At 56.8% G+C, this 65,667-nt stretch overlaps 2 protein-coding genes across 3 annotated transcripts; both read right to left on the bottom strand.

Annotated features, from left to right (window-relative positions):
- Positions 1–9,053: 9,053 nt before the first annotated feature.
- DUSP8 (dual specificity phosphatase 8) lies at positions 9,054–25,074 on the bottom strand. Of its 2 annotated transcripts, none has more exons than XM_036315838.1 (7): positions 24,321–25,074; positions 19,228–19,565; positions 17,473–17,611; positions 13,736–13,902; positions 13,091–13,250; positions 12,778–12,901; positions 9,054–12,532 (listed from the first exon to the last, which is right to left on the bottom strand). In XM_036315838.1, the coding sequence occupies exons 2-7, from the start codon at positions 19,456–19,458 to the stop codon at positions 11,488–11,490; spliced, it is 1,866 nt and encodes a 621-aa protein (XP_036171731.1). In that variant the 5' UTR covers positions 19,459–19,565; positions 24,321–25,074; the 3' UTR covers positions 9,054–11,487. The 2 variants fall into 2 exon arrangements, with proteins under 2 accessions (XP_036171731.1, XP_036171732.1); XM_036315839.1 differs by lacking the exon at positions 24,321–25,074 and adding an exon at positions 24,178–24,296.
- A 7,639-nt stretch (positions 25,075–32,713) lies between these two features.
- LOC118659601 (keratin-associated protein 5-5-like) lies at positions 32,714–64,292 on the bottom strand (the record flags this gene model as incomplete). Its single annotated transcript, XM_036315817.1, has 6 exons — positions 32,714–32,803; positions 33,792–33,890; positions 41,037–41,174; positions 44,221–44,343; positions 57,294–57,457; positions 64,118–64,292. Coding segments are annotated over 6 exons (789 nt in total), but the record flags the coding sequence as incomplete, so codon positions are not given.
- Between the last annotated feature and the right edge of the window lie 1,375 nt (positions 64,293–65,667).

Below are 65,667 nucleotides of genomic sequence, written 5' to 3'. Positions count from 1 at the left end.
CCCAGCTATCAGTTTGGGACTTACTAGTATGTATGTGGAGATTTAACCTTTAGAAAAACTGAATCGAGGTGCTGGTGGGAGATGGTCTCCATCTCCTAGGGGTGCTGTAGAAACTGGCCACAAATGGGGTGGCCTACCTCAACTGGAACGTCTTCTCCCGCAGCTCTGGGGGCCGGATATCAGGGTCAGGGTGTCAGTGGGTCCTGGGGGAAGACCCTGCCATGTCTTCCCAGCTTCTGCAGGCCGGCCTGGGCATGGAGCAGCATCACTCCAATCTCTGCCTCCTTCCCATGATAGCCCCTGTGGGAATTCAGTCTCTGTATTCAAACTTCCCGCTTTTTCTAGCGATGCCAGTCAGTGGGTCCAGGCTCACGCCACGCCCGCATCCTGATGACACCTGCAGAGACCCATTTCCAGACACGTTCACAATCACAGGTGCTGGGGTGAGGACTTCCATAGATTTGGGGGGCCACACAATTCAACCCATCACAGCGGTGGTGCTTCAGTCACGTGACCCCAAGCACACCGGCAGTGTTCCACCTGAGGCTTGGATGGGACTCTGTAAGTCCCCAAGGACTCGCAGTTACAGATTTGCTGTGTCATGACCTAAGTGTGACTCATTCCTGAGGTGACAGTCCAAGCTTCCTTTTTAGGAATTAATCCTAAGGTCTAACTTGGTCCTTTCCCCACCAGTTCCCAAATTTCGGTCTTCCACTCGCTGGAACCTCATGGGGGACTTTCAAGAGCATCACTCACCTGGGTCCTCTCTAGCATTGACTGTGGGAGCCAAACTCCCTCTTCCTGGACCCTCCTGCCTCTGAGGAAGAGAAGGAACCATCTCCCCTTTTATGAGCCCATGTGTGCAGGTAGGGTTCTCCCCCAGGAGGTCGTTTCCATTTTGTGGCTGGTTCTGCCCTCCAGCCCAGAACAGCAGGAAACGACTTGGGGACGGTTTCTCCTGGCCCACTGGCCCCGCAGCACAGGGCAGCCAAGGAAAGGATGACCTCCCGAGGCCTGAGACCACAGGCCCAACCTTGCCAGGCCTTCCATTTTCAAAAGGAGACATGCAGGTGTTTAGGTAACATTCCCAAGGACACCCCTGGGCCCAGCTCAGGGCTGAATGAGTGGAGCTGAAGGTGAGTCTCAGGCAGGGCAGAGAGTGCTAGGAGGCGCGGAGCGCTCGCTCTCAGGGTGGTGGAGGTGGCCTAGGCGCCTCTCTTGCCTCATCTTCATCCGCCTTGTCCCCCACCCTCGCCCCCGCTCCAGAAAGGGAAAGCCCTGGAGGGCGGTAGGCACCAGCCTGCAGAAGGTGCTGGAGTGCAGCCTGCACATGCCTCTGAGCACTATGAGCTTACCCCCGGCCCTGCCTTCTGAGGGTCCCGTGCCCCTCCCCCTCCTGTTGTTTTAAGTGTAGAGAACTCCTGCTCATCCCTCAGAGGCCTCTCTCAAATGTCCCTCCCAAGGGGCAGTCTTCCTGCTGCCCCCTTCCTCTGATGTCACTGTGGTGGTGTGCCGCATGCCCCCTGCCACTCATCTCCACACACTGGTGCCCCAGGGTGTAAGGGGATGAGGAGTCTGTCTTATGCAGATCCCCAGCACCAAGGGCTTTCAATACATGGCAAGTGAGATAGTTCACAATGGAGGGAGCTGGAAGGTCAGTCAGTGATATTGTCTCCTGGTTCCCCATTCCCATTTTACAGGTGAGAAACAGGCCCTGGGAGGGTGGCACTTGCCCAAGGTGCAGTGAGGAGTTGGTGGAGCCGGGCTGGACTCCTGGTCAGGAGGAGGCCACTGGGTCTGCTCCCTGGAGGCCTGGGGGTGGGAGGACTGAAGCAGACCCCCCCCCCCCAGGAGCCAGCAGGAGCCGGATCAGAGTGGGGGGTAGAGAGGAGGCTATCCTGGTGGGAGTCTTGTGCCCTGGGAGGGGCACAGGGTGGTCTGGGGGTATTGGTGGTTTGGGAGGTTAGAGCAGCAGGGCCCAGGGTTTGCACCCCCAGTTTGGGCTGCAGCCTGGCGGTTGCTGGGATGGCTGGGCCTTTTGCTCAGAGACCTCAGAGACCTCAGCAGGGTGTTATAGGGCCACCATCAGCCCTTCTTCAGTTGGGTGGGGTGGGTGACCAGAAACATCTGCGGGGGAGGGAAAGGGTGAGTAAGGCAAGAGGGACTGCATAGGCCTCACTCCCTTTCACCCACCCCTTCCAGGGCTTTCACAGGGCCTCCCAGCTCTCCTGTACTGGGTCGCCTGCCAGTGGAATGTCATGACTGAACTTCAACAGAGAGTGGAGGTGCCTCAGGTCAGAGGTCAGGGGCCACTGCATTTCCAGGGCTCCTCTCCCTGACCCTGTTCCATGAAGGCTGGCTGGGGCCAGGCAGTCTGAGGGTCCCTAGGCCATGGCCCCTGGCAGGTGGCAATGGACAAGTGGGCCTGGGAGGAGCCAAGAGATTCAGCTCTCCTTCTGGCCCCCAAGGCCAGTTCAGGCTCCCTCTCATCCCCTCTGTCCAGTGGGCAGGATCACTAGAGCTCCCTACCCATAGGTGCAGCCAACTCCAACTCCCTAGAACTTTGGAAATACAGATTCCTGGGCTCTGTTCCTCCTTAGTGTCTGACTCTAGGTCTGCTCTCGGGGGATCCTGACAGGCAGCCAGGTGAGAGCCCTGGACGAGATGAGGCCTATTGGCATTTCCTAATCAACCTGATGCAGAGACCCAGACCATGGACGGTGGTGAGGCTGGCTCTGCAGACCTGTGCCGGAAGCCTGTTCCCGAGGCCGGCTGCTGAGCACGTCCGAGGGGCTTCCCATTATCCTGGGGAGAGTGTGTGCCTCCCTCCCTCCCTCCACTAATAGCCGGATGGGCAGGGAAGAGTTGGAGGAGTTGAGATGAGATGCCAGCCAGACTGTAGGCAGCACCCAGCTGCTTGGCAGTTCCGGGTCCAAAGGTCAAGGATGAAATCTGGCTGGAGAGCAGCTGGGGCCGCTGACTGCATTTGAGGGTCCCAGAAGCCATGGGTGTGGCGGCTCAGAGCAGCTGGAGGTTGTGGGCAGTAGAGGCTGCAGACAGGCCAAGTGGGGGGCCTCGGGCTGGAGAGGGCAGAGGACCTGAAGCTCGGAAGGCCGCTTCCTCCTAGCCTGCAGAGCCCTTGAACGATGGGACATGCAGAGCCTGGGAGGGGGTGATCCTTGGCCCGCGACGGTCTGCCTTCCCGGGCAGGGGCAGCAGATGGCGCTGAGGGGTTGCTCTCGGCCCTTGGGGCTCCGGGAGCGCGCGGCGGGGTGGCCCGCGAGCCGAGGTCAGAACCCGAGCCCCAAGCGGAGCGCAAACTACGGCCCAGGCCCGCACCGGGCAGGTGTTTGCCCACGAGGGGCCACGGCCAGGGTTGGTGGGGCGGGGCCCGGGTGCGCTCGCGCTCTGGCGCCGGGCAGGTGCGCACCGCTCCCGCACTCCGCTCCCGGCCGGGCCTGCGAGGGCGCGCGCAGGGGCGGGAGCCTGCGGGCAGCCGCCGGCGCTTCGAGGAAGAAGGGGGCCGCGCTCGGCCTGCGGCGGCGGAGGGGGCGCGGCCTTCCTGGCGCGAACTCACCCCGAGCCGCGCGGCGCACCCACCGCGCCCGGCCTCCGGGCTCGAGAAGCCGGCGGCTGGGCGGGGGCGGCCTCCCGGGAGCCGGCTCTGCGGGACCGGAGCTCTTCCCGGAGGACCCGCTACAGGTGCGGCGCTGTGGGCGCTCGACACCTGGACGACCTCACCGCCCACCCGGGACACCCACCCACCCAACCTGACCGCGCCCACTCCCCCAGCCAGAGGAGCAGCCAGCAGCCGCCAGTGGGTCCTGGCCTCGGGAAGGGGCTGGGCAGGCAGCCACCTGAGGGGAGAGATCACGCCCGAGCGCCCCTCCTCCACCCGCCCTACTGCCCCAAATCCTGCCCCTCCCGCAGTTTCCCGTTGGGGTGACTCGGGGGGGAAGGGCCTGATCAGCGGCGCCGCGCCATCCCCTGGTTCTTTATCTTCCCCGAGGACTGCCGGCCCCCTCCCGGGCTGCCACCGGCGGAAATGGGGAGCAGAGAGGGGCGGCGCCTGGGGGGGGGGGGGGATCTCCGAGAGGGTGAGGGGTGGGACCCAGGGCTGAAGTCACTGGGCAGGGAAGGGACTCAGGAAGGAGGCCCTGGGTTCTCTCCCTGACCTGCGTGTGGGCAGCTGTGGGCATCCCTGCCCCGTTGTGGGTTCAGGCCTGCAGTTGTCCAGTCTTGGCCTGGGGCCCAGACCCCCCAGGTCAGTGGGCAGGAGGAGAAAAAGGAGCTGAGCAGAAAGACCACCGGCGCCAGAAGCCAGGCTCCCGTCCCCAGAGCCTCCCCCTCAGCGCAGCATGCGTCCTTGGACAGGTCGGCCGCGCCTCTGAGCCTCCTCCCAGTCGGGGAGGTTCCTACAGGATGGTGCAGGTCAAGGTGCAGAGGAGTCTCCTTCCTCCAGGCCGGGGCAGGCAGTGCCCAGTGATCCCCGTCCCCGTGGGTCTCCAGCACCAGGGGCTTGACCGGGTCTGGCGAGGAAGGGGCAGCCGGAATCTCCATCGGGCTCCTCCTGGAGGCAGAGGAGCAGGGGCCACCTGGGACGGGAGGGGGAGCTGTGTGGGCACAGGTAACCCTGCCCCTCACACCCCTCCACTCCACTGGGCTGGCAGAGTTCTCGGCTTCATCCCGCTTCCCGGAATGTTCTGCGGACACTTCACGGGCCAGGGGCGGGGTGATCAGCAGGGCTTTGTCTCCTCCCAGGTGACAGGCGCTCCTCCACACTGAGCTCCAGGCGAGCCCCCCTCCCTTCCCCCACTTCTATTTCAAGTTCTTGGCTATTTATAGCTACATCGGCCAATGGCATCAGGCCCAGTCTGGCTTCTGCTGGCTCCCACACCAATGGTGCCACCTCCCCTTGGTCCCTGCATCACCTGCCCTGTCGAGTCCTTGGCACCGTGTGTGTGTGTGTGTGTGTGTGTGTGTGCAGCCCCGAAGCCCCAAAGCTGGGGCTGGGGTATCAGGGAGGAGACAAGGAACACAGGTGCTGGGGTGGCATGGGAGACCCAGCGCCCTGCCTAATTCATGGCCAGGAAGAGTAATGGCAACTTTTTCTTCTGTTCCCTGAAACCCCTGCTGGGCCACCCTGAGGAAAGGCCTCCCTGCTTTAGTCTCCAGTTTGGATCTGAGTTCCCCAGGAGAAGACCTTTGAAGCGAGCTCACCGGGCACCTGCCTGGTGTTGGCCAGGCCTGCGGGGTAGCAGCCGGGAGCACCCTGTTCTTCCCCCAGCCCCACCAGGACTCACTCAGGGCTCTGGGAACTGGCCCCATCTCTCAGCCTCATTTTCTCCTGCCTGCCCAGCCTAGCGATGGCCCCCTTCTCCCCGACCCGTTCTCCCTGCATAAAGCCACCACCATGTCCTCATGGCCATGCCTTCCTAAAGGACCCTTTGTCTGGGAGCAGGCCCAGGGACTGCCTACCAATCTAGACCTCCACCCCACCCCCTGCCAAAATGGGTGAGATTCTTCTGGGGGTGGACGCCGGAGCCTGGTCAGCTGGGAGGGAGACCTGCACTTCCCAGGTGCTCTGCCAGCTGCAGGAGGCCCCTGGAGTAGCCCTGCCAAGAATCAGCCCACTCATACGCCTGTCTGTCCAGCACCTGGCCCTCTGCGCCCCTTTTTGGGAGAAGGGGACACCAGCTGCCGGGTTCCGGCTCTGTTCTCCAACTCCTCAGAGGCCCCTGGCTCCTCCTGGATGGAGAGGCCTTGCCCTGCTCAGGACAGACCACATTTCTGCCCAACACATGCAACTCCCTACCCCCCTGCTGCTAAGAACCATGCAGAGCTGCCCCCATTTCCCATCTAACCTCACCTTGCGGTCCGCAGTGCCCCAGTCTCTCCAAACACAGCCTGGCCTTCCAGGCCTGGCCCCGCCTTTCTGCGGCCTGGCCCTCTTCTCTCTCCCCCACAGAGTCCCTCAGGCCAGAGCCTCAGAACCTTGACAAACCCATCCACAGGAGCACAGTCTGAGTGGGGAGGAGGCCGAGTGGCCGCTGAGGCTGGCGCCTTCCCGGGACTGTGCAGCCAGGCAGAGCAGAGCCTACGGACCAGGGAGTGGAGCGCCCCCGCCCCCCAGCCCAACTCTGAGAGATGTTGAAGTCAGGTCCCCTCCTTTGGGCCTCAGAAAGGGTTGACCTGGGTTTCTGGGGTGGTGTCCAACCCTGAGACCCATGGTTTTCAGTTTATTCATTAAGTGTTCACTGGGCGCCTCCGTCGGCAAGGACCAGTAGCTTTCTCTGGTCCATTGGGAGCGTGCAGGTCCGCACACAGCTTTGATATAAGGGGACTAGCAGAGTAATAAATGTTACTACTCATCCACCTTCTCTCCCTCCCTTCCCTCCTCCCGTTCACCCCCCATCATTTCCTACCCACCTTGCTCCCCACCCATCCACCCAGCAACCTACCTACCCTGCCACCCACCCACCCACCTACCCACCCAACTACCCACCCTATCACCCACCCACCCTACTAATCCACCCTACCACTCATCCATCCACCTACTCACCTTACCTCCTACCCATCAATCCACCTCCTATCCATGAACTCACCCATTTCCTATCTGCCCATCCACCTACTCACCCATCATCCATCCATCCATCCATCCATCCATCATCTATCCACCTAACCACCCATCTATACATTCAACTACCTACCCACCCCATCCATTCATCTGCTCACCCACTCATTTATATGCCCCCATTCACCCATCCACTCCTTAATCAGCCATCTACCCAACCACTTACTCACCCGCCCACCCATCCACCCACTCTCCTTCACATCCACTCACTCACCCACCCACCCTTACACCCACCCATTTACCCATCCGTTAGTTGTAAGTGTCTGACACTGGCTTTGTTGATTGTAAGGTAAACACCTGAGCTGCAGCTTTTGGTGGCTGAGGCATCTTTCTCAAAGGCATGGATCACCCATAAACACATTGTCCGCTGCATCAGCCACCCCATCCATGAACTTCCACAAAACCCTAGGCCAGTGATGGCGAACCTTTGGAGCTCGGCGTGTCAGCATTTTGAAAAACCCCAACTTAACTCTGGTGCCGTCTGAGACCCACAGGGGCCTGAATATCACATATAGAAATTTTTTGATATTTGCAACCATAGTAAAACAAAGATTTATATTTTTGATATTTATTTTATATATTTAAATGCCATTTAACAAAGAAAAATCAACCAAAAAAATGAGTTTGCGTGTCACCTCTGACACACGTGTCATAGGTTCGCCATCACTGCCCTAGGCACCCACCCCGGCCCCAACAAAGGCAGAGCCCCATCCATACTGCCCCCTACACCTCGCCGTGTGGCCTTGGGCAGGAGGTGGACCCTCTGGGACCTGACTAATATACCCTGTGTTTGCAAACCTCCCTGATGGTTGGTGCTGAGATGCGTCTTGCGATCAAAGTAAGAACCACAGAGCTGGGCCAAACACAGCCCTGGCTCTGGTCTGGGAAACATCTATGAGGGGAGCTCAAGAGAGTGACCCAGGCATCCTAACCAATAGAATAGCATCACCAGGGACAGGTCAAGACCCACACAACACCACCCCATACCCACCCTCTACCCACCACCCAGAACCCTCCAGTGCCTACAGTTCTTAGCCCAGAGCTGGGTAGACACAGAGACAGATACAGGGGTGTCCAGCATTTAGAAGACCTGCTGTCCCACTAGGACAGTGTGCGGGCTGGAGCGGGTGCAGGCCAGACCACAGGGTTCAAGTCTTGCCTCACTACCTGCTTGGTTCAGGCCTGGTCCACTTGCTCAGTGATTCTCATCCCCATTCAGTCTTTCACTACCTCAGGATTTGAGGCCTTCTGCACCCCAGGGGTCAATCCCCTCCCCCCGCCCCCCGTAGCTGCAGGGGCTCAGGAGCATGAGAGGTGGGGGAGCACCTCCACGCTGCTTGAAGCAACACCCGCTTTTTCCAGTCCTCCTTTTATTGACTCCAAGGGGCTGCCAGAGTTATAAATAGATGTTCTTTAGCTAAAAATAGCCTTGCTGGAGCGCCAGCGGTGATTCTAGCTTTCGGCCTCTTTCAGAACTCTCAAGAGTGCAGGATTCAAGGACCCCAGCTCCTCCCACAGCCCCCACCCATGTATGCGGACAGGCCCACCTGTGCGCACACATGCGCACACTGCCACCCAGGTCTGGCCGGGGTCACTGCTGTGGCTACCTCCCGGCTTGCCCAGCAGGAAGGGCATAGCAGAAGAGAAGCAGGCCGAACCTCCAAGGTCAGGCCCCTGTGGGTCTCAGACGGTATTTGCACAGGACTGAGGGGTCGAGGGCACAGGCCTGTTTGGAGCTGCCTAGGACATACCCAGTGAGGTGCCTGGCACACAGTGGGTGTCCAGTAGCAGGGCCGAGCTATACAACCGCCAAGCAAACTTGGGAGGGACCCAGGGCAGCCTGTCTAAAGCCTACTCTGTGAGTCCCATAGGATTGCACACACCATGCAGCCTGCAGCCTCTGCTTCCTGGCGACTGCGACGGGGGAGGGAGGTCCGAGGGAGGGCAGGGTGGCCTCCAGGGAATGGAATCTAGGGAGGCCCAAGGGTGGGAGTGACACCAGAGGCCCTTGCACCACGTGAACCTATGACTTCAACAAATCATTTACATGATATTTAAAAAGCAAAGATGGCTGCAGACACTCTACACAGCTGGACCCCATTTCTGATGAGCAGGAAGAGCCATCGTAGGTATGTGCACCCCTGGGCCCACACGGGACCCATGGAGGTCTGCAGCCAATCATTTCCAGGATTACTCCTGGGGAGAGGGAGAGGGGCAGTCGAAGGGCAGAGATGAGTTTTTATTTCACTTGGTTTTAAGTCCCCAAGTCCTCCCCCCAACCCCCACCTGCCCTGCCCTCTGCCCTCTGGGTTTGGGGCAGTCCAGCTTTCCAGGCCCAACACCCTGACCTCCTGGCCTCAGAGGGGCCTCCAGGACCCCTCCCCACCCTCCCACCCTGAAGAAAGAGGCACTAGACGTGTGGAGAAAACATCCATCTCAGGATTTATTACAACACAATTTTCCCAAATACAAAAGAAAGGGACAGGATGGGAGCAGAAAGTGTGGCCGCGCTGGGGGAGGGTTCCGGGCAGCCAGTCCAGAGAGACTGGAGCCGTGTAGTGGGGGAACCTGCCTCCTCTCCTCCGCTGGACTTTCCAGCAAATAATAGGAGGGGGCCGATCCATTCTGGGGCCACCCCAAGGCCAGGGCACGGGGGTGGGGGGCAGGCAGGGGAGTAGAGAGCTGAAGAGGACTTGGAGAGGACTGAGGCCCAGCCCTCCCTGCCTGGGACAGGGGGTGGAAATGACCAGGGAGGGGCCCCCAGCACACAAAGGGAACCTTCTCGTTGCAGCTGCTCCTTTTGGGGTGACCAGTGCCTCAAGAGCAAGAGCACCTCTGCCCACCCCCCGTGGGACCTGCATCCAGAGTGCTGGGCCACTAGTGGCCCGGACCACTGTCTCCGGGACAGCACTCCACCTAGTGTCACCTCAGAAACCCAACACAATAGACAAACAGGAGGCAATTTACATAATCAATAATAATAATAATAATTAACCAATATTAATAAATACTTAAACCTCTAATCCATAGATTGCAAATACAACAATGATAGCTTATTTCTTAGGGAACAGGGTGGGGACAGAGATCAGGAACAGGACTTCCGCTTAAAGGAGGCATGACAGGGACATGGGGCTGTGGGTCCAAAGAACAAATAGAAACAGCCAGAGGGGCAGCTGGGGGTGGGACTCAGTCCTGCCGGGGCCACCCCTCCTGCCAGCTTCCCTAGGGGCCAGCTCCACATCCTAGACCAGCCATGGGCAAACTACGGCCCGCGGGCCGGCCCCGGCCCGTTTGAAATGAATAAAACTAAAAAAAAAAAAAAGACCGTACCCTTTTATGTAATGATGTTTACTTTGAATTTATATTAGTTCACACAAACACTCCATCCATGCTTTTGTTCTGGCCCTCCGGTCCAGTTTAAGAACCCATTGTGGCCCTCGAGTCAAAAAGTTTGCCCACCCCTGTCCTAGACCCTAGGACTTCTGAGGTTGGGGACATCTATTCCAAAAACCTTGGGTCCCAAGAACCCCAGTGGGTGTGGGCCAGGGTGGCTGGGCCTTTTCTCCTGCCCTCACTCCCAGGCCGGCCCACCTGGGCCCAAAGCCACCTGGGGTGGGGACTGGCATACCACTTGAAGATACTGGGAGACTTCGGAGGGGAGAGCTCTCCGGGAAAGGGGTGTGCAGGGGGTTTCTCTCCTCTGAGGCCCCAGTGAGGGCAGGGTAGACCTGGGGGACACGTCCTGCATCACCTAAGGCCCCCCCACCTGTCCAAGCATGGGGTTGGACAGGTGCTCACGGCCACTCCTCGCAGCCCCTCACCTGCAGTGCACCTGACTTCCAAGTCTGGCCTGGTGAGGGCTGGTAGAGGGAGAGCTCAGAATAAGACCCTAAACTCATCTGCCCTCTGACCAGTGCAGCCAGCATGGCAGGCAGGCGAGCTCAGCTCCTCCTGCCAGACACCCCAGAGGGCGTTCGGGGACACTCTCAGAGCAGAGGGGAGGGAGGCAGCCTCTGAATAGCCTTGCTGAGCCCCTGAAAGTGGGCCTGGCTCAGGCGGGAGTGGGGGGCACTCCACCTCTATTCCTGCTCCGAGACCCCCTGCCTCTGACACTCAAGAGCCCCCTTCACCAATCCTCCCTGTTCTATACCCCAGCCCCTGGCACACCTGGCCTTGGCAGGCCCAGTGCTGGTCAGCACCTGCCAGGCACAGGCTGGGGAAACAGGTGGTGGAGGTGCCCTCCTTGGCACCAACACGCGGTGCCTGGAGCTGGCAGGGGTGGCAGGGACTCCTGGACCACAGCTCCTATGGCTTTGGTGCACAGCCCGAGAAAGGGGGGGAGGGGGCGGGTGCGGAGAGGAGTGGGCGGAAGGGCAGGCGGGAGTTTCTGCGGCTCAGTTTGTGGCAAGGTTTTTTTTTTTTTTTTCCCTTTCCCCCCCCTTTTTTCTTAAGTAAAAAGTGCACGAAAGCTCGGCAGCCTCTTTGCAATGATCAGCAGTGTTTCCTTAGAGTGGGGCTGGCGGGGAGGGGACCCCGGGCCTGGCAACCCAGCTTGAGACTGAAGGGTGGCCTCATATTGCTTAGAAACGTGTCTCAGTTTAAATACCAGACTAAAAATAGAGCTTGGAGGACCACCCTCACTGTTGCCAAGTCATTGCCAGAACGAACAGCTTCAATAAATAAAAAAATCGAAATATTTACTTCTCGATAAAAATCGCAGTAAAACCATTTACCTTTCTTTGAATTATATATAATATATATTTATAGTGGGCCCGGCTGCTGGCGGCCCAGCCGAGGGCAGCGCAGGGCTCAGGGGCACCGGGTCCCCATGGAGGGGCCGACGCTGGCCACCGTCAGGACACCTCGATGACCTCCACGCTGCCCGAGAAGCTGGCCTGCTTGCCCAGGGCGGCCAGCTCCTCGCTGCGGGCGCGCCCCTCCACCATGCCCTCCTCGAACTCCATCTGGCAGCTTCGACGCTTAAATTGCATCTCTGGGGCTGGCTCCTCCGGCCAGCTGGTCCGCGCGTCCTGGGACTGGGCCCTTGCCGCCTCCCGCCGGCGCAAATCACCACCGCCTGTGCCCTGGGGGCCAGCCAGGCTGAGGGGTGAAAGCTGCACCCCCTGTGCACCCTCAGGGCTGAAGCACCAGAGCCCGTCTGGCGATGGTGTGCCTGGCGAGTCCAGGGGCGGTGCCCAGCCCCCAGGGCTGGCCGGCTGGCCTGGGCCAGGCAGCCCGGGCACCGACAGGGCTGAGAGGCCATGCCGTGGAGTCTGCCGGGCAGTGTCCCCAAAATTCAGGCCGAGGCCATGTGCGGGAGAGCGTGCTGGGGAGCCCGCTGGAGGTCGGAGCCGCCGGCGGGGTCGTGGGCGAAACTCGGTTGCTGCATCTGGGCTGTCGGGGCTGGGCGAGGGCAGGCCTAGTACCCCGGATGGGCTGTCCAGCTTGCAGAGCTTGGAGGCCTCGCCAGGGTCAGGGGCCCCGGGGCCATCCGGTTGCTGGCTGGGGATGTAGGCCGACTTGATGTCTAGCGAGAAGGAGCGCTTGAGGCGGTTGGTGTCCTGGAGACGGTCGGAGGAGAGGTGCAGGCCGTGCAGGCCCTGTTGCAGCACGCTGGTAGCAGGGGCTGCAGCAGGCGAGGGGGGCTCCCTGCCTGTGCCCCGCTTGCCCTCCCTGGCTGAGCTGGCTGCTGCACTCCCCGTGGCAGCACTCTCTGAGGTAGGTGGTGGCAGTGGCGGCAGGGGGGCTGCAGGGCCTGGGGAGTGCTCGGGCATCCCCGGGAGGGGTGCCCCGTCGCCCTGCAGGGCGGCCAGCAGCTTCAGGCTCCGCTCGTACTCCAGCAGCTGGCCCAGGAAGTTGAAGTTGGGTGAAATGGATGGGCGCCGGTCCTTCACAAACCTGGGGCAAGAGGCAGCCAGATGGCCACGGGAAGGCTGGGCATCCACCTCTCCCCGGCCCCAGCAGCCCATTGCTGGGCCCACAGCCGCTGTCAGACCCACACATGCTGGGCTGATTCAGGCCTCCCTCCCCCCTTTCCCTCCCCAGCCAGCCGGCCCTGAGCCCTGGGCCCCTCTGATGCTAGTGGGTGGAGGGAGGAGAGGAGGGGCAGGCAGTTCCCAGTCACAGAAGGGAAGCCTGGCTACCTGTAGGCGTCGTCTGAGGACATGCCCATGGTCTTCATGATGTAAGCGATGGCGATGGTGGCAGAGCGGGAGATGCCAGCGAGACAGTGGACGATGACTTGGCAGCTGGACAGCTTGGCTTTATCTGGGGGGGCGGGGGGCGGGGGGGGAGACCAGATGAGTCCAGGAGTGGCCAGTCCTTCCCTCCCCCAGGTAAGGAAACTCACCCTCCCTGCCACTAATAACAGCAGCTACCTCTCAGGGAGCGGCACCTCCTCCCTCCCCCCTCCTCCTGCCCACCAGCCCCAGGAGTGGGCGCAGGCGCCTCCCTGACCGATGAACTCGATGGACTTGTCCAGCCAGGGCAGCAGCTTTTCACAGTAGTTGTCGTTGATGGGGATGCGCATGAAGCGGCTCTCGCAGATGAAGTCCGGCTTGGGGCAGGAGTTGCTGGCATTGAGGACATAGCTTATTCCGTTTTGGGTCATTAGATCCTGGAGGGATAGGGGGAAGGGGGGGCAGGTTGGAAGGGGGCGCAGCCGGCAGGACCTTGGACGCCCAGATCCCAGAGCCTCAGAAGTCGCCGGGGGGCTGGGCCCCGCAGCCCCGCCCACTTTCACCCGGGAGCCTGCAGGCCTCTGCCAGCCCCGCCCACAGCCTGCCTGGCTCCCAGGAACTTTAGGGCAGCCTGGGCGGTGGCTTTACCCTCTTCCCTCGTCACCATTTTAAAAACACGGGATTCTTTCAGCGCTGGCCAGGGGCCCAGTGACATCAGCGGTTCGGCATGTGGGCTCTGCCGCTGAGGGGGCAGGGCACTACTTCCTGGCCCGGCCCTGCAGGGCCCTTCCCCCAGCCTGGCTCTAGTCTTGCGGTTACCCCTTGGGTCCTCCAGTAACCCCAACCCGTGCTCATACATCCTCCCATCGGCCTTCAGCTCCCTCCTCCCCCTGCCGCCTTCCCCCTTGGCCCGTACACACACCTTGTTCAGGACGTCCTTCTGAGAGCCCAGGTAGAGGTGAGGCAGGATGCGGGTCAGGCCCACACTGGGCACGGGCAGGCAGGGCTGGGAGAGGCTCACAGGCAGCAGGGCAGCAGGCTTGCCCTCACAGAGGCCGGGGAAGCAGGAGGAGAAGGTGGCAAAGCCCCCTGCAGTAGGAGGAGCAAGGAGACGGTCAGGCAGGCTGCTGGCTGGGGCAGGAGAGAGCCCAGGGCACTGATGCCACAGTGTCCCGGCCACACCCAACCTGGCCCCACGGCCGACCCTCTGGCTTGAGCCCTGGTCTCAGCGCTGGGTGCTGGAGGCCATCTCCCCCCACGCTGCAGCTCGAGCTGGTGCCGTGCACCTACAGCCCCTGACTAGCAAGTCCACATTCCTCCAAGCACTAGTCAGGGGCTGGCCCCCCTGGAGACGCCACTGTGATGCTCGTAAAAGTGGGGTCGAGGTGGCGGTCAGCACAGCACGCTAGGGCCCAGGCAGGAGCAGGCTCCCAGGCCGTGGGTGTGGACCACACAGCTCCTCCATACCTGTGGCTGGGCCAGGCTGGGCCTCCACCTCTCCCCATGGGCTGATGCAATACCTCCCTGCCTCCATCTGGCTGGGAGCCCCAGGCCAGGCTTGGGTGCCAGGACCAGGAGGCAAGAGCTTCTGAGGGGCCTCCCCTCCTCCTGGGCATGACATCACCCACTGGAATGGGCACAGCCCGCAGGGGCATCTGCGCTCCAGTGGTGGCTTCATTCCACCAGCAAAGACCAAGGAGCTGGACACCCTGGGGACTGGGAGCACGCAGGGTAGGCAGCAGGCACACAGACTACATGTGGCTGGCACGTGCACTGCCACCGTCCTGCACAGCACATCTGAGCCCGGGGCCATCTGAGCCCACCCCTCACTGGCCGGAATGACCTGGTGGGGTTCTTCCCTGGGGTACCCCTGACCCAGTGTGCGATCTCGGCAGAGCTGTTCCTCATCCTACGCGCCACACAGCCAGGCAGGGAGGCTCACAGAGAATGACGGTGATGACACACTGAGAGTGGACGCGCTTGCACCAGCCTGGCTGGGTGCGCAGTGGCCACCAGCTCTTGGTAGAATGAGGAAGGCCTGCAGGTGGCACCCTGGGGCAGACTGCACTTCTGCGGACACAAGCCCCAGGGCACCTTCCCTGCTCCCAGCCCAGCAGGCTGTTTCTGGCCTCAGTGGACCAGTCCATCCAATGAGACAATGGGGCTGAGGCCTACCCTCTCCTGCTGGAGGAGGCAGCAGAGTGAGGTGTGGTCTCCTGCCCTGGTCTGCAGAAGATCTGGCTGATTCCCAAGGACAGACACCTGGGGGCCTCAGCCTTCACCCCGGCCCAGCTGCACAGAGTCCAGTCTGTGCAATCCCCAACCAGAGTGCCCCCGTGCCCCCCATGAAGGGGCATGACTTTGGGGGGCATGGGGATGGGGGCCTCCAGGCTAGGAAGTGGGAAGTGCTAGCCTTGGAGGTCCCTCCAGGAGAGGAGGCCAAGCTGGATCCTGGGGGTTGGCTCCTGCTCACCACCCAGAGCCAGGGACCCCTGGTCCAAGTGGGGGACACCAGGAGCATCATCCCCCAAGGAAAGTCTGCACGGCTCACAGCCTGCCAGTCTTTGCTGCAATTCCTCAGGTAAGGTCCCCACGACCCACCTGGCTAGAGCCAACTGGCTTAGGGAGTCCCCTCTGAACCCCCTAGATGCCAGGTCAGAGCCTTCCAGGCTCTGGGGAGGGAAGCAGTGGCAGCTGACTCAGATCTTCCGCAGGTCCCCGCACTCCCAGACTTGGGCAGGCGCCCCTACCTACCCCCTGGGCATCCCGAAGGGGCCTGAGGGGCTGCGGCTGGTCTGCCCTCACAATGCAATCCTGGACTCGCACAAACGCGCGCCTAGACGCCGCCCCACCCGCCGCCTCTGCCGCCCGCGCGCGCGCTCCAGCCCCAGGCCGCCCCCCCACTGCCCTGGGGGGGGGGAGGGAGGGGAGGGGGGCCACCCACCCTTCGCACCCGGGCTGCTCCACCTGGGTCTCCAGCCAGGGTCTGAGGGTGCCACGTGTGCGGCAGGGCGCGGGGGCGCACCCCTCGGGTGGTGGCATCCCCGCCCGCAGCGAAGCGCACGAGTGGCCACTGGTGCTGGGCCAGGGCCGCTGCCGCTTAAAGGGCCAGGCTCTGCCCTCCCTCCACCTCCCCGCTTATGTCACAGCCCAGCGGGGTGGGGGACGGGGAACTGGTGTCCCAGCAGCCGATTCTCGCACCCTAGTGCACCTCACCCCGCGACCCTCTCCGCTAACCTCCCTTTGGCGGTGGAGGTGGGGGCGGGGGGCAGGGGAGGAATGGGGGACGGAGGCTCCCTCCAGCAGTGCTGTCCTCCTGTCCCGGCGCTCCTCAGCGCCCTTCATCCTTGGCCCAGGGGTCAGTCTGCCAGTTCCAGCCTCTGCCAACCTACCCTGTGCTGGGTTCCCCTCTTCCCCCCTCAGCCTGTCCTTCCTATTCTCACTGCTCAAGGGACTGCTCGCTTCCGGGTGGGAGCTGTGGGCAAGGCCAGGAGGCTGTCCCCATGTCTGGGTCCTGATTTGGGGTCCCGATGAGCCTTCCTTCTACCACGAGGGTCATGATTTCTTGACCCTCAGAGAAATCATGGCTTGGCTCTCAGAGAAATGGGGCAAATACTCTAACCTTGCAGGGTGGGGCAGCGAGAGCAGGAGAGAGGGCCAGGGGGCACAGCCAGGTCCGGTGAGCCCTCCTGGTGCATTCTCGCTCAGGCCTGCCCTGCCAAGTGCGGGTGAGGGGCCCGGCCCCCTGGTGGGAGACAAACCACTAGAGCCCTGGCCACCTCCCCACGTCCCCAAAGCTGCTCTGGGACCCTCTTCCCACTCATGCTAGGGCGCGTGTGCACACACTGCCAGCTCCTGGCTGGGCCCTCGGAGAATTCCTGGCTGCCCAGGACACCTAAGCTCAGACATCTGACCTCTCCACACCTCCCATCCCACCTGCCTGCCAGAGCCCCTGGCACACACAGGGCAGGGGCAGGAGCACCTTCCTGGGACAGGACAGCCCCACCCGTCCAGGGTCCTGGGAGTGGATTCTACAGAGGTGCCTCCGGAGGAAGGAGCCAGCGGAACCCCTGTGGTGTGTGTGTGTGTGTGTGTGTGTGTGTGTAGGGGCTGCCCAGCCTCCAAACTGGCCTGGCTACTTTGGGAAACAGGAAACCATGGGGACCTCTGAGGACCACCAGGCAGAGGCCATGCTCCAGGGGCTGTTGCCAGGCATCCTGCTGGGCTGGAGCCTCAGGGGCCCTCTCGATGGGGGACCAGTTCTGCGCAGACGGGTTTCTAGAGGCTGAAGCCTGTGACCCCTCCTTGGGGCAGTTGCTGGGGAGCTGCCAGCCGAGCCACCCACATCTTTGCCTAGATTTCTCCCCACTCCCACCACAAAAGGTATTTGCAGGTTTCCTTCTGTTCACCTCTTCACCTGCTAGTGGAGGGGGGCCCAAAGTGTGGGGGCCCAGGCGAGGGGACGGTGGGGCCCCAGGAACTACAGAACCACTGCCCCAGCTGACGCTGATCTCTGGGCTTAGAGAGAAGAATAGGGGTGGATCCATCTGGAACCCTGACTCCTGGATGCCCCTGCCCCCCTCCCACCCCTCAGCCAAGCGGACAAGGGAGAGAGGCCGAGGGAGGGTGTCCTGCATCCCACCAGCCCTGGGCGCTCACCTGTGAGGATGGCAACGCTGTCGAAGCAGCCATCCAGCTTGCTGAGCAGGATGGAGAGGAAGCTGTCTGCAGCCAGCACGCTGGCATCCAGGGTGCTCTGGTCATAGACAACCACGTCCTGCGGCTCCTCAGCCTCTGCCTGGGGGCCATGAGCAGAGGGCAGAGGTCAAGGCACCAACAGGAAGGGGCTCAGGTGATAGGAGGGAGGGTCTGCTGCCACCTTGCTGCCTGAGGGGAGGGCAGGCACCCAACCACCCACCTTCTACCTGAACAGGTGTAAACACCCGTGGCTACACAGGTAGGCCCTCAGAGCAGGCAGAGAGGGACACCGATCCCCAGGCCACCACGTCCAAGAGTGAAGGGAACAAACACTATGGGTGTCCGCTGTGGGCCAGACCACGTGGAAGAGACAACGGGTGGCTGTGACAGGTCCCCAGCAGGCACACACATGCAGGGCTCACAGTTGCAGGATGGCACAGCCAGGGCCTGGGCTGGCTCTCGCATTGGCCAACATGAGGGAAACCATCCTCAGAGTCCCCGGGAGGCACCTTTTGGGGATCTGAAGGCAGGGCACCTTTGTGTCTGGCTCTCCTCTCCCTGCGCCCCCAGCCAGCTAAGGGGAGACAGGGCTGCAGCAAAAGCCCCCCAATTCCGGAGGCAGCAGCTGGAGGCTGGGCTCCACCTGCCCTTCTCCCCCTCCCAGTGCCCAGCCTGGGGGCCAGATGTTCAGCAGCTTTTGCTTAGAGCGAGGCTGATACCCCCACCAGCCAGCGCTCAGCCCTTAGGCCAGCAGAGCTGCCAGCCCAGCCCAATGATGTCACCGGCAGCCAACGGGATTGCACTCTGGCAGGGAGTCCTCGCTGGGGTGATTAATGGCCGGGTTCCCCTCAATGAGGCTGCAGGAGCCTGTCTGGGTCAGCCTGTGGGGTGGGGGCTCTTACTTGGGTCCTCTCACAACAGGCTCTGCAAGGGGCAGGGCCTGTGACCGAGAGCTCCCCACAGCTTCCAAGACCGCTGGGCATGTCACCCCCACCCCCATGATAAGTGCCACTGCTTTCCCAGGCCACTGGCCCAAGTTGTCTGTCCCTCCCCAGCTGGACGTGATGCTACTGGGAGCAGAGACAGGACTGTCCATTGCAGGTGACCCAACATTTTTGGGAGCCACAGAGAGAATTCTGGATCACTCAGGACTCGAGAGGGGAAAGAACGGGGGTGGGGGTGGGGAGGGCTGGAGACAAAGAATGCTCATTATAAGCCCCTTGGCCGTGCCCCATCCTCCTCTGAGTCCTCGAAGCCACCCGAGTATGGACCTGACCCAGCTGTCATCCTGGTCCACTGCCCCCTTCCGCCTGGGCCCCAGTGCACCCAGTGCCCGGTCACATCTCGCTCATCCACTCAGCACCCCTCTCTGGGCCCATGCTGGGCCCCTAGGACATGGCCTTGTCTGGTGTGTGTGAAAAGCTCCATGTGAGGCTCAGTGAGGATCCAGACAGGGGCAGGGGCGATGGGGTCAGTGAGAGCCGCCCTGGGGATGGAAGCTGCAGGAGGAGGGGAGCTGTCCACAACAGCCCGGGAGAGGGTGGCTCTGAGCATTTTGACCTTGAGGAGTCCGGTTTGTGTTCAAGGGCAGGGTGAGAGCGGCTGCCCCAGACATGGCCCTGCACACCTGGCTGAGGAGCCCAGCCTTGCACCCGGGTGTGACGGGAGCCGGGGGGGGGGGGGGGAGGCAGGTAGCGGGACTGGACGCGCTGGTACCTGGCTGCGCACGGCCGGCTGGATGAGCTCCGCGATGGTCACCTTGCCCTGCTGCAGCCGCCGCTTCACCAGCTTGGAGCAGCAGATGTTGACGGAGCTGAGCACGTGCCAGCGGTTGTACTCCACGAAGGAGCGGCTGTCGATGACCAGTGGCCCTCCAGGCCCGCCCCGCAGCAGGCTGGCCAGCTTCCTAGCATCCATCACCTTCCTGGGGAGCCGGTCCCCGGCCATGGTGGGCAGTGGGCAGTGGGGAGGGGGTGCCCCCTGAAGTGAGCAGGGGCTGCTCTGATGGCCCAGGTGTGGCCTAGGGTTCAGAGTGACTGGGCATGGTACCAGACCTGCAGGGAGAGGTGGCCAGTCAGCAGCAGCCTCGGAGGGGCCAGTGTGCGACCCCAGCACCCAGGACGCCGGAGCCTGCCATGCACCCACAGCCTTCCTCTGGGGAGGGGGGGAAGGGATTGGCATCCCTCTGCTAGCTCTGACAGTGCGTTGGACCCTGCCACACGGCTGGCACACCTCTGGGGTTTCTGTTACCTCCCCTCCCCTCTCTGGTCCCCACATCTTCCCAATCCCCAGGGCCCCTCTCTGCCAAGTCCCCTCCCCCCAGGCAGCACACCCTTCCTCTCTGATCTGAATGACCCAATCGCTCCATAAGCTGATAATCTAGACAGGGGATGGGGGATGGCGGATGGCGTCAGAGCTGCCTCTGCAGGCTGCTGGGCTCCTGGGGGCTCCTTTGCTGCCACAACCATCCCAGGTCTGCAGCCCAGGCCTAGAGCTCGCCACCCAGCGTCTGCAGCCAGTATCTTTCTCCGCAGGGTGTGTCTCACGCTCACAAAAAGGAGGTGGTGACAGCGGGTGCTCCAGCACAGTGGGGGCCTAGGGTCTGGGAGCACCTTCTAAGGGCTGGCAGATCCCAGGATGGGGTGGGGTGGGGGTAACCCAAGGATCAAGGTCAACATGGGTGATCCATATCTGGGACCCTCAGCGTGTCTCAAAGGCCCTTGGGCTGAACAGAGGGAGGAGGAGGCTAAGGAGACGGCAGAACCCTGCGTGGAAGCCCCCTCCTGGGGACTCAGTGCCAAGCCTCTGCCACCCCACCCCACCTGCCAGGCCCTGCCTTTACTTTAAGATGGGAAACTGAGGCTCAGGAAAGGGGTGAGACCAGCCCACGGTCACACCAAGGAGACTGGACAGAACCCCAGGCCTTATTCCATCAGTTCTTCCCTCCACCACATCCCCGCCCAGCTTGTGTGTGTGTGTATGGGGCGGGGGAGGGGGGGTTTGGCTATTTGATTCCTTCACGAGCAGTTTGGAAAGCTTCTGAGTTCTAATCTGCACCTCTTCACGGCTGAGATGGCCACAGCCACCAGGCCTCCCACACCCTCTCCTGCAGGCCCAGCAGAGCCTCCTGCCCTGGGACGTGGAACCAAGAGCCCAGCCAGAGGCCCAGGACCCTGAGAGGGACACAGTTGGGGGGGGGGGCACTGTGGGCCAGGGGGTCCTGCACCTGGCACTTGCCTCGATGTCCTCATCAGGTGCATGGGGCAGTCACCTCCCACCGAAAACTACAAGAGCCAAATTGAACTCCAGCACAGGGAGGAGGGAGGGGCTGGGAGAGTGGACAGCACTATACTGCCCTCTGGTCTTTAACTGCCTCTCAAACCAGCAGGGTGTAAATCCAGGCTGGAGGAAGACAGGGAGGGGGTGAGGCAGAGACCAGAGAGGGGAGGGGTGATGCCAGCCGGGGCTGCAGGGGGGTGGGCAGCCCGGCCCCAGGCCCTACCTGGTCCCCTCCTGCCTCCCAAGGATCTGCCAGCGAGGCCCTATTAACCACTACAGTATTGTTATTTGCAGCCAAGAGGGACTCATTAGTCAGTTAGCACCTCCGTTGTCACCATGGCAACAGCAGAGGTGCCAGGCAACCGCTCCTCCTGCCTCAGCAGCCACTGAGCAAGCTGGCTCTGTAGAGCGGCAGGTCCCCCTCCTCACTTGCTCCCCCTCCCCAGCCTTGCAGGTGCCCAAGACCTGGGGCCCGGGACCACCACCAGCCAGGGCCCATGAGGCCCCACCCCTCTCCACCCTGCACAGGCTCCGAATGGCCAAGGTCTGGCCAGAGCCCCTCCTGCAGGAGACCCCTTGCCCGGGGCTGGCCTCCCGGGAGCGCATCCTCACCCACAGGCCTCCGTGGACCTACAGCTTCCCTCTCCCTCTTGGGATGTGTGGATGGGGCTGAGCACTGGGCACAGAGTGGGGATCGGGTGGGAAGGCTCAGGACAGCCTTGAGCAGTCCCGTGGGGCTAGAGCAGGCCAGGTGGGCACAGAGGAAACAGCTATTGTAGGGTCTTGGACCTCCTTGCTTTCAAGGACCCACCCCAGCCTCAGCCCAGACTCCATTCCTGGGAAGTGAAGGGAGAGCCGACCACCTCCTATTCGGAGCCTGGGTGTGGGAGGGAGAGAGGCACAGCCCACACCCCACACCAAAGGCTGCTCCCAGTCCAGAGGCAGGAGACCCTTCCCTGTCCTGGCTGGTGCAGCCTGGCTCGTGTGCCAAGTGCACACCGCTATGCCTGCTGGGACATGCCCCTTTACACACTGACCACACACAGAGCCATGCTCACCCCTTTCCCACAATGCACCTCACCCCACCCTGCCATGTATAGTTACTCACACGCAAATGTGTGTGCACACACATGTGGTCACTGGACACAGGTGTCCTCACCCTCTGCATGTCACACCCAATCCCTCCAGGTCCCAGGACACCCAAACCCCAGTGCCAGCCTCATGACTTTACACCATTGCTCCCAGGGCCTCCGTGCAGCACACGCATGTCCCTGAGTGCATGCATGACCAGGAAACCCAGCTGACAGAACCCTCGCCACTGTGCCTTCTGCTCGGCATCTAGTGACAGGAGCTCACTACCTGCAAAGGTGGCTAGGCATCAAGACTGTGAGGGTGGGACTGTGGCTCTTCCTCAGAGGAGTGGTGCCTGGCACAAGTAGGCAGACGCTCAGGGAAGCCAGTGTGGAAGGACCTGAGATGTCCAGCTCACTATGACCCAGGGGTGGAGAGGCCACACCGAGAGCCCCCCAGAGGCAGGACTCCCGCGCTCCCAGCAGGTTAGCCCACATCACCCCACCGATGCTCACCAGGGACTCCAAATGCTCACACCCCTGCTCCCCTCTTGGCACCCAGGGATGGCTAGGACAGGACCCAAGCTGGCTTCACTCCCCTGCCCAGCCCAGGGAGGCTATGGACTCAGGAGATAGTGGAGTGGGGGCTCTGCCCCCTTGGTGCCCAGGGGCCTGGGGTGAGCCTGGGGTGGGAGGGCTTGGCATGTGGGGCCTCAGAAAGGCAGGTGGGGGACGACCCTGCAATATCTGGGCTTCCTCTGCTCCTGCCTGGCTTTTTCTAGCCTCGCTGATCTGCAGGGCTTGTCCCCAGGTTGCACACCAGGCCTGCCCAGGCTGCTGCTGGTCACCACCCTCCAGGTTTCCCACCTGGACCAGCCCAGAGCATCTCCCCGTTCCTGCCCAGGCAGAGCTGTCCTAGAGAAGTGCCTCAGCTCCTGCACCCCCGGCAGTCTGACCACGGCTCTTTGCTGTGGGTTCGGCCCCCTCCTCCCCTTTCCCTCTGAGCGTCACATCTTGGAAACATAACCAGGATTCCCTCTCTCCTCCCCTGGCCACAGCCATGGCCCTTGGAGCCCTCTGTCCAGGAGCAACTTCTGTACCCAAAGTCAGCCTCAGCCTGAGCGGAGACGTGGTGCTGGGAAGGGCCCTGGAGCACAGGAGGGCTCGGAGCATCTTCCTGCATCTCCATCTGTGGGACTCACTGCTCCTGGAGGCAGCTGCTGGGGCCAGGAGCCTTCCCCCCGGCTGAGGGCAGCAGGGGTGAGAACCTGCCCAGCAACTCTCCCAGCCCTGCTGATGGCCAGATCCAGGATACAGCCCATCCTTGGCCAGCACTCATTAGCCATCGGAGAGGGCAGGGGACATCTGTCCTCTGAGCAGGGAGGGGCGCTGATGCTGCTCACAGCCCAGGGCTGCCCTGGGGGCAAGGTCTGGGGCCCAGAGCAGAGAGAGCACTGCTCTCCTGGCCCGCAGCACACCCACGGCACCCCACGCTGCACAACAGGAGCACTGCAGATGCCACACCAGACCCTGCCACTGCTCCTCCAGCCCCCTTCCCACTCTCCCTCCACTGCTGCAGCCAGAGGCACATTCTCCCAGGATGTGATAACCTGCTATGGCTGGGCCCAGTGATGCCCCCTCCCCTCCAGGCCAGACTGCTGTGTACCACCCCAGGTGGGCAGACAGGCAGAGGGAGGCCGGCTACACTCAGCCTGGCAGTGCCAGCCCCTCCCCCAGCACCCGGGCTGCCTCCGCAGCAGCCTGGCGACTGTCTTTATTCCGCAGTGGCCAGCTGAGCACCCGGAGGTGGGGGTGCCAGCGGCGGCCTGGGTACACAGGAGAGGTGGATCTGCAGCCCCCCCCCCCCCCATGACCCCATGAGTCCTTTCCTGAGCCTTCCACAGGCCAAAGGCCCTCAGCTCCCGTAGCGACAGCCTCTGCACCCGCACAAGCCCGCATTAGGGACGACCTTCTCCAATTCTGCGCCCCAAGGGGGGGGGGGGGGCTGAGTGTGTGTGTGTGTGTGTGTGTGTGTGTGTGTGCGGGGGGGCGGCGGCGGCGTCGCAGGCTAGCGCAGTGGCCCCGACAGATACCCTCTGGATCTCAAATGGTCCCTCTGGGTCCTTAATCCATACCCCTCCCCCCACCAAGATAAGCAGCAATCACAAGGAGAAAGGCGGGGAAGCGGTGGCAGGGCGTGGGCCAGGCCCCAGGCCGCTGGGCGCTGCAAGAGGCGGGGGAAGGGCTTCCCTGTCCGGTCGTGGCATCCCTTCGAGCTGGGTTTAGGGCCCGCAACCCGTGCGCCGGGGCCGCTCACCTTCGGGCCGCCTCCTCCTCCCGGGAGCCCTCCAGACGCAGCCCCCGAGCGCTCCCGAGGTGACGCACCCCCGGGCCGGACGCACGGGCTCCGTGCGGTTACCCTCCTCCCCACTGGCGTCCCCCGCCCGGCGACCCGCTCACCTCGTTCACGCTCGCCTCCGGGGCGCACCGGGGACCCGCGTCGCGCTCAGCGCGCAGGGTCAGATGCGCCGCCCATGGGCCCGGCTGGGGCGCACGCAGCCGGGGCAGGGGACCGGGGAGCGTTCGGGCCGCGTCGCCGTCGCCGCCGTCGCCGCCACGGCCGCCGCGGGGAGCGCTGGCTCGGGCCGGGACGCGCGCACTGCGGGCGGGCACGCGCACTCACGGCGCGCATCCCACCCGCGGCTCGGCGGGCGCGGCCGGTGCTGCTGAGGCTCGGGCTCGGCTCGGGCTCGGGCTCTGGCGTCCGGATGGGGGGCGCGGAGCCGGCTCGGCCACGGCTCGCCCGCAAGTGACAGGCCCGGGGCGGAGGGCGGGGCCGCCGGCGGGGATGAGGTCATGCCGAGCGAAAAAAGCCCCTGACGTCACCTGCAGCCAATCAGCGTGCGGGGCTCGGGGGCAGGTGACCTCAGCCGGAGCCCAGCTTTGGGTGCAGATGAGAGGCGGAGGGCGGGGGGCCGGGCTCGCCGCTACTGCCCTCCGCCCTCTGCCCTCACCCCGCACCCGGGCACTGGCTCTTAAAGGGGCCGCGAGAGGTCCCTGTGCGCGCCTGGGACCCCATCTTTCCCAGCTCCATCTCTCTGCCTCTCGCGGGGACCCCCCGCCTCACCGCACACAGACCCGCGGTGGGTCCGGCTGACCGGGTTCCCCGCGAGTCTTCTCCCCGCCGGTCGGGCCTGAGCTGGCGCCGGCCCCCCGCCCCCCGCCCCCCGCAGCCTTTGTTCGCGTGGGGCCTGCCGCCGGGAGAGCCTTCGCCAGCGGGCCGGCCCGTGAGGACGCCCTGCGCGCGCTCTCCCTGCGGCATCTGCGCTCACCCGTCTCCGCGACTCCCGGAGGTGGGAGCGCGCGTCCCCACTTAGCTGGGGAGGAGCCTGGGAGCTCGGAGGCGGGATGGGTCGCCTCGGTCACACATCTCATGGACTGTGGTGTGTGGGGGGGGTGTACAGTGCCGCGCCGTCCCCCCTCCCCCGCCCCACCGAAAACCTCTAGCCCTTGACGTTTCCAGTGAAAAGCACCCCTAAACAGGCTCACCGGGCCCACCCCGACAGTGTGCCTCCCCCCAATAAAGACTATGGGGGTCCGCCCCCAGCCAGTCCCTGTGGGAACACACCAGCCGGCCGCTGGGACGCCGGAGTCCAGAGCGGGAACAAACACAGGTAATTACACCTCGGGCAAGTGTGGCCGGAAGCAAACAGGGTCAGGTACATGGAGCAGGTGGGCGTCCCCAGAGGCCACCCCAGGAGGTGACCTCGCAAAAGAGGACCTTGTCTCTCCCCCAGAAGGAGGCCGGGGCGCCGAAGGGGCAGAGGACAGGCAGCCACGCACCTATTGATCGTCAAATATTTACTGAGCGCCTTCTCAGGGCCAGGCCCCGTGCCAGAGCTGGGACTTATTTCAGAGAAAGGGCACAAACGGCTCTGCTCCGGGAGCTGACCAGCCCTAGGAGCCTGGAAGGTAATTATTTGGGGGAGGTATAGCTAGACAGCCCAGACATTTAAATATATATATATATATATATATATATATATATATATATATATATATATATATATAATTGATTTCAGAGAGGAAAGGAGATGGAGAGAAAGAAACATCAATGATGAGAGAATCATTGATCATCTGCCCCCTGCACGCCTCCTCCTGGGGATCGAGCCTGCAACCCGGGCAAGTGCCCTTGACCGGAATTGAACCTGGGACCCTACAGTCCGCAGGCTGATGCTCTACTCAATAAGCCAAACCAGCGAAGGCCCAGACATTTCTGAACCCCTCCTTCCCTGGGGTACCCAATGGAGAGTGAAGGTGGTTCCTCCTCTAGCCTGAGCCCTAGCCAGTGCAGGTCTCTAGGGCCACGAACTCTGAGAGGGGCTCAGTCCCCAGGAAGCACAGCCCCTCCTCATGGAGGAAGGAGTGATGGCCGTCAGCCATCGCTGGTTGAAAGAAGGGTCAGGAAGACGAAGTAGGCAGGACTGGCCTGTTTCCTCAGGGCCAGGTGGGCGATCAGGACCCCAGAGCTCTGAGCAGGAACAGGGTCAGGAGGTGTGTGCTGGCCAGGGTTCAGGAGCGGCCCTCCCCCGTCCCATACCCAACTCCCCCACCAGACTGCTGCTCAGAGCTTAGCACATAGTAGGAGTTTAGTAAGTGCTTGGGGCCTCCTCCCTTGTTGGCCTGAAGAGCAGCAGGTGTGTGTGTGTGTGTGTGTGTGTGTGTGTGTGTGTGTGTGTGTAGTGCCTGGCTCAGAGCCAGCACTCAGGAGAGACAAACAACCTGGGGGCAGGAGGATGAAGCACAGGGAACCAGGGGCTATTTAGGGCTGGAGCTGGGCTCAGGGCCTTCCTCCTTCCCTGAGCCAGGCTGGGCCCCAAAGAAGGAGAGCCCTGCTCAGAAGAGAGGTCCTGGCCAGCGGGGGACTGTGAGCTCAACAGGGGAGATACCGAGCAAGGATGCATGGCCAGGTCAGCTACTGGGGGTGTGGTGGGCCTGGCTGCACTGGGCTCACTCCATGTCTGAAAAGTGGGGAGGCTGGGCCTTGGGAGGGCCAGGAGAGGACCATGGAAGCCCCGACAGACCCGCAAGGGCCTGGACCCACAGGAGTTGTCCATGTTTTTCTAGAACTGTGTGTGTGTGTGTGGGGGGAGGGTTGAGAGAGGGCGATGCCTAAACCAGCTTTCTCCCCCTGCCAGGCCCAGGGTGGGCCCAGTGGGTGGGAGGAAGGTAGAGGTAGGGGGCTAGGGGTGGGTAGGGGTGTCCAAGGGGGTGGGGGGTGGGAGAGCTCCTTTTCTGCCAAGCCCAGATGTGGTCTGGGGGTACCCTTGGTCCCTAAGAACTCTGGCTGTGTTCTGAGCCGATGACAGTAACTGAGGGGCTGTCCTCGGGGTCCCCTTCTGGAAGTAGCCAGTGTGTGGGTGACAGGTTCCCAGGCTGTGCCTGACCAGGGGAATATACTTAGGCCACGAGTATTTTATAACCTACGGTTATTTCTCCCCCAAATGAGCCATTAAAACCTGGCGTTCTGCAACAGGGGCAGCGGGGTAGGGAGGTGTCCACTCTGGAGAGGGCGGTGACTTTCCAAGCCACCAGCTCTGGCCCTGGGTTCTTTCCAGCCCCGGAGCTAGAGTCTACCCCTCCCCAGCTTTTGGCTGCGCCCTCCCATCAGAGCGTTGGCACCTGATGGCATGGGCTCTGAGCCTCAGGCCCCCAGCCAGGATCAGCTCCGCAGGGCAGCCAGCACCTCCTCTGGGCGCAGGTGTGGAGGGGCAGGGAGGCCCGGGGAGCGCGCTGCGGAGGGTCTGAGGTGGGCCACCTGCGAAAGCGAACACCTGTCGGGTTTACAGCTCCGCAGCGGGGCCTGGCCTCCCGCAGTGGCCGCCGAGCCAGTCGGGGCAAAGTCCAAGCCCAAACGTCCGCTGGGCCCTGGCTCCCCGGCTCCCCACAGACGATCGCACGCTGGCCTGGGTGGGCGTGCAGGGCCCCGCGCAGAGCCCGGGAGGTGGCTAGGCGGCGTCCGGTGTCTGGTCCGGTCCAGCCTGATCTTTTGTCTCGGGCTCCTGGCTCGCGGGTTGGACAGCCTCAGGTGGGACCCGCGCTCCCTGTCGGGCAGGTCGGAGCGCCGCGGTCCCGGCGCTCCCGGCGGTCCGTGCGCGCCCTCTGCCGCCCGCCTGCACCCCTGGCGCAGCCGGGAGGACGCCCTAGGCAGGCGTTTCTCAAAGCATCCTTCCTTCTGGTGCAACGGGAAAGCGGGTTCGCTTTTTTCTTGCTAATTTGCAACTCAGCACACGCTTGGTAGCCGTTTATTCAGGGTTTCCATTTCCCACGACCTGACTTTTTAAAAGGCCAAGGCCCAGTTAGTAAAATGCACGTCTCAGATGAACAGTAGAACATGGTTTTGACAACCATATGCGCCCGGTTGGTTACCAGGCATTTCCGTCCTCAGAGAGCTCCCTGCCCCTTCACAGACAGTGGTCCACTCACCTTCGGACCTATCACGGCGGGGGCATGCTGCCTGTTCTTGAACTTCACGGACATGGCACGCTTTTGTGTTCACTCAAGGAAATGCTTTTGAGATTCCCACCACCCAGTGATCAATCTCGGTGGTGTTTGTATTTTATGGACGGGCGGTGATATTCAACCAGCTCTCTATGTTGTCAGCTCATTCCCCCATTCCAGCTACTAAGAACAATGCAGTGGGCAGCGTCTTTCTATGTGCCCTTAGTAACACATTACAGGTGATTTTATTTCTTGTGTTTTTTATTATGATATTTAAAAACTTACAAATAAGCACAGTGAGAACACTATAACAAACACCTATGCCCTAGACCAGTGGTGGGCAAACTGTGGCTCGTGAGCCACACGCGGCTCTTTGGCCCCTTGAGTGTGGCCACGAAGTTTCAATCGCACTGTACGTGCACAGCCACACATGGTATTTTGTGGAAGAGCCACACTCAAGGGGCCGCAGTTTGCCGACCACTGCTCTAGGCCTCACCATGTCGGCATTTTTCTTTTTTTAACATGTAATTTAATTCAATTTATTTATTTATTTTAAAATCTTTATTGTTGAGACTATCACAGCTGCCCCCCCTTTTCCCTTCGTTGCCCCTTTCCACGCAGGTCCATCCCACCCCAGGCCTTCACCACTCTGTTGTCTGTGTCCGTAGGTGATGCCCATGTGCACATAAGTTCTTTGGTTAATCTCTTCTGCCACCCCCCACCCCTTCCCTCTGAGGTTCGTCAGTCTGTTCCATGTTTCCATGCCTCTGGTTCTATTGTATTCACCAGTTTATTTTGTTCATTAAATTTCTTGCTCATTTATTTTTATTTTTACATTCAATTGTTCATCGTTATGTATTTATTTCCCCTTCTTCTTCTTTTTTTTCAAAAACGCCCTTCAACATTACATGTAACACTGGTTTGGTGGTGATGAACTCCTTTAGCTTATTCTTGTCTGTGAAGCTCTTTATCTGACCCTCAATTCTAAATGATAGCTTTGCTGGGTAGAGTAATCTTGGTTGTAGGTTCTTGCTATTCATCACTTTGAATATTTCTTGCCACTTCCTTATGGCCTGCAAGGTTTCTGTGAGAAATCAGCTGACAGTCGTATGGCTACTCCCTTGTAGGCAACTGACTGTTTTTCTCTTGCTGCTTTTAAGATTCTCTCTTTGTCTTTTGCTCTTGGCATTTTAATTATGATGTGTCTTGGCTTGGGCCTCTTTGGATTACTCTTGTTTGGGACTCTCTGAGCTTCCTGGATCTGTAAGTCTATTTCTTTCACCAGGTAGGGGAAGTTTTCCATCATTATTTCTTCAACTAGGTTTTCAGTATCTTGCTCTCTCTCTTCTTCTGGCACCCCTATAATTCTGATGTTGGTACGCTTGAAGCTGTCCCAGAGGCTCCTTACACTATCTTCATATTTTTGGATTACTTTTTCTTTTTGCTCTTCTGATTGGGTGTTTTTTGCTTACTCATATTCCAAATCCCTGATTTGAGTCTGGGCATCCTCTACTGTTGATTATCTGTAGATTATTCTTAATTTCAGTTAGTGTATCTTCATTTATTTTTTTTTAAATATACTTTTATTGATTTCAGAGAGGAAGGGAAAGGAAGAGAGAGATAGAAACATCAATGATGACAGGGAGTCATGACTGGCTGCCTCCTGCACGCCCCACACTGGGGTTCGAGCCTGCAACCTGGGCGTGTGCCCTGACCAGGAATTAGTTTTCTGTTCAGGCAGCTTCAAAATTCAGAAAATGTCTTAAGGGGAAGATCTGCCTGTGTCTGTGGCAGAGACTGTTATCTGGGAGGACATTGTGGGCTCAGCACCACAAGGTGACTAGAGTCCAGTGGCTGTGGTAGCCTCAGGTCAGCCACGTGGCCTCGCTCAGGCTCCAGAGATCACAGTGTCCCTGTCCCCTATGCCAGCACTGGCGAGTGCCAGCATAGGTTTCTCTCTCTCCGGGGAGAGCCCCTCTTTCTGGGTGAAGCCTGCGGGTCAGCCCACACCCAGATGTGACTAATTCCCCAAAGGACGAGAGCGCAGAAACGATGCTCAGGGCATCTCAGAATGGCATTGCTCTCCAGACTTTTCTGTGGTCTCCATGGCCTCCCCAGATCTCTACCGTCATATAGGATTATTCTTACACTTTGAAACACCACCTACAATTTGCTGATGCCTTTTAACCTGTGGGTTTTGTCACTGAGTGGCCTTTGCTAACTGCTGCAGTGGATGGCTGCCCTCCCAGAAGCATCGTGTCCCTCAGAAGCAGGAACTCGCTCTCCTGGTTTCCATCAGGAGAGATCACCAGGCCTCTCAGAGGTCAGGACTGTGGGCGCAGAACAGGCTGCGTAGCTCCTGTCCTGGCTCCAGAGCTGTCCACGGTGAGGCTGTAGATGAGGGTCCCTGCTCTGTGGTTGTCCCAGGGCGGGACCAGCCTGCTGCCCCACATGGTTGAGATATCACGGCTGAGGATACCACATGGTATCCGGGAGGGCAGGACAAGGTGCACTAGTCACACGGGGAGGCCCTGAGGGGGCAGGCAGGCACAGTGGCCTGAGTGAAGAGAGGGACCATGCTTCTGTCAGGGGAGCAGTCTGGGCTTAGGGTGTCTGCGCAGGCTGGGGTGTAAGGGGTTCTATTTCCCCACCAGCGGCAATGGGCCTTCTCATTGGCTCACCCTGTGTGCGTGTGCGGGGTGGGGAGGGGGGAGGGCTGAAAACCGTCAATGGTCCAACATGAACAATGGAGTCTGGCTCATGTGGCACTTACTCTTTGTGCTTTGATTATTTTAAAAATTTTAAATTGATTTTAGAGAGAGGAAGGGAGAGGGAGAGAGAGAAACATTGAGGTAAGAGAGAAATATCAATTAGTTGCTTCTTGTATGCACTCCAACTGGGGATCAAACCCACAACCTGGGCATGTGCCCCGACTGGGAGTCAAACTGATGGCCTTTCGGTGCACTGGACGATGGTCAAACAACAGAGCCACAGCGGCCAGGGCTGCCGTGAGCCGGCTGTGAGGGCCCAGCATGGTGCCGGAGCCACATGAGAGCACACAGAGGCGACTGCCTTTTGGTCTGGCTGCTTCAGCAAAGATAATGGGTCCACACCTGCCCCTGCTGAGCCCTGAGCCCTGAGCCCAGAGGGGGCGTGTGCAGACTCACCTACCCAGCCATCACCAGTCACGTCTCTGGGGCTGTTACCACTCGGAGACCACTTCCTGGCCACTTTACAGGTGTGGACACTGAGGTCTGGGAGGAGAGGGATCACTCAGGCTGTTCGCCAGTCGGCGTAGTAAACACACAGGGAGTCTGGGAGACGAAGGGCAGGTCAGAGCTGGCAGAGGGCACCCTGGAAGGGGATCCCTGAATTGAGCGTGGCCACAGGTGCTACTGCAAAGCCTGCGGTCTCCCCACAGAGGAATATAAACAGATAAACACACCGACACATCAATGGGGTCTGGGGCACGGGCTTTATTAGATGCTAAAAGGAAGACAGACACCACCCAGTGGCCTTTGCAGGAGCAGGACTGAGGGACCTGTGCTGTCCCCGCTCAGATGTCCCCACTGGAGAAGGTGTCAGGTGGGCAGGGCTTGGGGACAGGCCTTTGCTGCAGGTGGGAGACAGAGCTCTGCAAGTCATTCTTGGACACAGGTGCCCATGGCATTTCTTGCAGGAGGTCAAAGAGGACTGCTCACAGGTGGTAAGGGAGGAGGACGGGAAATAGGGCTGTGGTGGAGAGAGACAGTCCTTCAGGGGGTGCTGGGAGAGGCAGGAGCGGGGTAGGCTGGAACCCATGACTCCTGACCCAGACGGCACCAGCTTTGGGAAGAGTCCCAGCAAAACCCAAAAATCAGATCTTGCACTGGCAGCAGACAGGGGCACAGCAGCAGGGTTTGCAGCAGCTGGACTGGCAGCAGCAGGGTTTGCAGCAGCTGGACTGGCAGCAAATGGGGGCACAGCAGCTGGACTGGCAGCAGCAGGGTTTGCAGCAGCTGGACTGGCAGCAGCAGGGTTTGCAGCAGCTGGACTGGCAGCAGCAGGGTTTGCAGCAGCAGACAGGCACACAGCAGCTGGAGCCACAGCCTCCCTTGCAGCCCCCACAGGAGCCACAGCCCCCCTTGCAGCCTCCACAGGAGCCACAGCCCCCCTTGCAGCCCCCACAGGAGCCACAGCCCCCCTTGCAGCCCCCACAGGAGCCACAGCCCCCCTTGCAGCCCCCACAGGAGCCACAGCCCCCCTTGCAACCCCCACAGGAGCCACAGCCCCCCTTGCAGCCCCCACAGGAGCCACAGCCCCCTTTACCACAGCTGGAGCAGGAACAGGCTGGCACACAGCAGCACACGGGCTTACAGCAGCACACGGGCACACAGCAGCTGGAGCCACAGCCCCCACAGCTGGAGCCACAGCCCCTGGAACAGCAACAGCAGCTCATGGTTCTGGTGGTTGAGGGTGGAGCAGGTCAGAGGAGCAGGTGGAGAGGATGTGGTCAGGTGTGGAGCCTCCTGGGCCGGGGGCCTTTATATACCTGCCAGGGTCAGGGGTCAGATGGGATTCTGGGCACATGGTTGTTTCCTGGTTCCTGTTTGTGCCATATTTAGGACCTCTTTCACTTGTTTTCCTAGATTTTAGATCCATGTGCCATTACCTGCTGTCAATCGCACATCGTGACCCAATTCCTTTGCTCAGTCCACGTTCAGACTTGAGGGAGCCCCCTCACCCTAAGGTCCAGCTCATTTCCATTGCCTGGAGTGTGTGTGTGTATATATATATATTTCAGAGAGGAAGGAAGGGAGAGGGAGAGAGGAATAGAAACATCAAGATGTGAGTGAATAATTGATTTGCTGCTTCCTACACGCCCCACACTGGGGATGGAGCCCAAAACCAGGGCACGTGCTCCACTGGGAATCAAACCATGACCTCCTGGTTCATAGTTCGATGCTTAACCACTGAGCACACCAGCTGGGCCGATTTGATTTTTTAAATATTTTTTAATTGATTTTTTTAGAGAGAGAGAGGAAGGGAGAGGGATAGAGAGAAACATTGATGAGAGAGAAACATCCATCAGCTGCCTCCTGCACACCCCTGACAGAGTATCGAGCCCACAACCTGGGCATGTGCCCTGACCAGGAATTGAACTGGTGATTTCTTGGTTCCTGGGTGGACTGACGCTCAACTGCTGAGCCACACTGGCTGGGCTGATTTGATTTTTAAAAAACGATGTATTTTAGCTGTGCAAAGGGTATAAATAATATCTCTCTATATAAACAGGGAATACGCTAATAGCCGGGCGTTATGCCTGCTCAGGAGCGGCTGCGCGAGCAGATGGGTGGGAGGGGACTGTGTGCCGCCCCCACCCCAGTGGCCACGGGGAGGCTGGGGCTAGGGGCAGGCTGGAATGGAGACACAGCACCCAGGAGCGCCTACCCTACCCCAGCGGACACAATGCAGCGGCCAGCGGGCGCCGGTGGGAGGCTGGGCGCCTCCTCCGGCGATTTCAATCGCCCGCTGGGCCTCTAGTCCTATCTAATAAAAGAGAAACATGGTAATTGGCGTATGACCACTACCCTTCCCATTGGCTAATCAGGGCGATATGCAAATTAACTGTCAGCCAAGATGGCGGCCGGAAGCCAGGCAGCTTGAAACTAACATGAGGCTTGCTTGCTTCAGTGACGGAGGAAACCAACGTTCCCCGCCTGCCTTGCAGGCCTCTGAGCCTGCAGTTTGAAACATTTTAACAAATATAGAATCTTAAAAAAACCCCAGAAACCAGCTTTCAGCGAGCCGGGATCTCAGAGCTGGAGTCAGAGCTGGAGTTATACATTGTTTCGAACCGAAACAAACCAGATACCTACTTTCAGCAGCGGAGGCCTAAGAGCTGGAGCCTCAGAGCTAAACCTGGCCCAGAATTAAAAAAGAAAAAAGAAAAAAAGGAGCGGTTGGGAGCTTCCGTCACCCGCCAGACTGAAAACAGCCCTCAGCCCCTCACCCAGGCTGGCCAGGCACCCCAGTGGGGACCCCCACCCTGAATGGTGTGTGACCAGCTGAAAACAGCCCTCACCCCTCACCCAGGCTGGCCAGGCACCCCAGTGGGGACCCCCACCCTGATCCAGGACACCCTTCAGGGCAAACCAGCCAGCCCCACCCATGCACCAGGCCCCTATCCTATATAGTAAAAGGGTAATATGCCTCCCAGCACCGGGATCAGCAGAGCCAAGAGGCCTCCTGGCACCGGGATCAGTGTGACAGGGGGCAGCGCCCAAACCCCCTGATCGCCCTGCAGCTCTGTGACAGGGGGCGGGGCCACAACCTCCCTATCCGCCCTGCTCTGTTTGTGATAGGGGAAGGTGCCCCAACCTTCTGATCAGCCCTGCTCTGTGCCTGATACATGGGAGCTCCCCAACCTCTGATCACCCTGCGGCTGTGTGTGTGACAGGGTGCGGCGCCCCAACCCGCTGATCGGCCCTGCTCTGTGTGTGACAGGGTGCGGCGCCCCAACCCGCCCCCCCCCCCCCACGGGCCCTGCTCTGTGTGTGACAGGGGGCGGTGCCCCAACCCCCCAATCGGCCCTACCCTGAGCCCGTCCAGGGGTTGCACCTAGGGATTGGGCCTGCCCTCTGCCACCCGGGAGCAGGCCTAAGCCAGCAGGGCGTTATCTCCCGAGGGGTCCCAGACTGCGAGAGGGCACAGGCCGGGCTGAGGGACCCCCCCCTTCCATCCGAGTGCACAAATTTTTGTGCACCGGGCCTCTAGTATCAAATAAACATGTAATAAGCTATGAAAAGAATCATAAAGCTAGATAAGCTCCTTCACGCATCTGTCCAGATGTCCCCACCCTCCCCCCAATGGCAAACTCCTGAGTTTGGAGTTTAGCACTCCCATGAGGTCTTTACATTCTTAATAAATATTTATGTTCTGCCAACACAGCATTTTGCATACTTTATACTTTATGGACTTGGTAAGATACTATATTTCTCCTGCAAATTGCTTTTGAAATGATCACATTAGAGATTTTTTTAAAAAATATTTTATTGATTTTTTTAGAGAGAGGAAGGGAGAGGGATAGAGAGTTAGAAACATGGATGAGAGAGAAACATCGATCAGCTGCCTCTTGCACACCCATTACTGGGGATGTGCCCGCAACCAAGGTACATGCCCTTGACCGGAATCGAACCTGGGACCCTTCAGTCCGCAGGTCGACGCTCTATCCACTGAGCCACACCAGTCAGGGCCACATTAGAGATTTGTGCAGGGGCCCCCGGGGTGGCTGAGGTACAACCTTGAGTGTCTGCTTACCTGCTGGTGGATATTTTGTTTCCAGTTTGTTGCTATTTCATCCTGCACTATCAACCCTCGAACCCCCTGGGGCCCGGAACTGGAGCTCCCAGCTGGTCTTGCGCTGCACCCTGAGCCCTGAGCGGGCATTGCCAACTTGCCCTCTAAAGCCATCGTCCCAGCCGGCATCCCAGCCTGCGCTTGTCACTGTGAACTTAGTACCACGATCCTTCCCGGTTACTTGTGACACTTCACGCCTTTTCTGCTTCTTTGCCATTGGAATCTTCAGTTAATTTCCTCTCTGTTCCTTTGCCCACTGAACAAAATCGGGCTGCTTCTTATCCTATGGATTTCTGAAGTTCTTTGAGTTTTCTGGATTCTAATCAGTAACATGCATCACAACTATCTTTTCCCTGTCTGTGGCTTTTTTAAAAAAAGAACTTTCCCCCTTTTTGGTGATTTCTGGTATACCGGGTTTTAAAATTTGAATGTAATAAGATGTATTCATCTTTTTCTTAAGAGTTCATATTTTTGTTTTGTTTTTTTAATCTGGAAAATCCTTTCCTCCCCTAAAATTATTAAACAGATATAATCCTCTATGTATTATTTTTTTCAGTTTGAAAGTTTGGAGTTAAAAAGTCTATTCGGAATTTAATTTTGTGTATTACCTGACGTAGGGCTTCCATTTACTAAGTGAGTAATTGACCTGCCTGGTGTCGCTGTCTCCCGGTGGTCGGCAGAGTGAGGTCCTGCCCAGTTCCCGGCCTTCCTTCCGTCTGTCCCCGGCGTCTCTCCAGGACCGTGTTGGGACATCCGCTCCCTGACCAGCGGAGCCAAGATGACCCTGCATGGGCCAGCCTTCCTCTCTCTCTCCACAGAACCAGGTCCTGGAGTTTCATGAAGTAACCTTGTCAGGGTATTTATTGTACTTGCAGTGAATCAATAATTAATTTGTGAGAGAATGACCATTTTAATGTTTGAACATTCTTATCCATGACTGCCATATGTTTGTCAATTTATGTAGAAGGTCTTTAGAAGGTAAAACTTAAATGTTTTTTCCTCTACAAAGATCTTGCGTTTGTTATTTGTTCGTCATTGTTGTGTACCTTCGTGGGGAGGGGTTGTTCTTATAAATGGTACCTTATAGAGTTACATTTTCTTTTTTTTTCTTTTTAATTAAATCTTTATCGTTCAGATTATTACATTTGTTCCTCTTTTTCCCCCCATAACTCCCCTCCTCCCAGTTCCCGCCCCACCCTCCGCCCTCAATCCCCACCCACTGTCCTCATCCATAGGTGCACGATTTTTGTCCAGTCTCTTCCCGCATCTCCCACACCCCTTTTCCCCCCAAGAATAGTCAGTCCATTCCCTTTCTATGTCCCTGATTCTATTATAATCACCAGTTCATTCTGTTCATCAGATTATTTATTCACGTGATTCTTAGATTCACTTGTTGATAGATGCATGTTTGTTGTTCATAATTTGTATCTTTACCTTTTTCTTCTTCTTCCTCTTCTTAAAGGATACCTTTCAGCATTTCATATAATCCTGGTTTGGTGGTGATGAACTCCTTTAGCTTTTCCTTATCTGTGAAGCTCTTTATCTGACCTTCAATTCTGAATGATAGCTTTGCTGGATAAAGTAATCTTGGTTGTAGGTTCTTGGTATTCATCACTTTGAATATTTCTTGCCACTCCCTTCTGGCCTGCAAAGTTTCTGTTGAGAAATCAGCTGACAGTCTTATGGGTATTCCCTTGTAGGTAACTGAGTTTCTTTCTCTTGCTGCTTTTAAGATTCTCTCTTTGTCTTTTGCTCTTGGCATTTTAATGATGATGTGTCTTGGTGTGGTCCTCTTTGGATTCCTTTTGTTTGGGGTTCTCTGCGCTTCCTGGATCTGTAAGTCTATTTCTTTCACCAGGTAGGGGAAGTTTTCTGTCATTATTTCTTCAAATAGGTTTTCAATATCTTGCTCTCTCTCATCTTCTGGCACCCCTATAATTCTGATGTTGGTACGCTTGAAGCTGTCCCAGAGGCTCCTTACACTATCTTCGTATTTTCGGATTCTTTTTCATTTTGCTTTTCCGGTTGGGTGTTTTTTGCTTCTTCGCATTTCAAATCTTTGACTTGATTCTTGCGCTCCTCTGGTCTGCTATTGGGAGTCTGTATAGTATTCTTTATTTCAGTCAGTGTATGCTTAATTTCTAGTTGGTTCTTTACCACAACATCGAGGGTCTCATTAGATTTCTCGAGGATCTCATTAAGTTTATCGGCGGCTTCTAGACAGTTCTTGAGAGACCTTAAAAGTGTGGTTCTGAACTCTATATCTTCCATTGACAATTTTGTCCTGTTTCTTTGTCTCCGCATTTTGTTATGCTTTCTTGATGCACCCCCTAGTGGTCTTTGTGCGCAGTCTTGTAGTTAAGCCTTGATTGTTGTAGCTAATACTAGGGGGGATTTGACCTCCAGGCCAAGTGACTGTGAGAATCAGCTGTGTCTCTAGAGTTACATCTTCTATCTGCTGTTGATTCATTTTTGTATATTGATCTTGTTCTCAGCAACCTTGGGTCCTATTTTCAATTCTTTTTTTTTTTTTTAAATATATTTTATTGATTTTTCACAGAGAGGAAGGGAGAGAGATAGAAAGTTAGAAACATCGATGAGAGAGAAACATCGATCAGCTGCCTCCTGCACATCTCCCACTGGGGATGTGCCCGCAATCCAGGTACATGCCCTTGACCAGAATCGAACCCGGGACCTTTCAGTCCGCAGGCCGACGCTCTATCCACTGAGCCAAACCGGTTTCGGCTCTTTTTTTTTTTTTTTTTTACAGTTTTTATTGATTTCAGAGAGGAAGGGAGAGGGAGAGAGAGATAGAAACATCAATGATGAGAAAGTATCATTGATTGGCTGCCTCCTGCATGCCCCCTACTGGGGATCAAGACCACAACCCAGGCATGTGCCCCCGACTGGAATCGAACCCAGGACCTTCAAGTCTGCAGTCCAATGCTCTATTCACTGAGCCAAACCAGCTAGGGCTTAATTCTAATAAAGTATCTGTAGATGCTCCTCGGTTTCCTGTGGACACTCATGTGTTTTTGTGAATTATTCGTTATTCCTTTTTCCCCATCTTTATAACTTTTATTTCTCTTTATGCCTTACTGTGCTGTCAGGACGCTGTCATATAGTCTTGCTCATTCCCGATGTTAAAGGTAATGCTTCTAACCTATACCGTTAGGGGAAATGCCTTTTGTAAACTTTTGGCAGAAAATTTCGTCAGATTAAGGGAGGTCCCTTTATTCCTAATTTGGCAATAATTTTCCCTTTGTCTTCAGTGGGCGTAGACCTTCACTGAATGCGTTCTGCAGCCACTGAAACGGCCGGAGAGGTTTCTCCTGTGGTTACTATGGTGACTTTCAGAATGAATTTAAACATGCAAGTGGCCTTGCCTCCCTGGGCGTCGTCCCCAGTGGCTGGCACACAGTTTAGGTGAATAACGCGTTTTTAGGTGAAGAACGAGATGGCAGTGCTTGCACTTCTCCCCACCGCCACCCTCTGGTGGCGCCTGTGAGCTGGCTGTGGCCCCGCGCTTCCTGCGTGTGGCAAGGTTTGTCCGACGGGGGATTCCTCATTCCCTGGCCGCTGGGCAGAACCTGTCTGTGCAGTGATGCAGCAGGGAGTGTGGGGAGGGCGAAGGTTTGCCCACGGGATGCGTAGAGCAGACCCGTCCCTCGTCCTTTCCCGTTTCTTCCGCCGGTGAGATGCAGCTCATCCGGGTTTCCACGGCTTGCAGCTGCCTTCCCGCAGCCCCTGTTTGAGCTCCTGCCGCTGGGGGGCGTCTGGGCCCGCTCCGCCCTCCCTCCTCCTTCCCTTCCAGGCCTCTGACCAACTTTGCTCACTGGTGTCGATCTTCGATCTTCTCAGCCTTTTCAAAGACCAGCTCGGGATGGTATTGACGCCCTTTACGGTTTGTTTCAACATTTGTTTACTTCCTCCTTCTCTATCATTTTTCTCTGTTGTTGTTTTTCTACTCTCTTAATGTGAATGCTCATTCATCTCCAATCTTCCTTTGTCTGGCTCCAGCATTTAGGGCTAGACATTACTTTAAAGTAAGGTTTGGTTAGGTAGCCCAAGTCTGGGCACCTAGTATCTTCATGATCAGTCAGTTCTAACTATTGTCTCTTTTATTTTAAGTCCTCACCCGAGGATGCTTTTTAGAGAGAGGAAGAGAGAGAGAGATAGAGAGATCAACCGGTTGCCTCCCATACCCAATGGGGGATTGAACCCGAAACCTGGGCATGTGCCCTGATCAGAAATTGAACCCACAGCCTTTTGGTTCATGGATGCTGCGTCAACCAACAGAGCCACATCAGCAAGCACTGTCATATGGTTTTAAAATATATAATATATTTGTATTGATTTCAGAGAGGAAGGGAGAGGGAGAGAGGGAGAGATAGAAGCATCAATGATGAGAGAGAATCATGGATCGGTTGTCTCCTGCACGCCCCACACTGGGGATCAAGCCCCCAACCGGGGCATGTGCCCTGACCGGGAATCAAACTGTGACCTCCTGAGTCATAGGTTGATGCTCAACCACTGAGCCACACATTTTTTGCTTTGACTGATTTAGAAGTTATACACTACATTCCGTTTCAGTGACAACCCTATGCATTTTATTCTGAAAAATTTATTTATTTATTTTTCATTTCATGCCTGTTTTAGACAAGACTGTCTAAATATAATGACACCTTTTCCTGCCCCGCCCCAGGAGTGCCAGGAACTGGGACGGAGGCCGCTCACCCCTTCGCGTCATGCGTGGGTGTTTGCCAGCGTCTGGGCTGCCCCTCGGCCCTTCCTTCCCTCCAGCTCATTGTTTATTTACACAGTCGTGTGCTCACCACCCACCTGCTCACCACCCGCGTGCTCACCACCCGCGTGCTCACCACCCACCTGCTCACCACCCACCTGCTCACCACCCGCCTGCTCACCACCCGCCTGCTCACCACCCGCCTGCTCACCACCCGCCTGCTCACCACCCGCCTGCTCACCACCCCCCTGCTCACCACCCGCCTGCTCACCACCCGCCTGCTCACCACCCCCCTGCTCACCACCCCCCTGCTCACCACCCGCCTGCTCACCACCCGCCTGCTCACCACCCCCCTGCTCACCACCCGCGTGCTCACCACCCCCCTGCTTACCACCCGCCTGCTCACCACCCGCCTGCTCACCACCCCCCTGCTCACCACCCACCTGCTCACCACCCATTTGTTCACCACCCACGTGCTCACCACCCACCTGCTCACCACCCGCCTGCTCACCACCCACCTGCTCACCACCCGCCTGCTCACCACCCACCTGCTCACCACCCATTTGTTCACCACCCACGTGCTCACCACCCACCTGCTCCGAGTTTGGCCGCAGGTGCCTCCCCATGCTGCTCGCAGCTGCCTCCTGACCTCGGAACCGGAACCGGAACCAGAACCGCTCATTCTGGGGCTGAGTGGGCAGCAGGCCGAAGAGCGGGGAGAGGCCTGGGTGCTGTGGGGCAGAGCTGCACACCCTCCCCAGCAGGAGGCTGCCAGTGGCCAGGAGGTTCAGAGGAGCCGCCCCCAACCCCCATGATGTGCATGGCTCTGGGCTCAGGTGAGGCGGCGCCAAGAGCCAGGGTCCGGGTTCTGCAGAAACGAGGGAAGGGAGGGGATGTGGAGGACAACGGGCCACTTGCCGGCCCTGGGCCCTTAGGGCCATGGGACCTGGTGGGGCTGGGAGGTCAGAAGGCATGTTCTGTGGGCAGCGCTCCTGGAGAGGAGGGTGGGTGAAGCTGGTGCTGCCAGGGCCCAGCGCCAACACCACCCGGAGGAGAGACCTCGGCACCACCTGGGGCGGCGCTCCTGGCCACCAGGACCAGCTGAAAGGTCCGTTCTTGCAGAGAATATGATAATTTGCCTGGAAAACCTCAAAGAACGAGCAGTAACAGTAAAATCAATGTTTTCGAGGTTTCTAGACCAACAAACTAAAAGCAGAGCCTTTCTCTTTGCATAAATAATTAGAAAATCAAGTGGAAAATCAGGCATTATTTAAAGTAGCAACAGCCCGGCTGGTGTGGCCCAGTGGTGAACCAGGAGGTCACCGGCTCGATTCCCGGTCAGGGCACGTGCCTGGGTTGCAGGCTCCATCCCAGTGTGGGGCGTGCAGGAGGCAGCTGGCCCACGGTTCTCTCTCATCACTGATGTCTCTCTCTCTCCCTCTCCCTTCCTCTCTCTCTAAAATCATCTTTAAAAGGAGGAGGTGGCTTTTGGGAGGAGCGGGTTTGTGAGCCCCGAGGCCTGAGGTGGAGATGCCCCAGAGCCTCCGCAGCCAATGGAAAGGCTGGGAACCCGAGGAGAAATGGGGGGCCAGGACTCGCTCCAGGGGCTTGTCTGCTGATTGGGGAGAGTGGGCTGCATTGAGGTCTGTTTTAGGGCGTGTCTCACAGTGGTGCCAACTCTGCCGGGAGGACTTCCCCAGGGCACTCGCCCCCCCAACTCCCGAGGGAGGACACCCCCTGCTCCCCTACCCCCCCGTTTCAAGTGCTTTCCCAGTAACTCCCTGATGGCCGTCTGGGGCTGCCCTGTCTGCAGGCGGGTCAGCGTCCGTCTCTCCTTCAGAGGCCGTGCCCTGAGGGAAATCCATGCTTTGGGGCTCACCGGGTCTTGGCATCAAAGTCAGCCGTGAGTTTTGGTTCCTAGCTGCTCGGCCTGCCGTTACGTGTGATTGTGATGATACAGAAACCCACGCTCCACTATGTCACTCTCCCGCACCCCCCTTTCCAGGGTCTGAAATAATACTTCCTTTCAAGACCATCAGATAAACACCACCACGCTCCCGGGTGGGACGGGGCCCTGCAGCACTCACTCCCTCTCCTGAATGTCGTGGAAAATAGCTGACATTGTATTTCTAGATCATTCTCCCCTCCCCCTCCTTCGTCTCAGGAACCCGTTCCTCAGACTTGCATCTGTCCCTCCACCCTGTTCCCACAGTGCTCACAGCGTGTTTCTGGCTTCGGCACATTTTTCTCTCTTATTCAAGGTCCGTTTGGCTGCAGAACCTCCTCAGTAATGTTGGGCCCCTCCTCCCCAGAAACGGTACCATTTCCAGAGCCCTGCTTAGGTGGCCCGGTCCCAGGACAGTCTCACTGCCTGTGGTTCCCCAGATGTGCCCATGGGTCTCAATTTCCCAGTGGGAACACTGGTCCAGGGAGCTGTGAGGTGACCCTTCACTTTCAATTCTAAACTCTAAGTTTGTGTTTGAATGGAAGGTGGATGGAGGCTCAGTGGGAGGGGATCCTGGTGTTTGTGTCCTTGGGCCCTTCCAGGACCAGCCTTTCTGTCCTGGGACTTGGGAGGAGGGAGGTGGGAGGGAGGACCTGACCCTGATCCACTGGCGCTCCCACCAAGTCCCCACTCGGTGGTTGTGGGTACCCAGTACCCGTCTGTCTGCCTGGTAGTGCCACCCAGTGCCCACTACTCTGGTGGAGTACTCTCATCCTGGAAGGGCAATGACCTTTGGCAGCTGCTGGGGAGACAGAAGCCAGTGGGTGGTTCTTCAGAGAGGAAGGGAGAGGGAGAGAGAGATAAAAATATGGATGGGAGCCCTGCGGTGTGGGCTCTCCTTATCATTGATGTTTTTCTCTCTCTCTCCCTCTCCCTTCCTCTCTGAAATCAATTTAAAAAAGACACATCAATGACAGAGAAACATTGTTCAGCTGCCTCCTACATACTCCCTACTGGGGATCAAGCCCAAAATCTGGGCATGTACCCTGACCAGGAATTGAACTGTGCCCTCCTGGTTCACAGGTTGATGCTCAACCACAAAGCCATGCCAATCTGGCCAGTGGGTGGTTCCTGGGGACGCGCCAGGCAAGCTGCATGGATCCCGGGCAGAGGGGACGGACCAGAGTCACATCTACGAAGAGGTTAGTGATGTGTCACCCCCAGGAAAGAATTGCACCAAGTATACAGTTGGCTACAGGGACACAGAAGTTTTATTAAAGGGAAATTCAGTTATTTTTTTACAGAAAAAGTGGAAGCAAAGGGGGAAGGAAAGCCTCATAGGGGAGGCTGGTCGCGGGGAAGGAGGGCGTGGCCAGGATGAGCCAGGGCCCTGGTGGCTGAGGAGCCAGGTGACAGCACCCCTGGGCCATCACTCAGACACACGCCCTGGCTGTGCAGGGTCGTCCATGCATCTCAGCCGCCCGGGAGGGGCAGAGAACGACCCATACACCAGCCAGAGGGCCAGTCTCGGCTGTCAGCTGGCACCTGCCTCCATGCACCTCCAGTGACCAGGACACACTGCTCTTGTGGGAGGAGGACAGAGATGGCCGGGAGCGCTGAGCACAGAGGGGGAGCCGAGCATGAATGACAGGAGGATGAGGTTGCGGTGCTGCAGGGAGGACCTGATTCAGGGGATCCCCAAACACTGAGACCGAAGGTCTGGGTTCAGAGCCTCAGATCTTGCACTGGCAGCAAACGGGGGCACAGCAGCTGGACTGGCAGCAGCAGGGTTTGCAGCAGCTGGACTGACAGCAGCAGGGTTTGCAGCAGCTGGACTGGCAGCAGCAGGGTTTGCAGCAGCTGGACTGACAGCAGCAGGGTTTGCAGCAGCTGGACTGGCAGCAGCAGGGTTTGCAGCAGCTGGACTGGCAGCAAACGGGGGCACAGCAGCTGGACTGGCAGCAGCAGGGTTTGCAGCAGCAGACAGGCACACAGCAGCTGGAGCCACAGCCTCCCTTGCAGCCCCCACAGGAGCCACAGCCCCCCTTGCAGCCCCCACAGGAGCCACAGCCCCCCTTGCAGCCTCCACAGGAGCCACAGCCCCCCTTGCAACCCCCACAGGAGCCACAGCCCCTCTTGCAGCCCCCACAGGAGCCACAGCCCCCTTTACCACAGCTGGAGCAGGAACAGGCTGGCACACAGCAGCACACGGGCTTACAGCAGCACATGGGCACACAGCAGCTAGAGCCACAGCCCCCACAGCTGGAGCCACAGCCCCCAGAACAGCCACAGCAGCTCATGGTTCTGGTGGTTGAGGGTGGAGCAGGTCAGAGAAGCAGGTGGAGAGGATTTGGTCAGGTGTGGAGCCTCCTGGGCCGGGGGCCTTTATATACCTGCCGGGGTCAGGGGTCAGGGGAGATGCTGGGCACATGGTCACTTCCTTGTGTCTGGACTGTTGCCTCAGGGTCAGTTTGTGTTTGTTGTCCTTTCCCGTGGCTCCTATTGCTGGTCCACCAACAGTTTTCTAAATTTGGCCTCTTCCTTGTCCCTCTTCCCTCGGATCCAGGCAGGTGGTCACCTGCTTTCTGTGCCGACTGCATTGTGTGTGGGTGACAGCGTCGTGTTGGCTTTCTGTGCCGTTTCTCCAGGGCCTGTTGTACGAGTGTGAGTGTGTGTGTCTGTGTGTGTGTCTGTGGTCCTCTTTCTCATGTTTCTAAATGTAATCTCTTCCCAGTTTGCTTAGTCTTTATTCATGGCAAGTACTTTCCAGGATTGTTAGTGTTTGTGGAATTCTCTAGGTGGGGCCACCTGCACTCTCAGGCGTGTGCTGTCTGTGGGCTGGGCCCCAGGTGAAGCCCAGACCCTCGCTCACCCGCAGGGGAGCTTGCTCTTGGCTAAAGATCAGTCGACCATATTTATGTGGAGATGTTTCTGGGCTCTCTGTTTGGATCCGTTGGTCTATGTGCCTGTTCTTTTGCTAATACCACCCTCTCCTGACTCCTGTGGGTGAAGAGTCAGCCTTGAGGTCGGGCAGCGTCGGTCCTCCAGCTTTGTTCTCCTTCCACATCCGGCGGGTTATTCTGGGTCTGTTGCCCCCGTGTGAATCTAGAATAAGTTCGTCAACACCCACAGAACATCTCACTGGGACCTGGTTGGGATCGCATTGGCTCTATAGGTCAGGTTGGGGAAAACTGATATCCTGACAATTTGTGTCTTCCTATCCATGAACATGGACTATCTCTCATTAATTTATTTCTTCTTTTATGTTTTTTTATCTGAGTTTTGTAGCTTACCTCATATTGATCTTGGACATTTTATTTTATTATTTTATTTTAATTTTTGTTAATCCTCATCTGAGGAAGTTTTTCCATTGATTTTTAGAGAGTGGAAGAAAGAGGGAGAGAGAGAAAAACATTGATGTGAGAGAAACACATCGATTGGTTGCCTCCTGCACGAGCCTGGACCAGGGCCTGGACCAGGGAGAAGCCTGTAACTGAGGTACGTGCCCTTGACCAGAATCAAACCCGGGACCCTTTGGTCCACAGGCTGACGCTCCATCCACTGAGCCAAACTGGCTAGGTCTGATCTTGGATATTTTAAACTAAGTGTATACCGATGTCTTCACTTTTTGGGGAGCTAATGTAAATGATACTGTGTTTATAATGTCCAATTCTATTTGTGCAGGAAAATAGGAAAGTGACTGACTTTTGTATATTAACCTTGTATCCCTCAGCCTTTCTATGATCACTTATAAGTTCTCAGATTTTTTTTCTTGCAGATTCTTTCGAATTTCTTACATAGACAATCATGTAATTTATGAACGAAGAGCTTCCTTCCTTCCTTCCCAATCAGTACTCCTCTGACCTCCTTCTCTTGTCTTATTGCCCCAGCAAGGCCTCCCAATGTGGTGTTGGAAAGGAGTGGTGAGAGGGGACATTCTTGCTCGAACCCGGTCTTTGCAGGAAACCTTGTTTCCCAGGAAGTGTGATGTTACCTGTTGGTTTTTGTTCATGTTCTCTGTCAAGTCAAGGAGGTTCCCTCTGTTCCTAGTTTACTGTGCGTTTTTGTCATAAAGGGGTTTGGATTTTGTCAAATGCTGCGTCTATTGACACGATTGTGACATTTTCCTTTTTCAGTCTGTCAAAGTGATGAGTTACATTAGTTCATTTTTGAATATTGAACCAGCCTTGCAGATAGGGGATAAATTGCAGCTGGTCCTGGTGTATACTTTTGTTTTTTAATGCTTGTGTTGGATTTGATTTACTAATTTTTTTTTGAAAAATTTACATCTACCTTTGAGTGACATTGGTCTGTGGTTTTCTTTTCCTGTGATGTGTTTGTCTGGTTTTGGTATCAGGGTGGTGCTGGCCTCACAGGGTGAGCCAGGCAGTGCCCCCTCGGCTCCCACCTTCTGAAACAGCACGCAGAGAGCTGGCGAAATTTCTTCCTTAAACGTCTGACGGATTCACCAGAGCCCATTGGGATCTGGTGCTCTCTGCTCTGGAAGGTTATTAATTACTGGAGGCCCGGTGCACGAATTTGTGCATAAGTGGGGTCTGGCCAGCCACCCCAATGAGGGCCCATCAGGCTGGGCTGGCAGGGAGAGGGGATGCAGGCAGTTGGCGGCTGGCCCCTCCCCTGATTAGGGTGCTGGGGGCCAATCGAGGGCTGGGCCAGCCATGGGGGTCCGATCAGGGCCCAGATCAGGCTGGTTGGCTGCTGCAGTACACATCATAGCCACCGGTCATTCCGGTCATCCTGGTTGTTCTGCTGTTCTGGTTGCTGGGCTTTTATATACAGTGGGGCCTTGACTTATGAGTGTCCCAACTAACGAGTTTTTTGAGATACCAGCTGTCTCTCGGCTGATTTTTTGCATTAAGTTGATAGAGTAATTTGAGTTAACGAGCTCCTTAACGAGCTTAGTCTCCGAACGAATTAGACTCGTAAGTCAAGGCCCCATTGTATATAGATTGGTTCACTTTCTTTAACAGATGTAGGCCTATTCCAATGGTTGATTATCGGTCATAATTTTAATTGAATCATCCCAGCAATATATTTACTAGTGTATCTGCCGCTGTTTGGCGTTTCCACATGCACAGTCATGTGGACCTGTGTGATGACCTCTTTTCAAATCCTCAAAACTTTAATTTTTAAATTATTTATTGCATTAGCTCCTTCAGGACAATGAGAAATAGCAACAGTGATAGTGAAAGTTTTCATTGTTCACAACCTCAGGGGCAAATATTAAAATACTGCACTACTAAGAATGGTGCTTGGTGGTTTTTTATGTTTTTAGCCCCGTCTCATTCAGCAAGTTCTCACTTCTGTATTGCAGTGTCTTTCTTTTTAAAATCATGAATGAATGCTGAATATTTTAAGTGCCTTTCCTCTTCATTTAAATCATCATAGAATGTTTTGTTATTGTGGTGAATTCCGTGGTTGATTTCAAGCGCTCAATGCACCTTGTCTGCTTAAAACCTTGTCCTCGATCTTTGATGGGTTGTGTGCCCATATTTACTTTGCTAATGTGATTTTAAGCACCTCTATGTGAGACATAATCTACACAGCATAAAGCTCATCCACTTAAATGACATAACTCAATGATTTTAGTATATTTATAAACATCATCACATTTTAATTCTAGAATACTGCGTCATCCCCAAAAGAAAACTTGTAAGCATTAGCAGTCACTCATTCACCTCCACTTTCTTCCGCCCAATTACAGGGAGCTGCAGAGGCAACATGGGGCCGGGCAGACTGGCTAGGAGACCGGGGTTTCCTTGTAAGGCAGTAGGTCAGTGATGGCAAACCTATGACACGCGTGTCAGAGGTGACATGTGAACTCATTTTTTTGGTTGATTTTTCTTTGTTAAATGGCATTTAAATATATAAAATAAATATCAAAAATATAAGTCTTTGTTTTACTATGGTTGCAAATATCAAAAAATGTCTATATGTGACACGGCACCAGAGTTAAGTTAGGGTTTTTCAAAATGCTGACACGCCGAGCTCAGAAGGTTCGCCATCCCTGCAGTAGGTGCTGTTTCTCCGCAGTGGGCTGGCTGAAGCTGAACAGGAGGACTGGTGGTGTCAGGTTTCCTTGGCAGGTGTCCCAGCAAGTGCGGCTGACTTGGGTTCAGATTTGTGACAAGGGCTGGGCCACGGGGGCCGCCTCCATTTCATCGTGGGTCCCCTTAATGTGAATTAACATTATCAATAGCCGCCCTGAGAGCTATGACATGGTACCTCATGGTTTTAACTTGCATTTCCTCAATGACGAGCGGTGGCGAATACCTTTTCATGTGCTCATCGGCCATTTGTGGAGCTTCTTTGGAGACATGTCTATTCAACTCTCTCCCCATTTGTAAACTGGGTTATTTCTCTTGTTCTTGCTGAGCTGCAAGCATTCCTTGTACAGCCCAAATGCACATCCATTGTCAGATACACGAGGTGCCGACGTTTTCTCTCTGCCTGTGTTGTCTTTTCACGTTTCGCTTTCATAGTGGTGTTGTTTGACTCACAAACATTTTTACTTTTGACAAAGTCCAATTTGTCTATTTTTCTTTTGCTTTTGGAACCAAATCTAAGGACTCTTTGCCAAATCCAAGGTCATAAAGATTTACATTATGGTGTTTGTTTGTTTGTTTGTTTTTGTTTTGAATTTTTGTAAGAGTTTAGTTGAGCCAAATTGATGACAATTGCCTGGGAGCAAGATCTCACATGCTACCTACACTATACTTTCTGTTTTTAAAAATTTTTTTGTTTATTTTATTATTAGTTTTTATTATTTATTTTTTTTAACTTATTTTTTGCTTCAGAGTTGTTTATTATACAGCAGCAGATGGCCAGCGCCTCTCCTTCTCCCACCCTCTATTTCCTCTTCACTCTCACCTTCTCCCTGGGCCCTCACCCTCTCTTGTCTAACTTCTATGTCCTGAAGGTCACGCATTAGACCCACATCCTAGGAGGCCATCCCCACCCCCTAACTCCTGACCAGGACCCCCAGCACATGGGCTTCCCCATCACAGCATATCCTGTAACTGTCGGTTTAACTGTTTTTCCATTCAATGGTCAGTCAGGGATGAAGGACTCTTGCCATTCCACATCATTGCTACATCCCAAGTGGCTAACACAGTGCCAAGGCCATGATAGGCAATAGGCAGACATCACTGAAGTCAGTGGAATTCTTATTTTAAAATACAGTGTTGAAGCCAATAAAAAGAACCCTTTGGAAGAGCAACCAATGCCAGTTTGACCTCATTTCTTTACTTTCCCAACTAGTGGACACCATGCAGATGAGCCAACCCAGGCCAGGCCAGAGCAGGCACTGCTCTGTGGCCCCCCAAACGGGGTCTCAGTAACCCATTGCCCAGGAACAGATGTCCCATGATGTAGCCAGTAAGTCAGTGTTCACACTTCACTAATGGTCTTGGATGAGAAACTCATACATGCCAACCAAAGGAGGCCCGAAAGCTTGCCAGCTCTCACAATGGCCAAATCCCAAATTGGAACCCAGGTATTATTGGGTTTTGTGATGATGGAATGATGAGGACATTAGACAAATTATATTAAGTGAAAGTAGTGAGTGCACCTGTGTTTCTTGCTATGGGGCGAGGTTGGCATCAGACCACGTTCTTCACAAATGTTCCCCCATGTTCGGCTGCCAGGGGGAAGGCCGGGTCCGTGTAGACAGGGTTTAACTCCTAAGTCACAAGGAAGAATGAGAGGGCTCTCCTTCAGGACACGGAGGGCGAATGAAGCTGGACATCTCTTCTCGTTTCCCCTTATTCCAAAGAAACTGACTCATTTTGGTTTTATAAATGGAGAAGTAAATATTATTACAGGGGATAAAACTGCTCTTCCTTTGAGCACGTTCTTGAGGCTTCAAAATCGTAGACCTAGTGGACTCTAGTCAAGCGCTTTTGCTAAAGGAACCCTGACCACACCTTCCCCAGCGTACCCACAGCGTCTTGCTGACCTCGCCAGCCCACCCAGCCCCGGGAGAGGCCCTCCCCTCTTGTACTCTGCATGGCAGTGAGGGAGGGAAGGCAGAGTAGAATACACCTGTTGGAGTCCAGTCCCGGCGGGTCCAGGGGTTCCCAAAGGTGTGGACGGAGTCGGCGAAGAAGGAATGACACGGGGACTGCGTTCAGTTGATCAGCATAGCGAGGTTCTCTAGTCAGGTTCTCCAGGCAGGTTCTCTAGCCAGGTTCGGTCTATTTTTTATTTGTTTATTTTAAGAACACACTACACTTTCTTCCAAGAGTGTCATTGCTCGAACTCTCTCAGTTATGTCTTTGATGTATTTGGAGTCAGTTTTGTTTTGAAGTCGGGTCCACCTTCATTCTTTGGCACCAGGGCATCCAGTGCCATTTGTTTAAAAGACTCTTCTTCCCCCTTCGGGGGTTCTGGGACATGGCTTTGCCCACAGATGCTCAATGTCACCAGTCGTCAGGGAAACGCAAATCAAAACCTCACAGAGGCATCCCTCATACCCATTAGAATGGCTGTCGTCGCAGGACGACAGCCCAGGGCCGGTGAGGACACGGAGAAGGGAGCCCTCCACACTGCTGGGTTATCAGTGTGCCGCTGAGGGGACCGTGTGGAGGGCCCTGAGGAAACCAGAGGTAGAGCGACCATAAAACCAGCAATCCCACTTCGGGGTCACTTTGTTGTTGCTGAAAACTGGACGTTTCCATATGATAATACGGCGACTCAGTCAGACTCTCCCCGCCCCAGGTCGTTGCCATTGCTCATGTGAGTGGTAGGTGTTTGCTTACTTAGTGAGTTTCTAGACAGTTTTTAGAAAGACTGTGTTCTTTGTCTGTGGTCTCTGAGATCTGTGTTTCTGGCGCTTAGTCGTCAGCCGGTGGCTTGATGACACTTTTCTTAAATGCTTAGAACAACAACAAATAGGTCCTCCCTCGGGGTTGGCAGGTGGCTCTGTGTGGGGCACTCCCTGGGTCCTTAGCTTTGCCCTGCACTCATTGCCTCCTGCCCTGGGCCTGCCGTCAGCTGGAGGAGAAGCCTGAGTCTTCTGGGCCTTTCTGAGAGCCCTCGGCCCGTGAGCGTGTGGCCTTCGAATTCCCTGGTGTTCGTGGTGGTTTCCAAGCCCTTATTTTCTACGTGTCTCACCTTCAGCTTTCCTCCCAGATTTCGGTATGTCATTGTTTGTGTATCTATGATACTTGCCTTCCCAGGTGTTCAGGGAGGGCTCCTTCACAGCCAGGTGGCAGCAGGGAGGGGTCTGCAATAGGTGAAGCTCATGCCAGCCCCGTGTGGGTCAGAGCCGACACATAGCTCCCTTCGGGCAAGGTCCGCTCTGCCTCTGGTGCTGGACCCCTCGCTGGGCACAGGGCTGCCACCTTCATTGTCCTTACTGAGCTGGCGGTGGAGTGGGTGTAGGTGCGTTAGAATGCTCCCCCGCCCCCCTCGGAAGAGAGCGCTCCTGTGGGAGCCCTCGCCCCTTCCTGGTGAAGCATTCACTCGGTGCGGTAGCTTTGAGTCTTTTATAAAAAATGAAGCACTTTTATTTTATTTCACATATTTTTATTGATTTCAGAGAGGAAGGGAGAGGGAGAGAGAGAGAGAGAAACATCAATGAAGAGAGAGAATCATTGATTGGCTGCCTCCTGCACGCCCCTACTGTGGATTGAGCCCACAACCTGGGCATCGAACTGTGCCCTGACTGGGAATCGAACTGTGACCTTCTGGTTCATAGGTCGATGCTCAACCACTGAGCTACGCCAACCGAACTGAAAAGCATCTTTTCAAAAATTAAAAATAAAACAATGAAATCTGTGCCACCTCACCTATCTCTGGGATACTCGTGGCTGTGGTCACTTTTTCCTGTGATGTGAGAACAAACCCAGCCGATAGAGGCCCCGCAGGCCGGGGGTCCCCAAAGGATGTGTCCCGGGAGCCTATGCGCAGGGGCGTTCCACTGTGGGCAGTGGCTGACTCCATCTCCGAGTGTGTGTAGGTGTGTGTCAGCTCCCCGCAGGCCCCACCCGTGGGAGCAGGCAGAGTGCTCTGTGTCCGGGAAGGTTTCTCCCGAGAACGGCAGTGAGGAGAGAACTACAGAAAGACCAGGCTGGTCATTGGAGAATTTGCTTCTTTAGAGGGTTCCCCACGTCCAGGGAGGAATTTATTAGATCAAGAATTAGACGAGCTGGTGTCCGGGGGACGCCAGGGACGGAAAGGGGTGCTCAGTGGGTCAGGGCCCAGGCTCTGGGGTTAGCACCAGCCCTGGGGTTCCCTGGGAATAAGGACTGAGCAGGGAGAGGCCAGACAAAGGGAGAGCTGGGAGGTCTGTGCCCCGTGCAGTACATGAGGGCTGGTTCTCTGGGGCTCAGCCTCCAAAAGGCCTGCAGATGGCAAAGTCTAGTCAGCAAGGACGAGGAAGTTCCTGGACTGAGACTGTGGTCCTGACCGCGGATGTGTCTCCACTCACGGCCAGAAACCACCTAGCAGCATGTCAGAGCCTCAGATCTTGCACTGGCAGCAAACGGGGGCGCAGCAGCTGGACTGGCAGCAGCAGGGTTTGCAGCAGCTGGACTGGCAGCAGCAGGGTTTGCAGCAGCTGGACTGGCAGCAGCAGGGTTTGCAGCAGCTGGACTGGCAGCAGCAGGGTTTGCAGCAGCAGACAGGCACACAGCAGCTGGAGCCACAGCCCCCACAGGAGCCACAGCCCCCCTTGCAGCCCCCACAGGTGCCACAGCCCCCCTTGCAGCCCCCACAGGAGCCACAGCCCCCACAGGAGCCACAGCCCCCCTTGCAGCCCCCACAGGAGCCACAGCCCCCACAGGAGCCACAGCCCCCCTTGCAACCCCCACAGGAGCCACAGCCCCCCTTGCAGCCCCCACAGCTGGAGCCACAGCCCCCTTTACCACAGCTGGAGCAGGAACAGGCTGGCATACAACAGCACACGGGCTTACAGCAGCACACGGGCACACAGCAGCTGGAGCCACAGCCCCCACAGCTGGAGCCACAGCCCCCGGAACAGCCACAGCAGCTCATGGTTCTGGTGGTTGAGGGTGGAGCAGGTCAGAGGAGCAGGTGGAGAGGGAGGTGGTCAGGTGTGGAGCCTCCTGGGCTGGGGGACTTTATATACCTGCCAGGGTCAGGGGTCAGGTGAGATGCTGGGCACATGGTCGCTTCCTGGTTCCTGCTTATGCCACTTCTGTGCTGTGTTTTTTCCTCGGTGTCCCTGGCCTCTGGCTGGCTCAGGCTGCATCCACGTTCTTAGGTTTCTAGTTTGATGTCTTCCTCTTTGTGTCTCATGATTAGAGACTCAGCTCCCACTTGCTTAATGCTTCTCGGTGCCGACAGGAGCTGCTCACCTGCCTTTTCTGCTCCTCGTGTGTGACCTGCAATAGGGTGGCTCAGGCCTGAGGACAGGAGTCCCAGGTGCCTCCGGGACCTGTGCAGGGAAGGGAGGGGCACGGAGGAAGCGAGCCTCATTTGGTCTCAATGCCCAGGGTCCATTCCTTTGGTTTATTTAGAAAACTGTTAGCTCTCAATTAATTTTCATACTAGTTTTATTATTTACTATTTTTAAATTAATTTAATTTTTAAGAAATATATACTTTTATTGATTTCAGAGAAGAAAGGAGAGGGAGAGAGAGATAGAAACATCAATGATGAGAGAGAATCTTGGATCAGCTGCCTCCTGCACGCCTCCCACTGGGGATGGAGCCTGCAGCCCAGGCCTGTGCCCTGACCAGGAATCCAGCCCTGACCTCCTGGCTCATAGGTCAGTGCTCAACCCCTGAGCCACGCAGGCTGGGCGTAAAAATTAATTTAAGTTTTTAATTACAATGCAGCACATAAAGTGTTTGTTTTTTTACGAGTTTGGCTTTTTAATTTTTTATTTATGTTTTAAAAATTTATTTAACTTATTGGGGTGACATTGGTTAATAAGATTATAGAGGTTTCAAGTGTATAATTGTATGTACATCATCTCTACATTGTGTGTTCACACCCACAGCCAAATCTCCTCTGTCACCATTTAACCCCCCTTCACCCGCTTCAGCCTCCACCATCCCCTTTCCCTCTGGTGGTCACCGTCCTGGTGTCCCTGAGTTTTGTTTGTTTGTTTGCTTTTGCTTCATGGCTTCACCTTTTTTCACCCGCCCCCACCCCCTCCTCTCTGACCGCTGCCAGTCTGTTCTCTGTATCTACGAGTCTGTTTCTAGTTTGCTTGTTAGTTTATTTCGTTCATTAGATTCCACAGGTAAGTGCAATCCTATGGTACTCGTCTTTCTCTGACTGGCTTATTTCACTCAGCAGAATGCTCTCCCGTCCCTCCATGCTGTCGCAAAGGTAAGATTTCCATCTTTTGTTGTTGCTGAGCAGTATTCCATTGTGTAGATAAACCACAGCTTTTTCATCCACTCATCTGCGAGGGGCACTTGGGCTGCTTCCAAACCTCGGCTCAGGGTAGATAAAGCTGCAGTGAACACGGAGGTGCACCTGCTCTTCTGAATTAGCGTTTGGGTGTCTTTGGATTATCCCCAGAAGTGAATTCCTGGTCCTAAGGCAGCGCCACCTTTAGTTTTGAGGGAACTCCACACTGTTCTCCACGGTGGCTGCCCCGTCTGCATCCCCACCAGCTGCGCACCAGGGTTCCCTTTCCTCCACATCCTCGCCAGCACCTGTAGTTTGTTGATTATTGGTGGTGGCCATTCTGACTGGTGTGAGGTGGTATCTCATTGAGGTTTTAATTGCATCTCTCTGATGATTGGTGATGTTTAGCATCTTTTCATGTCAGTTGGCCATCTGTGCTCCTTTAGAGACCTGTCTATTCAGGTCCTCAGCCCATTTTTAAATTGGATTTTTTTGTGTGTGTTTGTTTTTTTGTTTTTGGTGTGGAAGTGTTTGAGTTCTTTATATATTTTGGAAATCAATTCCTTATCAGATGTATCATAGGTGAATGTGTTCTCCTATCCAGTAAGTTCCTTTTCATTTTGTGGATGCTTTCCTTTGCTGTGCAAAAACATATCAATTTGATGGTTTTCAAGTTGTCGAAAATTCTCATTAGTAGGAGTGGTGCTCTGGCCTGGTCCTCCCTCTCTCCCATGCTCTCTCCGCCATGCTGAGCATGTTGGGGGTCCTGCAGCCTCACACTTCGGATGCTCACCCCCTCTTGCCACCACAAGTCCCCTCTGGGGAGTCTTACTGGCACCTCGGACTGCCTGCCCCCACCGAGATGCTCCCCAGATGCGCCCACACTTCCCCTAAAAGGCAACCTCATCCTCCGAGAGCTGCCAGGGGCTCAAACCTCGGAGCGGCCCCAGGTCCTGTCTTTCTCACGGGACAACTCTCCAGTGTCTTTCTGGTTGTGACTCTTTTGTTTCCCTCTTCCCTGTTTGAGGACTCCCTACCTAAGTTGGCCGTAAGTCCAATTCAGCAGCCTTAAGTCCTGCCACCTGAATTCCCTTTGCCAGGTCACCAAGCAGAGTCACAGGTTGTGGGGATCAGGACAGGTAGTTTGGGGAGCATCATTCTGCCCCCTCTCCGGGATAACCACAGTGGGGTTTGATATGGAGACGAGGTGGGTTCAGAGTCACTGAAAGAACTGAGAAGCCGACCTCCAGGAATGACTCCTCGGGCCCTGTCCTCGGCAGGCCTGGTGGCCATGGCCGGAACATGGAATGTGGCTCATGTCACCCATGAAGGTCCCGGATGCCCCCAGTGCTTCTGCCCATTTTTTTTTTTGGTCCATTTTTTCCCCCCACCCTAGACAGTCCCCTAGCCTCCCCTATCCCCCAGTTATTTTGTTTTCCTAATATCACGAGAAAGCAGAATGACTGAGCCTAATTGTATCTGGACCCATAGCTGGAAGGGTGTCGGGGAAGTGCTTTCCTGCCTCTGTGACAGGAGAGGGAAGGAGGGTAGGAAGGTGCTAGTCCCAGCACACTAACCCTACTGCCCCAAAGGGAAAGGCCCACTGCTAGACAGTACCAGACAAAGGACACAAGCCCTCCCCCCAACACGGCCCAGGGCTCCCTACCTCCTTCGCCATGTCTCAGACCATTCCCTTGCCAAACATCAGTGGAGGACGCACGTGGCTGGAGGCAGTGGGGGCACTGGAGGCAGTGCCAGCTGGCTGGCCTGGGCCCAGTGGGTTCCTTACCCATGAGCCTGGGAGGCAGACTGCCGTGCAGTCACACCACCATGAACGTGTTTGCAGGGACAGGCATGGTTTCGTGGGCAGGACAGTGTATTACAGTTTAACAGACAAATATGAAAACTGTTGGAGATAAAGAGTTCCCAGGGACTGATTTTGTGGGAGAAGGAAGTGGCTGGGGTGGGAGGGGGCGGAGCTATTCTCACTGAGGAGCCAGCGGTCCTGTCCCTGCCAGTCACGGGCAGCTCCTTGGTACAGGGTGGGTGCCTGCAAGTGGTAGATAATAGTGATTAGAAGAGTCAGGAACACCAGCAGTGGCTACTTGATTTATTTTACTTTTTATTTATTGATTTCTGAGGAAGGAAGGGGAGAGAGAGAGAGAGAGAGAGAGAGAGAGAGAGAGAGAGAGAGAGAGAGAAGGAAACATCCGTTTGTTGTTCCACTTATTGACACCTCCATTTGCTGGTTCTTGTATGTTCCAGGACCGGGGATCGAACCCGCAACCTGGGCTTATTGGGAAGATGCTCTAACCATTGAGCAACTCAGACAGGGCCTGGCCACTTGGTTTTAGAGGAGCTGTTGAGCATTGGAATATGCTCTTCCTCTGAGTCAGGATATCGCAGAGGACATGGCCACTCTCATGAACGATGAGAATGAGAATGGGGTTGGCAGGAGCTGGATGTGTGCAGAGGAGGTGATGAGACCAGAAGCTTCACTAGATGGAGCAGTTGGAAGAAGTTAGTGCAATAATCAGATCTTGCACTGGCAGCAAACGGGCGCACAGCAGCTGGACTGGCAGCAGCAGGGTTTGCAGCAGCTGGACTGGCAGCAGCAGGGTTTGCAGCAGCTGGACTGGCAGCAAACGGGGGCACAGCAGCTGGACTGGCAGCAGCAGGGTTTGCAGCAGCTGGACTGGCAGCAGCAGGGTTTGCAGCAGCAGACAGGCACACAGCAGCTGGAGCCACAGCCTCCCTTGCAGCCCCCACAGGAGCCACAGCCCCCCTTGCAGCCCCCACAGGAGCCACAGGCCCCCTTGCAGCCCCCACAGGAGCCACAGCCCCCACAAGAGCCACAGCCCCCCTTGCAGCCTCCACAGGAGCCACAGCCCCCCTTGCAGCCCCCACAGGAGCCACAGCCCCCCTTGCAGCCCCCACAGGAGCCATAGCCCCCTTTACCGCAGCTGGAGCAGGAACAGGCTGGCACACAGCAGCACACGGGCTTACAGCAGCACACGGGCACACAGCAGCTGGAGCCACAGCCCCCACAGCTGGAGCCACAGCCCCCGGAACAGCCACAGCAGCTCATGGTTCTGGTGGTTGAGGGTGGAGCAGGTCAGAGGAGCAGGTGGAGAGGGAGGTGGTCAGGTGTGGAGCCTCCTGGGCCGGGGGCCTTTATATACCTGCTGGGGTCAGAGGTCAGGGGTCAGGGGCAATGCTGGGCACATGGTCACTTTCTTATGTCTGTGCCGTTTCCCCTGGGTCATGTGTGTTTGTTGTCCTTTTCCTCGTGAGTTCCTGTCTCTCTCTCCCTCTCCCTTCCTCTCTGAAATCAATAAAAAATATATATATTTTGAAAAACTGAGGTGGGGGTTCTGTCTTCCTCATGATTCTACACACAGTTCAGCTGCGCATTCTGCCAGGTCATAACTTTCCTCCCATTTCCAACACCATGTCTGACCCGGCACCAGGAACATCCGACTGCACTTCTGTAGCATTCATTTGGGGCAATTCAGGCTTTTCTGGTCGTGCACCTCAAAATCCCTCCACCCGATTTCAAACCACTTCCACCCTTTCAGATTCTTGCTATCACTACAAACCACTTCCCAATGTCAAAATTGTACAATTTTGTTGTCCCTACTCAACAAATTACGACAAATGCGGTGATAAAACAACAGAAACAGATCCTCCCAGATCTGGAGCCCGGAAGTGCCCCCCGAGCCTTCCTGGCTGAGCCCCGGCCACAGACAGAGAGTCCCCGGGCTGCCGGCCCCGGGGAGCTGGAAGGGAGGAACCACCAGGCCGTCACCTCTGGAGGCTGCGGCATGCGGCTGCCAGGCTCAAAGCCAACACCTTGAACCCTTCTCTGTCCACCTCCCCCTCTGTGTGTGGTCCCATTCGAGCTGCCTCCCTCCCAGCAGGAAGCCTGTGGCTGCACGTACGGCCCAACCACCCAGACAGTCTCTCTGCCTCCAGTTCTTCAGCTTCATCAACGGCACGTGTTCCCACACCAGATGGAAAGGAACCTGGCAAAACGTGGTCACGACAGTCACGTGTGGGCACAGAAAGCAGGTGACCACCTGCCAGGAACTCTGAGGGAGGAAGGACTGAGGTCAGCGTGCATGAGGAAGAGGCCAAATTTAGAAAACTAAGAAAACTGTCATGGGCAAGAATATGGGAACTCACAGGGAAAGGACAACAAACACAAACTGACCCTGGGGAAACGGCACAGACACAAGGAAGGGACCATGTGCCCAGAATCCCACCTGACCCCTGACCCCGGCAGGTATATAAAGGCCCCCGGCCCAGGAGGCTCCACACCTGACCACATCCTCTCCACCTGCTCCTCTGACCTGCTCCACCCTCAACCACCAGAACCATGAGCTGCTGTGGCTGTTCCGGGGGCTGTGGCTCCAGCTGTGGGGGCTGTGGCTCCAGCTGCTGTGTGCCTGTGTGCTGCTGTAAGCCCGTGTGCTGCTGTGTGCCAGCCTGTTGCTGCTCCAGCTGCGGTAAAGGGGGCTGTGGCTCCTGTGGGGGCTGCAAGGGGGGCTGTGGCTCCTGTGGGGGCTGTGGCTCCTGTGGGGGCTGCAAGGGGGGCTGTGGCTCCTGTGGGGGCTGCAAGGGGGGCTGTGGCTCCTGTGGGGGCTGCAAGGGGGGCTGTGGCTCCAGCTGCTGTGTGCCTGTCTGCTGCTGCAAACCCTGCTGCTGCCAGTCCAGCTGCTGCAAACCCTGCAGCTGCCAGTCCAGCTGCTGTGCCCCCGTTTGCTGCCAGTCCAGCTGCTGCAAACCCTGCTGCTGCCAGTCCAGCTGCTGCAAACCCTGCTGCTGCCAGTCCAGCTGCTGTGCCCCCGTTTGCTGCCAGTGCAAGATCTGAGGCTCTGAACCCAGACCTTCAGTCTCAGTGTTTGGGGATCCCCTGAATCAGGTCCTCCCTGCAGCACCGCAACCTCATCCTCCTGTCATTCATGCTCGGCTCCCCCTCTGTGCTCAGCGCTCCCGGCCATCTCTGCCCTCCTCCCACAAGAGCAGTGTGTCCTGGTCACTGGAGGTGCATGGAGGCAGGTGCCAGCTGACAGCCGAGACTGGCCCTCTGGCTGGTGTATGGGTCGTTCTCTGCCCCTCCCGGGCGGCTGAGATGCATGGACGACCCTGCACAGCCAGGGCGTGTGTCTGAGTGATGGCCCAGGGGTGCTGTCACCTGGCTCCTCAGCCACCAGGGCCCTGGCTCATCCTGGCCACGCCCTCCTTCCCCGCGACCAGCCTCCCCTATGAGGCTTTCCTTCCCCCTTTGCCTCCACTTTTTCTGTAAAAAAATAACTGAATTTCCCTTTAATAAAACTTCTGTGTCCCTGTAGCCAACTGTATACTTGGTGCAATTCTTTCCTGGGGGTGACACATCACTAACCTCCTTGTAGATGTGACTCTGATCCGTCTCCTCTGCCCGGGATCCATGCAGCTTGCCTGGCGCGTCCCCAGGAACCACCCACTGGCTTCTGTCTTCCCAGGGGCTGCCAGACCCATCACCCTGTCCCTTTCCAGGGTGAGAGTCCTCAACCGGAGGCGTGGGCATGGGGTGCCCGCCGGGGAGGCACCCTAGGGCTGGCCGACGGGTACAGGCACCACAATGTCCAGCTGTGCACCCACGTCCTCCTGCCTGGGGTGTCTCCTCTCAGCAACGCTCTGAAAGGAATAAAGTTCTGACACCTGCCGCACACAGTCCAGCTCTGAGAGAATGACATCACATGAAGCAAGATAGTCACAAAGACACGAGTTAACTCCATTTATTTTATGTTTTAACATATTTTTATTTATTTCAGAGAGGAAGGAAGAGGGAGAGAGAGAGGCAAAAACATCAATGATGAGAGAGAGTCATTGATCGGCCGCCTCCTGCAGGCCCCTCACTGGGGATCAAGCCTGCAACTAGGGCCTGTGCCCTGACCAGGAATCAAACCATAATCTCCTGGTTCTAGGTGGACGCTCAACCACTGAGCCGCGCCTGCCAGGCACCCCATCCCCCAGTTTTATTGGGTTGGAATTAGTCCAGCACCATAGAAGCTGAGGCTGAAAGGGTCATGCCTTGCCGACATACACTGTGAAAGGATGACCTGTCACTTAGCTGACGTCCATCCTCGCATGAGGCACAACAGAAAAGGGGAGCAAGTTTGTTCCTTCTGATGACAAGTGCCTGAGCAGCATCCGATGGACCCTGTGTTCTCTCATTTCTTCCAGTTGGAGGCTTCTTCCGACCCCCCTCCCGGCCTCCAACTGTCCCCTCAGCCACGTCCAATCGCTGGTGAGCCCGCCAGGGGCAGTCTTCACTTTTGCTGACTCGGGCATTTCTGATTCTGTCTCAGGATGTCATCTCTCTGTGCACGGCACCCGCTTGTGCTTGCAGCCAGAGCCCTGAGCACCCGGATGACGATGCCCACAGCCCTGCCTGTCCGCTCCTGACTCTTTTTTTTTCGGTTAATCCTCACCCAAGGGCATTTTTCCATTGATTTTCAGAGAGAGTGGAGGGGGAGAGACAGAGAGAAACATCAATGTGAGAGGGACACATCGACTGGTTGCCTCCCACATGGGGATCAAGCCGGCAACCAAGCTATGTGCCCCCGACCGGAATTGAACCGAGGCTTGTCAGTCTGCGGGCCACTGCTCTGTCCACTGAGCCCAAGTGGCCAGAGCCACTTCTATTTCTTGCTGTGTCTCCAAGGTCTGCGCTTGCCTTTGGTCACCTTGTTATTTAAAAAACGGCATGTGCTCTGACCAGGAATCGACCGTGTCCTCCTGGGTCATAGGCTGATGCTCAACCTCTAAGCCATGTGTGCCAGCTGCCTTGTCATTTTTTTTTGAAAGCTGGACACGATGGCCTGGGAAAAGGCCCCGCATAGGAAGGTGGGGGGAGAGGCAGTGTTCTCTAGGCCTGTGGTTCCATCGCCGTCTAAGGCAGCAGTTCTCAACCTGTGGGTCGCGACCCCTTAGGCGGTCAAAGACCCTTTCACAGGGGTCGCCTAAGACCATCCTGCATATCAGATATTTACGTGACGATTCATCACAGTAGCAACATGACAGTGATGAAGTAGCAACGAACATAATTTTATGGTTGGGGGTCCCCACATGAGGAGCTGTATGAAAGGGCCAGAAGGTTGAGAACCACTGGAAGGGACCTGAGTTGTGACCTGCACAAGGGACTACCAGCTCTCTGCTCCCCTGAGTGTCCAGGAAGGCCAGAGGGGCCACAGCTGGCCTGCCCCTCCCCTGGGGTCAGCAGGTGCAGAGGACCCGCAGGCAGCTTGTCTGAGAGCGCCCTTCCCTGAGGCGGCCTCGGAGGGTGCGCCGGGATTTCAGAAGAACCAGCGAGTTCTCTGATGGCGGAGAACCTAGAGGCAAAGCTCACAACGCATGCTCCAGCCCCGGGTCCCCGAGCTTCCCACGCCTGGACCTGTGCAGGCTGAGCCACTGCAGTGTGTGGTCCGAGCCCCAGGTTCCTGCCAGCCCGGCTCCCCACGGCTCCTCCCAGCCTGCTGCCCTCCCTCAGTTTCCGGGCTGCTCTGTGCTCTGGCCTCAGGTCTGTGGTTAATGGAAGAGAAGCTGCTGTCTGGGGGGTTGTCCAGCTTTTTCTTGCCGCGTGGATGACAGTGTCACTTCCAAGCTCCTGGCGAGCTGGGCACAAAAGGGTTAGCTTTTAAAAAAAATATATTTATATTGACTTCAGCGAGGAAGGGAGAGGGAGAGGGAGATGGAAACACCAATGATGAGAGAGAATCATTAATCGGCTGCCTCCTGCACGCCCCCTACTGGGGACCAAGCCCACAACCCGGGCATGTGCCTGACCAGGAATTGAACTGTGACCCCCTGGTTCACAAATGGGTGCTCAGTGACTGAGCCATGCCGGCCAGGAAAAAATCTCTAATATCAAAAAGTATCTAAACATATACAATTAATCCCAAAACAAAATCATGACATGAATTTAAAATTGAGATAGAATTCATGTGCCATAAACATACCCTTTAAAGCGACAACCCACGGGTGTTGGTATTTTCACAAACTGTGCAGCCATCGCTGTCGTCTGATTCCAGGGCATTTGCTCCGCCTCCGGCCCCAAGAGACTGCGCACACCTAGCAGGCTGCTGCATCCCCCGTCTCCGCCCCTAGGAAATACTCACTGCTCTTTGGCTCCGTTCACCTCATTGGATACTCCTTTGAAATGGAGTAATAGCCCGGCTGGCGCGGCTCAGTGGTTGAGCGTCCACCTAGAACCAGGAGGTCAGGGTTCAATTCCTGGTCAGGGCACAGGCCCGAGTTTCAGGCTTGATCCCCAGTGAGGGGCCTGCAGGAGGCGGCCGATCAATGACTCTCTCTCATCATTGATGTTTTTGCCTCTCTCTCTCCCTCTTCCTTCCTCTCTGAAATAAATAAAAATATGTTAAAACATAAAATAAATGGAGTTACTCGTGTCTTTGTGACTATCTTGCTTCACGTGATGTCATTCTCTCAGAGCTGGACTGTGTGCGGCAGGTGTCAGAACTTTATTCCTTTCAGAGCGTTGCTGAGAGGAGACACCCCAGGCAGGAGGACGTGGGTGCACAGCTGGACATTGTGGTGCCTGTACCCGTCGGCCAGCCCTAGGGTGCCTCCCCGGCGGGCACCCAATGCCCACGCCTCCAGTTGAGGACTCTCACCCTGGAAGGGGACAGGGTGATGGATCTGGTAGCCCCTGGGAAGACAGAAGCCAGTGGGTGGTTCCTGGGGACGCGCCAGGCAAGCTGCATGGATCCCGGGCAGAGGGGATGGACCAGAGTCACATCTACGAAGAGGTTAGTGATGTGTCACCCCCAGGAAAGAATTGCACCAAGTATACAGTTGGCTACAGGGACACAGAAGTTTTATTAAAGGGAAATTCAGTTATTTTTTTACAGAAAAAGTGGAGGCAAAGGGGAAGGAAAGCCTCATAGGGGAGGCTGGTCGCGGGGAAGGAGGGCGTGGCCAGGATGAGCCAGGGCCCTGGTGGCTGAGGAGCCAGGTGACAGCACCCCTGGGCCATCACTCAGACACACGCCCTGGCTGTGCAGGGTCGTCCATGCATCTCAGCCGCCCGGGAGGGGCAGAGAACGACCCACACACCAGCCAGAGGGCCAGTCTCGGCTGTCAGCTGGCACCTGCCTCCAGGCACCTCCAGTGACCAGGACACACTGCTCTTGTGGGAGGAGGACAGAGATGGCCGGGAGCGCTGAGCACAGAGGGGGAGCCGAGCATGAATGACAGGAGGATGAGGTTGCGGTGCTGCAGGGAGGACCTGATTCAGGGGATCCCCAAACACTGAGACCGAAGGTCTGGGTTCAGAGCCTCAGATCTTGCACTGGCAGCAAACGGGGGCACAGCAGCTGGACTGGCAGCAGCAGGGTTTGCAGCAGCTGGACTGGCAGCAGCAGGGTTTGCAGCAGCTGGACTGGCAGCAGCAGGGTTTGCAGCAGCTGGACTGACAGCAGCAGGGTTTGCAGCAGCTGGACTGACAGCAGCAGGGTTTGCAGCAGCTGGACTGGCAGCAGCAGGGTTTGCAGCAGCTGGACTGGCAGCAGCAGGGTTTGCAGCAGCAGACAGGCACACAGCAGCTGGAGCCACAGCCTCCCTTGCAGCCCCCATAGGAGCCACAGCCCCCACAGGAGCCACAGCCCTCCTTGCAGCCCCCACAGGAGCCACAGCCCCCCTTGCAGCCCCCACAGGAGCCACCCACCATGCACCCCACAGGAGCCACAGCCCCCCTTGCAGCCCCCACAGGAGCCACAGCCCCCCTTGCAGCCCCCACAGGAGCCACAGCCCCCACAGGAGCCACAGCCTCCCTTGCAGCCCCCATAGGAGCCACAGCCCCCACAGGAGCCACAGCCCCCCTTGCAGCCCCCACAGGTGCCACAGCCCCCTTTACCGCAGCTGGAGCAGGAACAGGCTGGCACACAGCAGCACATGGGCTTACAGCAGCACACGGGCACACAGCAGCTGGAGCCACAGCCCCCAGAACAGCCACAGCAGCTCATGGTTCTGGTGATTGACAGTGAAGCAGGTCAGAGGAGCTGGTGGAGAGGATGTGATCAGGTGTGGAGCCTCCTGGGCCGGGGGCCTTTATATACCTGCCGGGGTCAGGGGTCAGGTGGGATTCTGGGCACATGGTTACTTCCTTGTATCTGGGCTATTTCCTCAGGGCCATGTTTGTGTTTGTGTCACTTTTCCTGGGGAGTTCTCGTTTCCTGGGTCCACGGACAGTTTTCTTATGTTTCTAAATTTGGCCTCTTCCTCCGTGCTTTTCTCTATAAAAACAGACTGAACTCCGTCGCTGGGCTCTGGGCCCGTGCTGGGTTCTCCTGTCTTTGCTCATTGGTTCGAACCCTCATCCCCGCAAGAGCTTCGTTCCTGACTTGAAAATCCATTGGTAATTATTTCTGTGAATAAGTGAATCAGGCACGACGATAAGATGGTTTGTAGTTCCGCCACCTAGAAGCCACCAGTGCCATCTTGTTAAATCTGTGAAACAACCGTTTGAGGCCCTTTGTTCCCACCCCTTCCCTCTGGTCAGCGTCTTCCTGAAACAGGTCCACGCCCCTCTCTCAGACCTGGGCTCACACTGCCTCCGGGGCACTCGCTGGTTCTCCGTCTGTCTCTGTAAAAACCCTGCAAGTCACAGGCAGAATTGAAAGTTATTTCCTTCAAAGTCATGAAAATAGTTTGAATGGATCGGACACAATTAGATGAGCCATCGTCTCTCATGAACTTTTATTCTCTGGGAAATAAACTTTACCTTTTTTTTTGAGATGAAAATTTACACCCAGGGAAATGCACATATTTGAAATACACATCCCACAAGTTTTGCTACATGTGAACCGGTGTGGCCACCACCCCATTTTCCCTCCGAGTTTTTGTCTTTTTGTTATTGATTTGCTGGA

The sequence above is a fragment of the Myotis myotis genome, unplaced genomic scaffold (assembly GCF_014108235.1).
Source record: "Myotis myotis isolate mMyoMyo1 unplaced genomic scaffold, mMyoMyo1.p scaffold_m19_p_61, whole genome shotgun sequence".
Lineage (NCBI taxonomy): Eukaryota > Metazoa > Chordata > Mammalia > Chiroptera > Vespertilionidae > Myotis > Myotis myotis.
Note: the sequence above shows the minus strand (reverse complement) of the source record. Positions and strands in the feature narration are given on the sequence as shown.

Coding starts and splice junctions, on each gene's coding strand:
- DUSP8 (XM_036315838.1), bottom strand. CDS start 19,458: ATGGCCGGGGACCGGCTCCCCAGGAAGGTGATGGATGCTAGGAAGCTG. Junction 13,903..17,472: donor CAGCGTTGCCATCCTCACAG/GTGAGCGCCCAG, acceptor CTCCTACTGCAG/GGGGCTTTGCCACCTTCTCC. Junction 13,251..13,735: donor AGAAGGACGTCCTGAACAAG/GTGTGTGTACGG, acceptor CTATCCCTCCAG/GATCTAATGACCCAAAACGG.